Source organism: Carcharhinus amblyrhynchos, chromosome 3, assembly GCF_965287045.1.
Source record: "Carcharhinus amblyrhynchos chromosome 3, sCarAmb.v2.hapA, whole genome shotgun sequence".
Lineage (NCBI taxonomy): Eukaryota > Metazoa > Chordata > Chondrichthyes > Carcharhiniformes > Carcharhinidae > Carcharhinus > Carcharhinus amblyrhynchos.
The window spans coordinates 114739251-114811339 of NC_137326.1; the positions used below are offsets into that span (position 1 = coordinate 114739251).

At 43.9% G+C, this 72089-nt stretch overlaps 2 protein-coding genes across 2 annotated transcripts; both read left to right on the forward strand.

The window, feature by feature from the left end:
- Positions 1-36098: 36098 nt before the first annotated feature.
- LOC145341243 (uncharacterized) lies at positions 36099-37865 on the forward strand (the record flags this gene model as incomplete). Its single annotated transcript, XM_080186169.1, has 1 exon — positions 36099-37865. A coding segment is annotated over exon 1 (1767 nt), but the record flags the coding sequence as incomplete, so codon positions are not given.
- A 2482-nt stretch (positions 37866-40347) lies between these two features.
- Positions 40348-42941, forward strand: LOC145341244 (uncharacterized; the record flags this gene model as incomplete). Its single annotated transcript, XM_080186170.1, has 4 exons — positions 40348-40689; positions 41230-41423; positions 41507-42182; positions 42465-42941. Coding segments are annotated over 4 exons (1689 nt in total), but the record flags the coding sequence as incomplete, so codon positions are not given.
- Positions 42942-72089: the final 29148 nt, after the last annotated feature.

A 72089-nucleotide genomic window follows, 5' to 3' on the forward strand; every position in this document is an offset into this window, starting at 1 on the left:
AATAAAAAGTAATTCCATAGCCACTTACCCAATAGCCACCTTTCACAGGTCTCAGGAACCTGTGGTGATGAAAATTAATCACATCTAATGCTCTCACTTGTACATTCTTGATAGTGAAAAAAATTCCATTCATAAACCTATTCGAAGTTTTAAAATCTCCACAACTCGTCAATCTCTTACAAAAAATCTAAACAGTATCGAAATCTGCAGCTGATCTGACTCAAAATTGAATTTAACATGAACTGGAAACCTTCAGAAAAGCTCTTTGTTTTCTCCACAATTTGCTGTGAAACTTAAGCAAGAAACAGGAAAAACATTTCCTTATGATTATACCTGTGTTGATTTTTGGAATATAACTGTGCAATCTGCAAACAAAAATTCTTACGACTCAAAATAAATACTTGTACATTGAACATTATCGGGAGATATGATATAACACCATGAATTTAAATGAATGTACAACTTTGTTTGTCTTTCACATATAATTGTATCAATTATAAAATGGGAGTTATTTATGTTTATTTTCTTACAGGAACTTTAAGGCAACTCTCCAGAAGCACTTTGTTTCAGTCTTTGCTAATACAGTGACATTGGGTTTGTGCTGGGTCACTGGTTATTTGATGCTTATCAAAGCAACATACGCTTTTTTCAGCACCATTTTTTGTATACTAAATTCTCTACAGGTAAGGGAAAGTAATAAAGAATGATAAAACACCAACTTCATAGTAAGAGGAATTACAACTCTTAAACTTTTTCCTAGCTCCAATTAGTTGGACTGATGAAGCATCTTCATCACCTGAAACTTTTCTCTCCACAAATACTGCCTGACCTGCTGAGCATTTCATTCCTTTATTTTACGTTTCCAGCATTCTTTGTATGGTTTTATCAGTTGTCAAAGTTTCTTCAAGCTTCTTGTTCCAATCTTCCAGTCTTCTTTCACTGGCTATGAATGTGCTTCACTCCTTTCACTCCAAATGACCCATGGTGCAATATAAACATAACATTAGTGGTCCCCATTTCAAGTTGTTTAAATTAACTGTACAGGATTTGGTGGGTGGATAATTATGAAGCATTATAATTTGTAATGCATGATTTGGGACAGAAATCTAATGGAGTACTTTTCTGCTCGAGTGTTAAGACCTGAAATATTATGTTCTATCATCAATAAGGACTTATCAAAAGCAGCAAGTAAATTTAGGGCCAGTGGAACTTCTAGGTCCAATACTAGCAGCTCTTTCATTATGGAAACATTAGAATAGAATAGAATCCCTACAGTGCAAAATGAGGTCATTCAGCCCATTGAACCTGCACCAACAACAATCCCACCCAGACCCTATATTCATAGCTCCATGTATTTATCCTGCTAATCGCCCTAACACTAAAGGCCAATCATCCTAACCTGCACATCTTTGGACTGTGGGAGGAAACTGGAGTACCCGGAGGAAACCCACACAGACACTGGAGAACGTGCGATCTCCACCCAAGGTTAAAATTGAACCTGGGTGCCTGGTTATGTGAGGCAGCAGTGCTGACCTTATCTGAAAGAGTTTCCAGCCTCCACAATGTCCCAAGCTCATGGCTGAGGTTATGTCAGAAAGGAAAAGCAATGTAATACCTTCTTCCATTGATTCCATTACAACAAATGTGATTAGAGCAAAAAGGGACCATGAAATGTTCTTGGCAGACAGGATTAAGGAGAATCCTCAGGCATTTTATTCATATGTTAGGAACATAAGAACATAAGAAATAGGAGCAGGAGTAGGCCATCCAGCCCTTCGAGCCTGCCCCGCCATTCAATAAGATCATGGCTGATCTGTCGCTGCTCAGTTCCACTTTCCCGCCCTCTCCCCATAACCCTTAATCCCCTCTCCTATCAAAAACCCATCAACCCGCGTCTTAAAAATATTTAGCGAGGCAGCCTCCACCACTTCAACGGGCAGAGATTTCCAGAGATTCACCACCCTTTGAGTGAAGAAGTTCCTCCTCAACTCCGTTCTAAACCGCCCCCCTTTTATCTTGAGGCTGTGCCCCCTAGTCCTACTGTCTTTTTTGAGCGGGAAGAGTCTTTCCACCTCTATCCTATCCATCCCATTCATCATCTTATATGTCTCAATGAGATCTCCCCTCATTCTTCTAAACTCTAACGAGTACAAGCCCAGTTTATTCAGCCTCTCCTCATAGCTCAACCCCCGCAACTCCGGTATCAGCCTAGTAAACCTCCTCTGCACTCCCTCCAATGCCAAAATATCTTTGCGCAGGTGCGGCGCCCAAAACTGCACACAGTACTCCAGCTGCGGCCTCACCAATGCCCTATACAGCTGCAGCAAGACCTCCCTACTTTTTGTCTCTTCATTGGACACAGGTGAGGTCCCTGAGGATTGGAGGATAGCGAATGTGGTACCTGTATTTAAGAAGGGTAGCAAGGATAACCCGGGTAACTATAGGCTGGTGAGCTTGATGTCAGTGGTAGGGAAATTGTTGGAGAGGATTCTTAGAGATAGGATGTGTGCGCATTTAGAACGGAATAATCTCATTAGTGATAGACAGCATGGTTTTGTAAGAGGGAGGTTGTGCCTCACAAATTTGGTGGAGTTTTTTGAGGAGGTGACAAAAACGGTTGACAAGGGTAGAGCCATGGATGTCATCTATATGGATTTTAGTAAAGCATTTGACAAAGTCCCTCATGACAGGTTGGTGCAAAAGGTTAAATCTCATGGGATAAAAGGAGGTGGCTGGATGGGTAGGGAACTGGCTTGGCCATAGAAGACAGAGGGTAGTAGTGGAAGGGTCTTTTTCCAGCTGGAGGTCTGTGACTAGTGGTGTTCCGCAGAGCTCTGTACTGGGACCTCTGCTATTTGTGATAAATATAAATGATTTGGAAGAAGGTGTAACTGGTGTGATCAGTAAATTTGCGGATGACACAAAGATGGCTGGACTTGCGGATAGCAATGAACATTGTCAGAGAATGCAGCAGGGTATAGATAGGCTGGAAAACTGGGTGGAGAAATGGCAGATGGAATTTAATCCAGATAAATGTGAAGTGATGCATTTTCTTAGGACTAATGTAGGGGGGAGCTATACAATAAATGGCAGAACCATCAAAAGTATAGATGCACCGAGGGACCTGGGTGTGCAAGTCCACAGATCCTTGAAGGTGGCAGCACAGGCGGAGAAGGTGGTGAAGAAGGCATGTGGCATGCTTGCCTTTATATGACAGGGTATAGAGTATAAAGATTGGCATCTGATGTTACAGCTGTAGAGAACATTGGTTAGGCCACATTTGGAGTACTGCGTCCAGTTCTGGTCACCGCACTACCAGAAGGACGTGGAGGTTTTGGAGAGAGCGCAGAGAAGGTTTACCAGGACGTTGCCTGATATGGTGGGTCTTAGCTATGAGGAGAAATTGGGTAAACTGGACTTTTCTCCCTGGAAAGCTGGAGAATGAGGGGAGACCTAATAGAGGTGTATAAAATTTATAAGGAGTATGGATAGGGTGAACAGTGGGAAGCTTTTTCCCAGGTCGGAGGTGACAAACACGAGCGGTCACAGGTTCAAGGTGAGGGGGGTGAAGTTTAACTCAGATATCAGAGGGATGTACTTTACACAGAGGTTAGTGGGGGTCTGGAATGCACTGCTAAGCAGGGTGGTGGAGGCAGACACGCTGGGATCGTTTAAGACTTATCTGGATAGTCACATGAGCAGACTGGGAATGGAGGGATACAGAAAAATGGTCTAGTTGGACCAATGACCGGTGCAGGCTTGGAGAGCCGAAGGGCCTGTTCCTGTGCTGTTAAACAAAGAACAAAGAACAACCCAGCACGGGAAACAGGCCCTTCGGCCCAACGAGCCCGCGCCGCCGCATCACCCTACACCTATTCTACCCTGCGTGTCTACAAATGGAACCCCTAACTTAGCCAGATTCAGGGGAGAATAGTGTCAATTTGGTAAAACCAATCAGCCTAAGAGCACATCTTTGGGGTGTGGGAGGAAACCGGAGCGCCCGGAGGAAACCCACGCAACCACAGGGAGAATGCACAAACTCCCACAGACACAGGCCCAAATCCATGTATCTGCACTGCTAGCAGTGCTAGTCACCGAGCTGTTGCGGCACCCGTCTACCGGTCCAGGATCAAGCACGCACACCGACGCGAAGTACTAGGCCACTCCTGGAACCTCCAAGAGCAGCCCACGCACAACCCACCGTGTGCATGCCCCTCGTTTGACAACGAGGTGGACCTCCACCTGCGGAATAAAAAGACAAAAACATTAATCTCACAAGTCTGCTTTTCCGGTGTCTCCCGAGGTTCTAACCCTTATTTAATAGCCCCTACCATAACCCTCCATCCTCGTTTCACTCATGTGCCTATCTAACTGAACCTTAAACGAGTCCAACGTTCCTGCCTCCACCACCCTACTCGGTAGTGCGTTCCATACCCCCACAACTCTCTGCGTAAAGAACCTTCCTCTCACATCCAAATTATACCTCTTCCCGCCTCACCCTTAAATCATGTCCTCTCGTATTTGTACCCAGTCTAGGGAGCAGTCTCTCACTATTGACTCTATCTATTCCTTTCAGTATCTTATATACCTCTATCATGTCCCCCCTCAACCTCCGTCTTTCCAAGGAGAATAGTCCCAGTTTCTCCAACCCTTCCTCGTGACCCAGCCCCTCCATGCCAGGCAACATCCTGGTAAACATCCTCTGCACCCTTTCCAGACACTCCACGTCCTTCCGGTAGTAAGGTGTCCAGAACTGGACGCAGTACTCCAAATGCAGTCTAACCAACGTTCTATACAACTGAAGCATTAGACTGCAGCTTTTATACTCAATACCCCTTCCTATAAAGGCTAGCATTCCATAAGCCTTCCTAACAACCTTCTCCACTTGTGTCGCAACCTTCATGGATTTGTGAACCTGCACTCCCAGGTCCCTCTGTATTTCTATACTCCTAATCTGTCTACCTTTAATCACATAGCTCCTCTCTGCATTATTCCTTCCAAAATGCATCACCTCGCATTTGTCAGGATTAAATTCCATCTGCCACCTATCTGCCCAATGCACCAACCTATCTATATCCTGTTGTATCACCTGACAATCCACTTCAGTACCCGCCAACCCTGCCATCTTGGTGTCATCAGCAAACTTGCTGATCACACCACCTACGCTCTCTTCCAAGTCATTTATGTATACTACAAAGAGGAGAGGTCCCAGTACTGAGCCCCGCGGCACACCACTGGTCACTGGCCTCCAGCCCGACAAGGTCCCCTCCACAACTACCCTCTGGCTCCTATTACCCAGCCAGTTCTCAATCCACCTAGCTACCTGTCCTTGTATCCCATGCGCCTTAACCTTTTCTACCAGCCTACCACGAGGGACTTTGTCCTTTGTTCTTTGTTCTTTATTAGCCTTGCTTCGATGCAATGTGAACATAAATACGTTTTGAACATTTGAAAGTATATTTATTTTAAAAAGTCATTCACTGTAACAATGGAAGAGAAGATACAGTACTTAATAAGAAACTTTTATCTCCAGTTTGTGCAATACTAATATCTTGATATTATTTGTGCTTCAGGGTGTTTTTATCTTCCTCTTGTGCCTTATGCATTTGAAAGAATTTCAAGACAGGATGAAGCGGCCAATGAACATATTCAAACGGGAGAAAAGGTCCAATATTTCAATGAGCAGTCTTATCATTAAAGGGAATTAACAGGCAACAGCTGTATGAAAGTTATAACGTCTGGATATTACAGTAAGAAGCAAGTTGCACATCTTGTTCAGTCTCTCCTGAGATTACCCTCCTAGGATCCTTACTGTAATTTTATCTTTTCTCAATGTAAAAATAAGGTAAGTGAATTGCCACAGCTTTGACACCAATGGTGTTAAAGTGAAATGTCAGCAAAAAACATGAAGAACAGGAGTTAGTTCTGCAGATCATATTTTGGGTTTATTTCGGTGACACTTGCAGCTGAATCAAAAGCATCCCAGAGAGCAGTGAACCACCATAATGTTACAAACAGCCTACTCCAGTGTAGGCGACCCTCCAGGATTGTTCTGACATCTCCAGGAATGGAAGACTAATCTCCAGAATACAATGATGAGCAACCCTGGGAAAAGATCATAGGTTCATTAAAAACAAATCATGGTTTAAATTTGAGTTGAACACTTCCATTCATTAGTTATAAAATAATTTTCAGTTGACATAAGGAGATTGACAATTATGGAAATTGACTTAAGAAGAATCCAATGCTGTGGAACATGGGGCAGGGTGGTTGGAAGTAGAAGATAACATGATGGCACACCCAGATGTTCATTCAACCAGGTTGGCAACCCTCGTCTGCTACTTAATATTATGCTTATACGCTTTTATTCTTATGTCATCAAAGCAGAATCTTGAAGCTGTGAATAAATCAGTGAATACTATATAAAAAACAATAAACAGCCAAATGTCCATACAAAAAAATCTGAAATCCGTTTAATATGGGGAACATGACTACTTTTGTGTTATTGTAATACAATAATATTTTGCACTCAGTTTTTGAATATTCACTATGAGTGAAATTGTTTTTACTTGTGATGACATTGTATTGTGGACTGTTAAATAAAGTATTGTAGTGATGCACCTCTGTTTGAATCAGGAGTATTTTACTCACCAGCTTAGCGGTTACTTCAACAGTTCTCACATAACCACTTGATCTGCATCTTCCCTGTTTAGTTTGAACACCCAGTGTGCAATAGAAGGCTACATACAGATCATTGTGTAACAAACTTGTTAAACTAGCTAACGGGGAACAGTATTTACATATATAATGAGGCACAAATAGAGCCATTGTACTGTTGCATAGCCCATTGTGTTTCCTCCCCAACACCGGCACCCCCCCCCCCCACCCCCACCCCAACCCCCACCCCAACCTTTTCATAGAATCCTACAGTGCAGAAGGAGGCCATTTGACCCATTGAGTCTGCACTGGCCACAAACCCGTCCAGGCTCTAACCCACAGCCCCATGCATTTAACACTAGCTAGTCCCTGTGACACTAAGAGGCAATTTAGCATGGCCAGTCCATCTAACCCGCACATTTTTGGAGATGTCTTTTCTTGTAGAAAGTTGAAATTCTAAAGCCAGTTTAGCGTAAGTGATAATAAAGTCCTGGAATCCCATGTCTGGTTTACTCAGGTGCCTAAGGATGTGCAGTCATGCTGTTGGTGGTGTTGTGGTCTTACTCTGTCCTGTGTCCTAAATGTGAGTGATCCGGAATATTATGTCAGTGTATTCTGTGGGTGTAGGGCTCAATTTGCTGACCTCTGGAGGAGTCTGTATGTCTATTGGTGCAGAGAGCCTGTGCCGTAGACCCAATGCCTGAAGTGCTGTGTCATCTGTTTTGCTGGTTCTGATCCATGTAAAATGCGCTGTTGGTTGTGTACCTAGTGGACACTGTCTAAGGCTACCACATAGCTTCAGTGCAGGACATGACTGTGTAGCACTGCCAAATGATCATGGATTTATGTGGTCTGGATCCTGACCCTTTGACCAGTTAGAGGGCTGATTGTAGTGCATTTGGTTTCTCAATCTGCATTGCATAAGGACATCATTCATGTTGGTTTCAAGTTTAGTCTGCAGCAGAGTCTTAGCAGTAGTAAGTGTGGTCATGGTTTACCTGGAAGAATATCATCGTGCTGATGAGGGCAGGGTCTGTTGTGGCAGATTTGGCAGGCTGAGGAGTGCAGCGTAGCAATCTGTGCAATCCCAGGCACATTTCTCTGGAGGTTGCTTGGCTGAGTGTGTGTGGCAAAGTGTCTCTTGAGTTTGATGTTGACTGTGGTACTTGTCATGTTTGGCAGGTAATTGAATTCAAACCACCAGGAAAATGAATCAACTTGGACTAATTGTTACTCACCATTCCACTTGAAGGTGTCATTTGCTGTGAATAGCCATGGGGAGTCCGAGACCTCATGTCAATACAATCAAGCAAACATTTTTTGCTTGATGCAGTTTGAGTGCATTGTATAGTGTACATCTGGATACTTCCCTTTCCATGTCAGTGTACATGGAGACGCAGTGTCATGATGATTCCTTGGCTTTGTGTCTGGTTGCTTCCAACCTGGGGTACTGCAGGTGAAGTTTTTGGGAGTAGTAGCTGTGACAGAGTTAGGGATTATGAATTGCAGGCTACACAGTATTAGTCCATCCTGTACAGTTACTTCATGTCCAATTGGTGAAGAATGTAGGAGTGTCAGTAAAGTGAAAGAACTGGAGCTCAACCAAAGCAGTGAAGCCACAGAGTCTCCAAATGCACTCTACTGTGACAGTGTTGATTACACCATCAGAAAGAGTGAGCTAGTGAGATCTTCACCAACCTCAACATAATTAACAGATACACCAGACTTTAAGTAGAGATTGATGTTGGAGGAAAGGATAGTGTACTACCCACCAAAGGTAACAGGAAAAAGACCGATATGCAGCACCAGATCCCAGCACCCAGATGCATCTTATGGTAGACAGACAATCCACACTGAAGGTGTTGCAACCCTCTATTGCACACAGCAAAAAATTTAAGTTCCATATTGTTGACCAGAACATAAAGCCGCTACTTGGGATGCATTGAGTGACAGGAAAAGAAAGGTGAAGGCTTATACTTTATGAAATTTAGTGGATCCCAAGGCCGTCAAATAATTCAAAATTTTTTTTTAAATGGAAGAGGAAAAAGAGAACATCGAAATAATCCTAAAGAAGTTTGAGAATATCTGTCTTCCGGTAAAAATATAATCTTGGTTAGACATACGTTCTGTTCAAGAAACCAAAGAGTGGATCAATCAATACATTCATAAACAGCCTGAAAATAATGACAAAGCAATGTGCATTTGGAACTCTCATTGATAAACTAATGAAAGATCAAATAGTTTGTGGAATTCATAGCGATTTACTATACAACCAGCTATTGTGGGAGAAGGGCCTAGCATTACAAGCATTAGTATCTGGATGTAAAATGAACAATCAAAATAAAAGAAGCAGGGATTTTAGGTGGGAAACAGAAGTATAAGCATTACAGGAAACACTCTACTCCAAATGCAGTGACCAGTACTCTCTGAACAGTGTCCTGCAAATGGAAAAGATGCAATAACTATGGAAAATAGAATCACTTCTGGTGCTGCATATGGGTCTATTTGCTGTTACCTTTGGCTGGATAGTACACTATCCTTTGCTCCAGCATCAATCTCTACCTTAAATCTGGCATTACTGTTAACTATGTTGAGGTTGGTGTGATCAACAGTGTCACAATAGAGCACATTTGGAGACTCTGTAGCTTCACTGCTTTGGTTGAGCTCCAGTTCATTCACCTTCCTGACACTCCTACGCTTGGAGGATTGAGCAGCTGCCATGATGCTGATGACAGAGGAGGTCTGCCTTTGGTTTGGATCTGCAGCATTTAACAGTGGTTCCATTTAGCATATTTGTTGCATTTTTTTAACATATGCAAAACAAGCTGTTCTGTTTCCTAGCTGCTTGAGTTGGGGCATGGTGCCCTCTGTACTGTGAGCACTGCAGTTTCCTGCCTGTAATCTTTGCTTCATTTCTCAGATTGCTCATTTGATGTGCAGATATTGATGGCTGCTTGTAATGTTAAATCTTTCCCTCACAGCAGCTGCTTGCGGACTAAATCATTATATATTCCACAGACTACTCGATCCCTCATTATATCTTCAGTGAGAGTTCCGACCACACATTCCTTTACTAATATTTTGAGAGTGGTCCTGTATTGACTCACCTGCTTTCATGCTTCATGGAATTAAACCTATGTTTATCAAGGATTATGTTTTTCATCAGAAGTTTTTGAGTTGTTTCAGGATATTCTTGGGATCTTCCTTTTCCTCCTTTGGAAGACAAATGGCTCAAACCTTTCAGCATCTTCAGGACCCATGAGGTTTAACAGGGTAAAAGTCTGTACCTTTTTTGACTTGTCAGAGAGTGCTGCACCACAATAGCTATGCCATTCCTTCTGGAACTCAAAGCTATCCACAATATTTTTATCAAAGTCAGGTGGGTTGATGCAGCAAAGTCCTTGTGCCATACTGCTAACTCCTGACACCATATATAATATTACGTGTTCCTCAAATCACCAACATCAAGGACTTCCAACAAAGATAGAGTATTAAAGATACAAGATGCACTCTAGGAATTCATCAAGGCTCCTTAGGCAATACCTTCCAAATCCACGGCTACTACCATCTAGGAGGACGAGGGCACAATCACTTGGAAATTCCCCTCCAAGTCATTCACCATCGAGACTTGGAAACATATCTCCATTCCTTCACTGTCGCTGGATTAAAACCCTGGAACTCTCTCCCTCACAGCATTATAGGTGTACCTACAGCTCTGGGACTGCTGTAGTTCAAGAAGGCAGCTCACTACCACTGTCTGAAGGGCAAATATAACTGCTTTCCCAACCAAATGAATCAGAAATAATATTATGTTTAATCTTGCTTATATTAATGCATATGGCATTAATGTATTGATTATCAAGGTGTCCTGAAGATTCATGCCACAACCAAACCGTCCTGGTGTAGTCAGAACCAAGCTTCCATTGTGCAGTCAGTGACAATGTTGCAAGCGCTAATCCAGCTGATAAACAGTAAAAGGTAATAAATGTAATTTCATTCATTCAATGTGATGCAACCATTTGAAAGTTTTCCCAAAAACATGCACAAAAATTGTGAGATATGAATTTTGACTTTTCTTATTTTGAAAGGCAGTAAGTAACAATAAAATTGATGGCATGAGGTATTCTTTGTCATTTCCTGCAAAGAAATTAGACTATTTAGACTCTTTTACCAAATCTGATCGTGTAGTAATCTTTAAATAGTTTCCAGGCTTGTGGTAAGTCCAGACTACATTCCACCCCACTTCCTGCTGATACTCTTTGCTCATTCGGCCTTTTGCCAATTCCTTCAATTTGTTTTCATTCTTCCCGCCATTTCTCATCAACCTTGCCCCCCTCACCTTGAACTTCTGACTCCTTGTGTTCGTCACCTCTGACCTGGGGAAAAAATTTCCCACTGTTCACCCTATGAATGCCCTTCACAATGTTATACACTTCTATTAGGTCTCCCCTCATCCTCTGTCTTTCCAGGGAGAACAACCCCAATTTACCCAATGTCTCCTCATAGCTAAGACCCTCCATATCAGGCAACATCCTGGTAAACCTTTTCTGTACTCTCACCAAAGCCTCCATGTCCTTCTGATAGTGTGGCGACCAGAACTGGGCGCCGTATTCCAAATGTGGCCTAACCAACATTCTACATAGCTGCAACATCATACACCGACTTTTATACTCTATGCTCCGTCCTATTAAGGTAAGCGTGCAATATGCCTTCTTCACCACCTTCTCCATCTGCATTGCTACCTTTAAGGATCTGTGGACCTGCACACCCAGGTCCCTCTGTGCGTCTATACTCCTGATGGTTCTGCCATTTATTGTATAGCTCCCCGCTACATTAGTTCTACCAAAATGCATCACTTTCCATTTATCTGGATTAAATTCCATCTGCCATTTCTCTGCCCAATTTTCCAACCTATCTATATCCTGCTGTATTCTCTGACAATGTTCATCGCTTTCCGCAAGTCCAGCCATCTTTGTGTCATCCGCAAACTTACTGATCACACCAGTTACACCTTCTTCCAAATCATTCATGTTTATCACAAATCGCAGTGGTCCCAGTACAGAACCCTGCGGAACACCACTAGTCACAGACCTCTTGCCGGAAAAAGACCCTTCCACTGCTACCCTCTGTCTTCTATGGCCAAGCCAGTTCTCCACCCATCTAGCTAGCTCTCCTTTTATCCCATGAGATTTAACCTTTTGCACCAACCTGCCATGAGGAACTTTGTCAAACGCTTTACTAAAATCCATATAGACGACATCCACGGCCCTTCCCTCGTCAATTGTTTTTGTCACCTCCTCAAAAAACTCAACCAAGTTTGTGAGGCATGACCTCCCTCTTACAAAACCATGCTGTCTATTGCTAATGAGATTATTCCGTTCTAAATGTGCATACATCCTATCTCTAAGAATCCTCTCCAACAATTTCCTTAACACGGACGTCAAGCTCACCAGCCTATAATTACCCTGGTTATTCTTGCTACCCTTCTTAAATAATGGGACCACATTTGCTGTCCTCCAATCCTCAGGGACCTCACCTGTGTCCAGTGAAGAGACAAAGATTTCTGTTAGAGGCCCAGGAATTTCATCTCTTGTCTCCCTGAGCAGTCTAGGCTAGATGCCATCAGGCCCTGGGGATTTGTCTGTCTTAATATTCCCGAGAAAACCTAACACTTCCTCCCTTGTAATTGAGGTTTTCTCTAATGGGTCAACACATCCCTCTGAGACACTCCCAGTCAACATGTCCCTCTCCTTTGTGAATACTGATGCGAAGTATTCATTTAGGATCTCACCTACTTCCTTGGGCTGTAAGCATAATCCCCCTCCTTTTGTCCCTGAGAGGTCCGATTTTTATCCCTGACAACTCTCTTGTTCTTAACGTATGAATAAAATGCCTTAGGATTCTCCTTAATCCTGTCTGCCAAGGACATTTCATGACTCCTTTTTGTCCTTCTAAGTCCCTGTTTGAGTTCTTTCCTACTTTCTCTGTAGAAATAATGAAATAAAAACAGAAAATGCTGGAAGTACTCAGCAGGTGAGGCAGCATCTGTGATGAGAGAAACTTTCAGAATAATCACCTTTCATCAAAACTTGGAAAAGTTAGAGGTGTAATAGGTTTTATAGAGTCACAGAGGTTTACAGAGTGGAGATAGGCCCTTTGGCCCAACTTGTCCATGCCGCCCAGTTTTTATCATGAAGCTCGTCCCAGTTGCCCACATTTGCCTCATATCCGTGTGTGGAACAAGGACAAAGGAAGGTCTGTTTGACATGAAATAGGAATGTAAATCATGCCTACAATCTGTCATTGTAAATCCAGTGAGGGCCTACGGAATGCCATGTACTGTGTTGAAAGAAATTGAACTATTTTGTAAAACTTCACATTTGAACTATGTGATGTCACTTTACAAATTTTATGAATAAAGTATATTTTTTGAGAAAGAGTCTGGAGGCCCAGACCTGCAAAAGCCCTGAACTGTTGTCAGCTGATTTGCTGGCATCATGGTTAGTATTATTTGAGGTTGGCGAGGAATATCTGGAATGTTATGAACACACCTTTGAATTCTGTGCAAAATGCAGTTTGTGATCCATTTATTTTGCTTGTCAATGATTATCTACAGAATAGAATCTACACTGAGTGTTGTGTTAAATCTGGCTCATACATCTGTCAAATTAGGTATTGTAAAAATTGGTGCCAAAATGATAAGCAAAAGGATAACACTGAACAATTCATGAGACAAATTCTGGCTTAGCCAATGATGCGCCCATCACACGAAAGAATAAAAAAAACTTTTCTTGAGTTTACTGCCTGAGCAGAACTGACCCACAGCACTGCAAGCTCCACCACAGATAGGGCAAGAGGCACATCCTGAGTCCACCTCAGCCGGAACATCAAACCCCATGCTGCTGGCACCAGTCTACGCCAGCCCTCCAGGCAATTAGTCCTCCCAAAGAATTAGAGTTGCCATAGTCAACATACACTTAAACATGCATGTTGTAGCTTAGAGCTAGGGATAACGATAGTAGAAGCTCCAATTTCTTTCCATCACGTAGCTCACCAGGAATCCCTCTTGATCTTGCCACAAGCTTACAAGTTGGTAGTCAACAAGTTTGACCACATTATGGACACACTTTCCATGGCCCTGGAGTGGGACTTGAACCAGGAGATTCTGGACTAGACATAGAGATGTTACCCAATGCATGACAAGACCACACTGAGCAATCATAGAGGTTTAAACCCTTTAGCTAATTCAGAATTTAAGCAGTATAACAATTTCCAAAAAACCTATCACAATCTTTTAAAATATCCGAGTAGCCAAGTTTTCGACAAATCTGAAGTGCAGTGGAGATCTGTTTTAGACCAGTTTGACAACTGTCTTGGCATTCAGTCAACATTAAATGGTTCTTTTTCAATGTTTGCCCGATACTACGAGCACAGGCGCCATCATGAGCAACCTGAACACAGTGGAGAGATTAGGATAAAGAGTTTTCTCTAAATATGACCAAGTGATGTTGAAGATGATTTACTGGAAACGTGTCTGCATGGGTTTCCAGTGCCGTACTGGATGGATCAGTATCACCCATTGTAAGCAGAGTAGCGCTGTGACATGGTGGTTAGAACTGCTGCCTCATACACACAGGGATCTGGGTTCGATTCCTAGCTTGGGTCACTATATGGAATCTGTACATTTCCCCATGTCTGCATGGTTTTCCTCTGGTTTTCTCCCGCAGTCTGGAAGACATGCTGGTCAGATGCATTTGTTATGCTAAATTCTCCCTCGGTCTACCCGAGCAGGTGCCGGAGTGTGGCAACGAGGGGATTTTCATAGTAACTTTATTGCAGTGTTAATGTAAACCTATTTGTGACACTAATAAATAAACTTCAAACTTAAACGTGAGTTTATTGAAACACTTTTCTAGCGTTCCTATTTTGATAGATTTCTTCTTTGCTTCAGTGGTATCGATCAAACCAAAGAGAGAAACAAATTGACAAAATTAAACTGTTTGGTGCGTCTGGGCAAGGGCATGCCAACTATGAGAAGAAAGAAATCTCTTCAGAAGCTGTCTCTGAATGTTTTTGCATGGTTGTCTTACACTTCATGGTTAACACACATCGTTATGGAAAATTTATCACTCCTGAGGGACCATAATGCTGTTGATTCTGCTATTTTACAAACATCATTATTACAGAAGGAAAATACTTTTTCCCACCTACTCTTGTGCTGAGATTTTTTTTGAGCATCTCGATGACCACTTGAGAGATACACAAATTTGATTTTCATATCAAAATAAGCTTCGCATACCTCAGCAAGATCCATTTGCTAAGTTTATGTTTGGCAGCACCTAATTCACTGGGTCTTAAGATTGATCATTTTAACAGTGCCCTGACAATCAGGAAGTACATGGCTGAAGTGGTATGAAAAGAGTAATCATCTCCATTAAGGTAACGTGTCAGTTTGGACTCAACAGGTAAATGGAGAGTGGTTCAGAGATTTCGAACACATTTTCCCTACTGTTTCACCAAATCATATGAGTGGGTGAATTTTGTGAACTATTTCATTGTTTCAAAAGACTGTTGCTGTGACATTACTGAAACATTCTGTTTGACCTGCTTTAGGCGCAGCAAGTTAAGGAGGGCGGCAGATACAGCAAAGGAAGGCAGTTAGATGAGAGTGAAAGAGGATGGAGAAAAGGTTTCACACCATGAGAATATTCAGGAATTGGATTTTCAACACAATCCTTCCCAAGGGACTGTGTGTTGGGCAGCTGCTAAACCAGCTTGGGTGACAGTCCAAAGTGAAGCTGTGTCAGTTCTGCCCACAGATGTGGATTGTAGACATCCCCATATCAGCACAAACACTTATGTCTGCCTGGCATCCGTCCTTCTGCTCGCCTCTTATTTCAATATGCCAGATAGGAGGATTCATATTGGAAAACCAATTGATATTGATAGTTGTGCTGGGAAGAATATAATTCACACAAATTGGTACAAAGGGAGGGGATTCCCTGCCCTTGTCAGACAGCTGGTGGGAATCCCGATGTCATACTGATTGGGATATCGGCCAAAAAGCGGGATTCCGTTCATTGCGGACGGCAACCTGATTATTATGCAAACATGCTCCTCTCTGTTAGAGGACTTCAAAGAGGTCACCTTAATTTCACTGTTGGAGAGGACACTCCTCCAAAGGTCGGCACTGAGCCCCAATGTATTAATACAGCTTTTACTTGAAGTTTCTTAGCCTTCCTAGCAAGCTGAAACCTTCAAAACCTTCTCTGTTCCAATGGAAACATTGATCTGCACCAATTTCATGCTGCAGTGCTTTGAAACAGGTTTCTATTGAGAGCTTATTGAATTTCTACTCAGCCTCCAGTCAGCTGTGTTCAGTTATATTTCCCTTCATGCTTAAATGTGTTTCAATTACCCTCATTGTTCCTAACTGGAATGCTTACAAAGACTTTAAGCTCGATTGACAGTTGTGTTTACTTCAAAGGGAGTAAGTAGCCCACAAAGAGGAAGTGAAACCATTTAATGCCTTTTAAGGGACCCCCAATGAAATTGACATCTGAGGGCTGGCTGAGGGAGCCTGTGGAGTCAGGGAGGGGGTCTGAGGGCAGGAGGGGGTCTAAGTGGCAGTATGTGGGGGGATGGTGGGTTGAGTAGTGGATCTGATGGGGAGAGGGGCTATTGGGTCTAGGGGAAGGGGGCTGAGTGGGGGTTCTGAATTAGGAGGGGCTGAGAGGGGTCAGGTCACCCTCATACTGGTGTGGGTGTGGGTTGAGGGGTGTGATGACTTGCTATTTGAGTAGTGGGGACGTGGATACCCCTCTTTGCTGAGGTGTTAGTGGTCCTCCCCTGGAATCTGGGTCCAGCATGCCACTCTCAAAATTTTCCATTTTCATTGGCAGCTGGGTCAGGACATGCCAGACTGGAGAATCCCAGCCAGTATAATGATTATTACCAAAGCCCACCTTGCTGCCTCCTGTGCCCTCTGGCCTGTGATGCCAGAGCAGGCATCCTCTGGAGAGCCTGGACCTGGAGGGGCCTCGCTGACCTACAGGTGTCACAGGAGAGGGCTGATGTCAGGAGGAGTGAGGGGGATGTTTGGAAAGGCTGGAGACTTCCCAAGTGTTCCTTGTCAGAGGCTCTGAGGTGGGCACCAGCACTTCCTCCTTCCTTGGAGTGTTCGATGGCCCCTGGTCACCCCATGGGATGGAGGGACAGTTGCAGTGGGTTCCAGAAGCTGCATTACCATCTGGTGATGCCAGTCCTGAAGGCCCGCCAGTGCCTGAGTTTTGCTGGCAATACCATCAGCCATGGTCTGGTGTGACTGGGCTAAGCTCTGGTACATCGTTGCAATGGGCCCTGCTGTCCTGTGTCTCAGCCATGGATACCTTAAGCTTTAAAGTTTATTGGTGTCACAAGTAGATTACATTGATACTGCGATGAAGTTACTGTGAAAAGTGAAGTGTGAGCCAAGCCTTGGACATCATGATAACCAAGCCCTTCTCCCCAAAGGGGATAAGGACTTGTAGCTTGTGCATGCCCCCACCCATCTTCCCACACTCCCCCTTACTGTCTGCTAATATGTCGTATGGGGCAAGAAACTTCAATGAATACTTAAATCTGCCAATCTGGCTCCCACCTCACTGGGCAGAAACCAGGTTACTTTCAGGTGTGGGGGCTGGGAGAATCCCAAAGGGGGATCCCACTAGTGCTAGAAGCACTATTTACCTCCCCCACAATTCTCTGACCCCTCGTGGCCCCAGTGTAATCTGCACCAGGGAAAACACAGCTGGAAAATTGCCCCGTTATGAGTTTAGCCATTTTTGACTACTGCTGTCAACACAGGAGTTAATCCATCTAGTTTATATCAAAGTTACACAAGAGATAAGAACCTAAGAAATAGGATCAGGAGAAGACCATATAGTCTGCTGAGCCTGCTCTGCCTTTCAATATGATCATGGTGATCGTCATCTTCAACTCTACTTTCTCACTTCCTCCCTGAGACACCAAAGATCTGTCTGTTAGTTTTGGATATATTCAATGTTGCTGCATCCACAACCCTCTGGAAGAATTCCAAAGGTTGTCCATATATACTGAGACTGCTGCCAACACAGCGGGCCGGATTCTCACCTGTAGAATTTGCCATTTCCGCTGTTCAAAATTCTCTGTTCTCATTGGCAGCTGGGGCAGGACATGCCAGACTGGAGAATCCCAGCCAGTATAATGATGGCCGGAATTCCCCCGGTCCCACTCATCCTGCCACTGTAGTCAGTGAGGACAGAGAAGAAGGCGCACAGCCATATCTTCAGTCATAGCAGGGAGACTGGAGAATCCTAAGGGAATTCCAGCCTATATTTCCAATGTTACTGAATACTATTGAACTTTCAAAATGAATAGAACATAGAACATTACAGCGCAGAACAGGCCCTTCGGCCCATGATGTTGCGCCGACCAGTTAAAAAACAATGACCCACTAATCTAAACCAATCCCTTTTCGTCCATAAACCTATCCACGGATCTCTTAAACGCCCCCAGACTAGGCGCATTTACAACTGCAGCAGACAGGGCATTCCAATACCTCACCACCCTCTGGGTAAAGAACCTACCCCGACATCCGTCCTATAATTACCCCCCCTTAATTTAAAGCCATGCCCCCTCATGCTAGCTTTCTCCATCCGAGGAAAAAGGCTATCACTATCCACCTTATCTAAACCTCTACTCATCTTATATGTTTCAATAAGATCCCCTCTTAGCCGCCTTCTTTCTAGAGAAAACAACCCCAAATCCCTCAGTCTCTCCTCATAGGACCTCCCCTCCATACCAGGCAACATCCTGGTAAACCTCCTCTGCACCCTCTCCAAAGCCTCCACATCCTTCCTGTAATGTGGGGACCAGAACTGCACACAGTACTCCAAGTGCGGCCGCATCAGAGTTGTGTACAGTTGCAACATGATGCTGCGACTCCTAAATTCAATCCCCCTACCAATAAATGCCAAGACACCGTATTATGCCTTCTTAACAACCTTATCTACTTGATTCCCTACTTTCAGGGATCTATGTACACATACACCTAGATCCCTCTGTTCATCCACACTATTCAAAGTCCTCCCGTTAGCCCTATACTCGACACATCTGTTATTCCTACCAAAGTGAATTACCTCACACTTCTCCGCATTAAACTCCATCCGCCACCTCTCGGCCCAGCTCTGCAACCTGTCTAAGTCTCCCTGCAAACTATGACACCCTTCCTCACAATCTACCACACCTCCGACTTTGGTGTCATCAGCAAATTTACTAATCCACCCAACTATACCCTCATCCAGATCATTAATAAAAATTACAAGCAGCAGTGGCCCCAAAACAGATCCCTGAGGCACACCACTCGTAACCGAACTCCATGACGAATATTTACCATCAACCATCACCCTCTGTCTCCTATCTGCTAGCCAATTCCTGATCCAATTTCCTAGACTACCCTCAATCCCATACATTTGCATTTTCTGCAGAAGCCTACCATGGTGAACCTTATCAAACGCCTTACTAAAATCCATATATACCACGTCAACTGCCTTACCCCCATCCACCTCTTTGGTCACTTTCTCAAAAAACTCAATAAGGTTAGTAAGGCACGACCTACCCGCTACAAAACCATGCTGACTATCTCCAATCAATTCATTACTCTCCAAATAACTATAAATCCTATCCCTAATAATTTTTTCTAAAACCTTGCCCACAACAGAAGTAAGACTCACCGGTCTATAATTCCCGGGGAAGTCTCTGTTCCCCTTCTTAAACAATGGGACAACATTCGCTATCCTCCAATCTTCCGATACTATACCAGAGACCTACGATGACCTGAAGATCAGAGCCAGAGGCTCTGCAATCACCTCTCTTGCCTCCCAGAGAATCCTAGGGTAAATCCCATCCGGACCAGGGGGCTTATCTATTTTCAAACCCTCAAGAATATCCAGCACATCCCCCTTATCAACTGCAATACTGTCTATTTTACACCCCTGCAACCCAGTGTCCTCCTCAGCTATATTCATGTCCCCCTGCGTGAACACTGAAGAGAAATATTGGTTCAATGCCTCTCCAATCTCTTCCGGTTCCACACACAACTTCCCTCTACTGTCTGTAACTGGCCCTAATCTTGCCCTAACCAACCTTCTGTTCTTGACATACCTATAGAACGCCTTAGGATTCTCCTAAATCCTATCAGCCAAAGTCTTCTCATGTTCTCTTTTAGCCCTTCTTAACTCACTCTTCAACTCCCTCCTAGCCAATCTAAAGCTTTCTAATGCACTACCTGAGCCCTCAAGTCTCATCCGAACATAAGCCTCCTTTTTCTTTTTAACCAACGAATCAACTTTTTTAGTGCACCACGGTTCCCTAGCCCTACCAATTCCTCCTTGCCTGACAGGGACATACCTATCACGGACTCGCAGTAGCTGCTCCTTGAAAAAACTCCACATTTCGGACGTTCCCAGTCCCTGTAATCTCCTAGTCCAACCTATGCTTCCTAATTCTCTCCTAATAGCCTCATAGAAAATGAAACTTTGATATATGCTTTGACATGAAGACTTATCAGTTGCAAACAAATCTAAAATTGCACAAATACTTTGTATAAGCTAATTTTTAACCAGATTAAATGAATATATTACAGGAGAAAGTCTGTTTGGAAATTTGAATAAATCAAGTTATGGAGCATAAGTCAATATCTATTAAAAGAGCATAATATAAATATATTTATCTGGCGTTTGAAAGACAACATTCAATGCTGCATTTACTCGACCATCGCTTGACTGTTCTGTCTGTAACAGCAATAGTTTTGGAAACACTTCTTTAGGAAGACCACCTTATGCTGTAAAATACAATGGCGACATATCCTAAACATTTCTGTGTGCTTACCTTGCAATTGCTGGTAAGATTGCTCATTTTTGTTCAGTTGAAATACTTAACTGTTTTTGCTTTCATTAATGCTTTAAATACTAAACATTGCACAAGTTTATGTTAATTTTTCTTTAATATGTTTTGCAAGTGGGCTTAAAGTTAAGCTCCCTTGAAATACTTTCAATAGTTTATTGTTGGTTCTTTCACTTCTTAAATTCTTTCAGGGAATATTCTTGTTGGTGGCAATGCCTACCCTTACACCCATTACTAATTGTCTTTCAGAAGGTGGCAATCCAAGTGGTATAGGCCCAATCAGAGTGCAATTTGGAAGCACGTTGCAGGATTTAGATCCAGAAACACTGAAGGAGTGGTGATGTAGTTCCAAGTTAGGATGATTCGTGGCTTGAGGCAACTTACTGCCCCCAAGCCTGCCCTTGCCCTTCTAGGAGATAGAGATCATGGAGGGGGGATTTTCCACATACCTGTCGCACGTTTCTGGTCCACAGGGGGCACTTGCTGTTGGCCGGTGGGGGATCCTCTGGTCCTGCTGCTGTGAATGGGGTTTTTCCATTGATTCTGCTCCACATCTTCGGGAAATCTGTGGTGGGAGTGGGCCTTCAGTGGGACTGGAAGATCCTGCTGGCATGAACAGCCAGAAGATTTTGCCACATGCGATTGGAAGGCGCTATCGGAGGAGTGTTGAGGGTTCCTGTATTATTTCTTGTACTGCAGTGCCATTGTGTGCTGATAGCAAAGGGAGTAAATATTTAAGATATTGGATAGGCTGTCAATGAGGTGGGCGCATTGTCTTGGATGGTGTTAATTTCCTTGAGTATGTTTGGAGTTGCATTTATCTAGGCAAATGGAGAGTATTCCATCACATTCCTGCCTTGTGTCTTGTTGACGTGAACAGGCTTTGGGGATTCTGACAGTGAGTTACTGGCCGCATGATTCCTCAACTCTGACCTGTTTTTGTAGCCACAATATTTACATGCCTGATCCAGTTATGTTTCTGGCCAGTGGCAACCCCCAGAATGTTGATGGTAAAGGATGGTAATGGCCAGAATTCTCTGACCTCACCTGCGGCTGGGATTCTTTCCACTGCAGTGATGGAGATTTGGCTGAGTGCCTAATTCTCAGTTCTTGCTGGCAGTGCTGGCGGGGTGTCTGACATTGGAGAATTCTGGCCAGTGTCATTTAAGGTTAGAGGGAGATGATTAGATTCCCTATGTTGGTGATTGGCATGGCCTGGCACTTGTGCGATGTTAATGTTATTTGCCAGTTATAAGCCCAAGTCTGAATGTTGTCTGGGTCTTACTGCTGGAGGCACAGACTACTCCAGCATCTGAGGAGTCATGAATGGTATTGAACACTGTGCAACTGTCTGCAAACATCCCCATTCCTGACCACATGATAGAGGGAACATCATTCATAAAGCAGATGAAAATTGTTGGGCTGAAGACATCCGAGTCACCTGAATCCTTGGAATAATTCAAATGTTTGAATTAGTGTTTCAGCACTTGTGGGGGTGATTCTCCAGTCCCGTGCACTCATGCTTAGATTGTGCTGGGGCCGCATGGGGCTGGAGAATTACATGAGAGGGACCATGGCATATTCAGTGCTGGGGAGAACACCCTTTGGGGTCTGTTTGTGGAAGGACAGGGTTGCGTCCTCTTGGTGATGGTCTAGCTGCTGTATTAGTAATGCACTTGCCTTTGATCTAGAAACCTCCAGTTTCAAATGCCACCCCAGCACCTGATGATAACCAGGGAAGGAAACTATTAGGTTCTTAGTCAGCTTACAAATCAATTTAAATCAATTAATAATGAATTAATTCAATTCCATTTCTCCAATGGAAAGAGCGTGAAGATATGAATATAAACAAACAAGAATTGTTGATATGGGGGTAATGTAAAAGAAGTCACTGGAGAGCATTTAAACTAGTTTGGCAGAAGGGTGGGACCCAAAGCAGTAGAGGGAAGTTTGAGGACAGCACTGAAGTTAAAGAGAGCACATTAAGCAGTAAAGGCAGTGTCAGTAATCCTAGTACCAGACAGATCAGGCAAAAGCAAGACAGAGAGCAAAGGAAGTCCAGATTAAACTGCATTTATTTCAATGCAAGAGGTCTCATGGGCAAGGCAGATGAACTCAGGGCATGGATAGGTATGTGGGACTGGGATATTATAGCAATGACAGAACATGGCTAAGGGAGGGATAGGACTGGTAGCTCAATGTTCCAGGGGACAGATGCTGTAGGAAAGATGGAACAGAAGATAAGAGAGGAGGGGGAGTTGCACTTTTGATTAGGGAAATCATCACGGCCGTATTGAGAGGGGATATATCTGAGGATTTGGCCACTGAGTCTATATGGGTAGAACTGAGAAATAAGAAGGGGGAAATCAGTTTGATAAGGTTGTATTATTGGCCCCCAGATAGTCAGTGGGAAATTGAGGAGCATATATGTAAGAAGATTACAGATGGCTCCAAGAAAAATAGGGTGGTAATAGTTGGAGATTTTGACTTTCCCAACATTGACTGGGACAGCCATAGTATTAGAGAATTGAATGGAGAGAAATTTGTTGAGTGTATTCATGAGCAGTTTCTCATTCAGTATATGGATGGCCTGACTAGGCAGGGGGCAAAGCTTGACCTCCTCTTGGGAAATAAGGAAGGGCAAGTGACAGAAGTGTTAGTGAGGGATCACTTTGGGACCAGTGACCATAATTCTATTAGTTTTAAGATAACTATGGAGAATGATAGGTCTGGCCCAAAATTCTAAATTGGGGCAAGGCCAATTTTGATGGTATCAGGCACGAACTTTCAAAAGCTAATTGAGGGAGTCTGTGGGAAGGCAAAGGGACGTCTGTGAGAAGACAAAGGGAAAGCAAAGGTAAGTGGCAGGCTTTCAAAAGTCAGTTAACCAGGGTTCTGTGTAAGCACATTCGTCTTAGAGCGAAGGGCAAGGCTGGTAGAAGTCGGGAACCCTGGATGACTCGAGATATGGAGGCCCTGGTCAAGAAGAAGAAGGAGGCACATGACATGGGATCAAGTGAATCCTTTGAAGAGTATAGGAGCTGTAGGAGAGAGAAATTAGGAGGTCAAAAATGGGACACAAGATTGTTTTGGCTGATAAGGCAAAGGAGAATTCAAAGAGCTTCTATAAATACATAAAGGACAAAAGAGTAAAAAGGGAGCGAGGAGAGCCTCTTAAGGATCAACAAGTCATCTATATGCAGATCCACAAGAAATGGATGAGATCCTAAATGAATATTTCTTATCCGTATTTACTGTTGAGAAAAGCATGGATGTTAGGGAACTTGGGGAAATAAATAGTGATGTCTTGAGGAGTGTACATATTACAGAGAAAGAGGTGCTGGAAGTCTTAAAGTGCATTAAGGTAGATAAATCCCCGGGACCTGATGTAGTGTATCCCAGGACATTGTGAGAGACAAGGGAGGAAATTGTGGGTTCCCTACCCAAGATATTTGAATCATCAATAATCAGGTGAGGTGCCTTGGAGATTGGAGGGTGGCAAATGTTGTACCTTTGTTTAAAAAGAGCTGCAGGGAAAATCTGGGAACTACAGGCCAGTGAGCCTCATGTTTGTGGTGGGTAAGCTGTTGGAAAGTATTTTGAGAGACAGGATTTACAGGCATTTAGGGAGGCAAGAACTGATTGGGGACAGTCAGCATGGCTTTGTGAGTGGAAAATCATGTCTCACAAATTTGATTGTGTTTTTTGAAGGAGTAACCAAGAAGATAGATGAGGGTAGTGCAGTTGATATTGTCTACATGGACTTTAGCAAGGCCTTTTGACAAGGTACCGCTCGGTAGATTGTTGCATAAGGTTAAATCTCACGGGATTCAGGGTGAGGTATCTAAATGGAAACAAAATTGACTTCTTGCGGTGGTTGTAGAGAGTTGTTTTTCAAACTGGAGTCCTGTGACCAGAGGTGTGCCACAGGGATCAGTGCTGGGTCCACTGTTATTTGTCATTCATATTAATGATTTGGATGAGAATACAGGTGGCATGGTTAGTAAATTTGCAGATGGTACCAAGATTGGTGGCGTGGTGGATAGTGAAGCAAATTATCTCCGATTGCAACAGGATCTTGATCAATTGGACCGGTGGGCTGATGAATGGCAGATGGAGTTTAATTCAGATAAATGCAAGGTGATGTATTTTGGTAGATTGAACCAGGACAGGACTTAATTAATGGTAGGGCATTGGGGAGAGTTACAGAACAAAGAGATCTAGGGGTATATGTTCATAGCTCCTTGAAAGTGGAGTCACAGGTGGAGAGAGTGATGAAGAAGGCACTCAGCATGCTTGGTTTCATTGGTCAGAACATTGAATACAGGAGTTGGGACGTCTTGTTGAAGTTGTACAAGACATTGGTAAGGTCACACTTGGAATACTGTGTATAGTTCAGGACACCCTATTATTGAAAGAATATTATTAAACTAGAAAGAGTGCAGAAAAGATTTACTAGGATGCTACCTGGACTTGATGGTTTGAGTTATAAGGAGAGGGTGGATGGATTGGGACTTCTTTCTCTGGAACATGAGGATTGACCTTATAGAGGTCTACAAAATCATGAGGGGCACAGATCAGCTTGATGGCCAATATCTTTTCCCAAAGGTAGGGGAGCTTAAAACTAGAGAGCATAGGTTTCAGCTGAGAGGGAAGAGATACAAAAGTGTCCAGAGGGGTAGTTTTTTCACTCAGAGGGTGGAATGTCTGGGACAAGTGCCAGAGGTAGTAGTAGAGGTGGGTATAATTTGTCTTCTAAAAACCAATTTCCCTGAACTATTTCTGTGCCAGGGAGTAAACACCTAATTTATATAATTTTTCATTATAACTTAACCTCTGGAGCCCTATTAACATTTCACCAAGTCCTTTCTTCCCTCCCTCCATTGACTTGTTTATCCTTTCAAGTTTCTGATTTCAGAACTAGCCTAGTCCAGCTATACAATCATGGGTTAATATAGCCCCTTTATATATCACTGACTTCTATTGAATAATTGACATCAAATTCAGACTTAATTGGAAGGTCTGTTAACTCACTGTGTTCAGACAGGCCACCTAAGATGACAATTTACAAAAGCATGCTGGGATAATTGGCCAAGTACAGAAACCAACAGGCTGCAGCTTAAAGGATCGAGAGAAAACAGGCTGCAGATCAGACAACCTAATACACAGGAGATAGGCCATCTCTAAAACAGGGAATACTCTTTGGTCAAACACACTTGTTTACCAGACAAAAGGAAGCCTTAACCCCTTATTTAGGAGGGAGGTATGTGACCTACGTGCCTCCACTATATTAAGCTTTCCTACCTTTGTATTTTAGCCCTGTAGTCATAAAGGTTAATATTTGATTAATCTTTTTTGATTATCCTTTGTACTTGACCACTACATGTTTGTGATCTGTGTCCTTAAATCTCTTTGGAACACCAATATTTCTGGCTTCTTTACCATTTAAAAATTTATTTATTCTTTTGTGGTCCAAAATGATGGTCTTGTACAAACCTCATTAAATCTAATTTGCCACTGTTTTAAATACTCAATATCAATTTATATTTTTACGCTCTTGTCTACGCTACTGATTATACCAACGTAAACTGGCTTTCTATCATACAGAAAATGCTGGAGAAACTCAGCATGTCTGAAAGCACCTGTGGAGAGAGAATAGAGCCAGTGTTTCAAGCCTAGATGACCCTTTGTCAGAGCTGAAGAAGCATCATCCAGACTTGAAACGTTGGCTCTATTCTCCCTCCACAGATGCTGCCAGACCTGCTGAGGTTTCTCCAGCATTTTCTGTTTTTGTTTCAGATTCCAGTTTCTGCAATATTTTGCCTTTGGTTTTCTATTATGTTAGTTAAGTCATTAATAAATACACTGAGTAATTCAGGCCTTGTGACACACTGCTGGTTACTCCCTTTCCATGCAAGAATTTGCAGCATTTCAGAGTCATTGTCTGTGTATGAATTAACATCTACTGGTTTCCTTTTACAGATCTGGGTTACAGCAGCAACAGTTCAGACTGAGCCTGTAACCACGAATGCATCTGTTTACATGAACATGACTATAGAACATGTTGATATATTTAATACTGAGATATCTTCATCAACCCATCTGTCAACATTTTCACAAAAGCCAGGGTACGCAACAATAAAGCAAAGATTAAAAGCAGAGAGGACTGATATCCATTCATTACCAGGTCATTCAAAGCAAACTGAATTTCAAACAAGAAGGGGTAAAGAGAATAAAGCTTTCCTGATAACTACAGCACCATCAGCACTGCAAGAAGACCAGAAAACAGCGATTAAACCTTTTGCACCAAACCTCCGAACAAATACGCAGGGAGAAAACCAGACATCAGTGAATACAATTTTCCCATCAATCAATGAAACAACTGAACAGAACAGAAACCAAACCTCACCTTCACTTAATGCTACAACATCAGCTCCTGCTACCAAAATGCAGAACAAGACCTCACCCAATACAGCAAAGCCTGTAACTTCCGGAGGCCTGACAGGTACAGAAAGAAATATGAGCAAGGAGTGAAATATGTATTCTAGGATATGCACTTACTTATTTCATCTGTTCTTTTTTCCTTTCCAACAGAGTGCCAGTTCTTGTGTTTTGCTGAATGTCTATTTGTAGAACAATCCGTACTTATGTTCTCTGATGTTTGGCCAAGTTTTAACTTAGTAAATGTGCACCTTTTTATTTCCTCTGCTGTTCATTTTAGTCCTTTTGAATCACTCAACATCCATTTCTTGACAACTTTGTAGAACGTTTCAACCTTTTGTCAGTTAGTGCCAAGTTAACCAACATTAACCCATCCTCTGAGAGCAGCACCCTCGAGAACTTTAACTGTGTATTCAGCAGTGTGTCTATTTCATTTCTAAAGGATGGGCTGATTCACATTGATTATTTTATTGTTATATTTGCTCTTGGAAAACATATCAGTAAGACTATCCACCCCACAAGGATCCTGGTATTTCAGTGGATTCCAGATTGTTCTTTCACAAGCTGCACGTTATTCACATCACCTCAAACCATACCAAATAATTGAATGGGAATTGCAGAATCTTTGGAGACCTGAAGAAGGCATTCAGCCCATCAAATGGAACTGGCTCCCTTATAGTCATAGAGGCATACAGCACAGAAAAAGGCTGTGCTAGTTCAAAACTAAACCACCTAACTGTTCTAATCCCACTTTCCAGCACTTGGCCCATAGCCTTTTGTGCCTTGGCATCACAAGTGCACATCTAAATAATTCCCTGAAAGAGCATTCTGCTTAGCCCCATTCCCGTGCCTTAACCTTGCACAATCTTTCTTTTCAGATAGCGCCCAGTTCCCTTTAGAATACTTCCATTGAAGCTTCCCTCCACCACCCTCTGAGTGAAAACAATGTTTTCTCAGATTACTTCTACTCCTTTTGCCAATTATTTTGAATCTGTGCCCAGTGTCCTCTTATTCTTGAAGCTGTCTTGAAAGGGAACAGTTTCTCACTATTTGTCCATACCCTTCAGGATCTTGAATACCTCTAACAAGTCTGTTCCCAGCATTCTTTTCCCTAAGGAAAACAGACCCAACTCCTCCAATCTACCCTCATAGTTATAGTCCTTTATCCCTGGAATCATTCTTTTCCTGAGCCGACAGATAAGTGGAGCTGAGTCCACAAAAAGATCAACCATGAACTTATTGAATGGCAGAGCAGGCTCGAGGGGCCAGATGGCCTACTCCTGCTCCTTGTTCTTATGTTCATATAATCTTCTCTTTTCTCTCTCCAATGCCTTCACATCCATCCTGAAGTTGGGAACAAAGCAAGCAGCACAAGCCATTAATTTTGTCAGATTTTCCACTCAGATAACAAGGTAACACTCAACTGTTAAGCTGGTGGCTACCTGGAAGTGTTGGTTTACTTATAATTTTCTTTGCTCTTTAGTGACTTTTAAGGAACATCTGGAAAAATACATGAATAGGATGGAAATAGAGGGATATGGTCCTTGGAAGGGTAGGGAGTTTTAGTTCAGTCGGGCAGCATGGTCGGTGCAGGTTTGGAAGGCCGAGGGGCCTGTTATTGTGCTGTAATTTTCTTTGTTTTTTGTATGCTTCCCAAAACTGGATGCAGTATTCCAGATGATGCCTAACTAGTGTCTCATACAAGTTCAACATGACCTTCTTACTCTTGTACTCAGGGTCTCTATTAATAAAGCCTAAAATAAGATATGATATATTAACTGTTCTCTCAACATGCTCTACCATGTTTGAAAGAAGCCATTCTGTTTGAAGCTTTGGTGAAGTTAAATGAGGATACCACTTTAAACTGACGAAAATTAAAGCTGCAACTATACAAGCAGGAACAGCAGAACTAAATCAGTGAGATTCTTATGTAGATTTCCACACAGCATGAAGCCACATACAGGCCATTCAGTGAAACCAGTTCTGAACTGCTTATGCTCCACATACGCTTCCTCCCACTCAACATCATCTTCCTTTATCAGCATATCCTTCTCTTCCTTTCTCCCTCATGTACTCATCTAGTTTCTCTTAAATGCATCAATGTTATTCAACTGATCTACCCTATGTGGTAATCAATTCTATATTCCCATTGCTGTCTGGGTAAAGAAGTATTTCCTGAATAATTTATTGGATTTTTAGTGTCCATCTTATATTTAAGTCTTCAAGTTTTATACTCCTTAAGTAAAACTATACTACTTTATCAAACCCCTTTATAATTTTAAAGGCCTCTATTAGGTATTCCCTCAGCCTTCTCTTTTCTGGAGAAAATGCACTAGCCTGTTCAGTCTTTCCTTTCTGTTCAGACATCATCCAGTTCTCTGGTTTAATACCGTAAGAAGTCTCACTGCACAAGGTTAAAGTCCAATAGTTTATTTAGAATCACAAGCTTTCAGAGAACTGCTTCAGTCTCAGGTGAGTCTCAACTGATGAAGGAGCAGTGCTCTGAAAGCTCGTGATTCTGAATAAATTGTTGAACTTTAACCAGGGTCTTCTTACTGTGTCCATCCCAGTCCAAAGCTGGCATCCCCACTTCATAAGTTTAACACAACTAACCACTTTCCAATTCTATTCCTCTAGAAATTAAAACCAGTGCTCTGTTTGTGTTTTCACTCTGTAAGCTTGCTTTACGACTTTAATTGATTGAAGGGTCTAAAGATTCAGAGACACCAATCAAATTTAGGCTGTTATTTGCCAAGGAGAATATTGCTTCTATGTTCATCATAACAAAATGTACGATTTTGTACTCACTGAAATTGAAATTAAATTGTCATTCTATAATGACAAACCAATTCTACAATGTGGGTACTTAATTAGTGATCTTTTGAAATCCACTTCATCTGCTCCAGTAAACAGGTCTACTCTATCTGTTCTCTCTTAAAAGCATTCGATAAGTTTGGTCAAGTATAATCTTCATTTTTGGAATCCATGCTGACTATTCTTTATTCAATTTTTCTATAACTGCTTTGAAAGTTGTATGTGTTATAATGATATAAGTGCACCAATTGCTTATGAAGGATTATGCAAAAAGTTTGTGGGTTCATTTATTAATTCGAGGCACATGTGAACAGATGGACAGAAGCAGATGGACAGAAACAGATGGACAGAAAGCTTGAGGACATCAGAGCTGTGTGCATGTGCTCTGCTCCAGGCCAAAGTGAAACTGAAGCTGAATTACACAAAAGTGATTTCATGCTGCTATCCCTTAATGGCATATTTATAACTTTGATTAAATCTATAATTATATTTTCTACCACTACTATTAATCTACCTAGGTTATAGTTCCCTGGACTTGTTTTATTTCTCTTTTTAAATATAGGAATAAGATTAGCTGCCCTTCTGACTATATTTCTTTTTCTAATGAACTAACACCTCTGTTATCCTTTCTTTGACATATTTGAAAGAATTGACCATGCACCTATTCACCATTGTTCAACATTTAGTTCCATTCTTATTTATTCAATCATATCCAAAGGACCATTTGCAATGGTTTCTCTTTCTGTTCCCATACTGTTACTTCTGACATTTCCAACGATCTTTTCTTATTCATGGTGAGAAGATTCAAGTAAGGAGCAAGGATGTATTGCTGCAATTATAGATGGCCACACCTGGAATATTGTGCAAAGATTTAGTCCCCTTATCTGAGGAAATATGTTCTTGAACTAGAGGGAGTGCAGAGAAGGTTTACCAGACTGATTCCTGGGATGGCAGGACTGATGTATGAGGATAGATTGAGTTAGTTTGGGTTATGTTTGCTGGAATTGAGAAGAATGAGGGGGTGGGGGGGACTTCATTGAAAACAAAAAATTCCAACAGGACTAGACAGGCAAGTTGCCGGAAGCATGTTCCCAGTGGTGGGGGTGTCCAGAACCAATGACCACAGTCTGAGGATACATAGAAAATAGGAGCAGGTAATGGCATTGAAATACCTCCAGAAACATATGATGTGGATTCTACCTATGACAAGCCATAGCCTGCTAACACCAAAGCTTTGTCATCTCTTACAGCTCCCTTTTGTTTCATTATTTGTAGAACTCCACCTCCTTGCATGCTCAGGATTTTCATCATTACTGTTCCTCTCATAGTCACATTCCTTTCACAATATTTTTGATTTTTCCATGGTATAACTGGCAAAGCCATCATGTATTTCTGAACCATTTCATCTTTGAGAGGCTAATGGTGAGCTCCGTCCTATGTGGTGTAGGTACACCCACAGTACTGGCAGGGAGCCTGTTCCAGGATGTGTATCCGGTACCTTGGTCCATTGAGGGTATTTTATTTGAATTTTCTGCAGCAGCTTGACGCAACTGAGTGAATTGCAAGACCATTCAGAAGGCAATTAAGAGTTGGCCACCTTGCTGTGGGTCAGGGAGTCAGATGTAGGTGAGGTCAATAAGGATAATAGATTTCCAACCCTAACGGACATTAGTGAACTAGATCGGTTTTTAAAGTAGTTTAATGAGATTTTGCCAGCTGCTGTGGTGGCATTTGAACTCATGTCTCTGGAGCATTATTCTGACCCCTTGGATTATTAATCTAGTAAAATTACCACCATCCACTATTCCTGTTACTGGTTATGCACAACTCCTTAGTTTACAAGTACAGAACACAATATTAAAGAACTTGCAATAAGGTGGATTTTACTTTTTCCCTGAATGACTACATGTACCCCACAATGATAAGATCTGAGGATGCACTGACCCTTTTAATCAACTTTCTATACTACCCAAACTCTTTATGGTTTGAGTTCTCACAGTGCTACTGAGTTAACATAGTAGTCACTCTTGAGAGGTCATTGAATCTTATCCTGAACTGCAATACTTCTTGGATTTGTGGAGATTTCATGAAGTGTCTCTTCAGATGCCTGAGTCTCCCTCTCATGGGTCTTCCTGCTTTCATACGGCTAGTTGTTGTTTCCTTTTGGCCAATAACATCCATAGATGATGGGAGAATCTGGAAGAACTTTGTGTTGCAGAACCTCCATGGCTGCTGATTCTTTGGAATTTCTTCATTGTGCCTAATGTTCTCAAAAATGGCATATCCCCTAGGAACAGTAAATTTATTAAGAGTTTATTATTGCTCCTAAACCACCTCACTTACACAATTAGAACCACTGGTTGATGCTTTAGCTCCGGAATCATAGAGTCATAGAGAGGTTTACAGCATGGAAACAGGCCCTTCGGTCAAACTTGTCCATGCTGCCCTTATTTTTAAACCCCTAAACTAATCCCAATTAACCGCATTTGGCCCCTATCCCTCTATACCCATCGTATCCATATAACTATCCAAATGCTTTTTAAAAGATAAAATTGTACACACCTCTATTACTACCCCGGCAGCTTGTTCCAGACACTCACCACCTTCTGTGTGAAAAAATTGCCTTTCTGGACACTTCTGTATCTCTCCTAATCTCACCTTAAACCTATGCCCTCTAGTTTAAGACTCCCTACATTTGGGAAAAGATATTGACTATCTACCTTAACTATGCCCCTCATTATTTTATTGACCTCTATAAGGTCACCCCTCAAGCTCCTATGTTTCAGAGAAAAAAGTCCCACTCTGTTCAGCGTCTCCTTATAACTCAATCCATCAAGTCCCGGTAGTATCCTAGTAAATCTTTTCTGCACTCTTTCTAGTTTAATAATATCCTTCCTATGGTAGGGTGACCAGAATTGCACACAGTATTCCAAGTGTGGCCTTACCAATGTCTTGTACAACTTCAACAAAACGTCCCAACTCCTGTATTCGATGTTCTGACCGACGAAACCAAGCATGCCGAATGTCTTCCTCACCACTATGTCCACCTGTGACTCCACTTTCAAGGAGTTATGAACATGTACCCCTAGATTTCTTTGTTCTGTAACTCTCCCCAGTGCCCTACCATTAACTGAGTAAGTCCTGCCCTGGTTCAATCTACCAAAATGCATTACCTCACAGTTGTCTAAATTAAACTCCATCTGCCATTCATCAGTCCACTGGCCCAATTGATCAAGATCCCGATGCAATTGGAGATAACCTTCCTCACTGTCCACCATGCCACCAATCTTGATGTCATCTGCAAACATACTAACCATGGCCCCTGTATTTTCATCCAAATCATTAATAATAAATGACAAATAACAGTGGGCCCAGCACTCATCCCTGAGGCACACCGCAGGTCACAGGCCTCCAGTTTGAAAAACAACTCTCTATAATCACCCTCTGGCTTCTGTCAAGAAGCCAATTTTGTATCCATTTAAATACCTCACCCTGGATCTCGTGAGATTTAACTTTATGCAACAACCTACCATGTGGTACCTTGCTAAAGTCCATGTAGACGACATTAACCTTCTTGGTTCCCCCTTCAAAAAACTCAATCAAACTTGTTAAGTTTTGTTAAAAAAATGCAAAATACTTAAATAAAAAATATGTAAATGGGGTACTAGAGAATTAGCCGACAGATCACTGGAAAGATTCCTAAGAATAACTACGTCCTAGAGCTTCATTACGAAGCTTTCAGTTATAACTGAAGGAAGGCTAGGGGATTTCTACTGCCGACTTCACCATGATGCATTTCATATTGTATCTTGAACATTATCAAAGTGTATATCTCATTAGAGCATGATTGGACTTAAAGCACAATTTTGAAGATTGAGTTTATGAGATACTTAAAGAAGGTGTCTCACCATCAGGATCTCTTTAAACAGCAATTAAAACAAAGTGCCATTAGCTTTATAGATTGCCTTGTTTGCAGATGCCAGAGTAGTTGACAAGTGCTGGCAGACATAGCTGTTCTCTAATGTGTGTGTCAGGGCAAATTTGTGCCTGTGGATTTCGAAACTTGGCTGTTGTTACAAGCTTCAGATCTTCTTGTACATATTCCTTTGGGTACTGTTGCAGTGCTGGTCTCTCCCACAATTATTATCTTACATTTTATGCTTTGTCCAACATATAATTACATAACAGTATATCATAACTATCTTCCTTGTACTATCAGCTGGATATACATGCCATTCACTTGTCCCCATGTAAATCTCACATCAAAGGTAGATTGAGGAAATACTTGTTCGGTTGAGGCTCATATAAATCAGTATGCTGTTTATTTCATAGGCAGCAAGTGAACAATTATCATCTGATTCACTTAATTCAATTAGTAAAAACTGTCGTCACATAATAATGCAGAAACATAGAAACCATAGAAACCCCACGGTGCGGGAGACCATTCGGCGCATTGAGTCTCCACTGATCGCAATCCCACCCAGTCCCTATCCCTGTAGCCCCACTTATTTACCCTGCTAGTTTCCCTGACACTAAGGGGCAAGATGTGGAGATGCTGGCATTGGACTAGGGTGAGCACAATAAGAAGTCTCACAACACCAGGTTAAAGTCCAACAGGTCTACCTGGTAGCACAAGCCCCCAGAGCACTGCTCCCCCAGCAGGCGAGCGGAGAGTTGGATGCACAAAAAGAGCATACATAGACATAAACTCAATTGCAAGTGCCAAGTTTCTCAAGCTTCCTGTTCTTGGCGTGCATGTAGATGGTGTAGTTCCGTTATCTCATCTGCTTGGCAGTGGTCTGCTAAATCCTAAGCGCAAGTTGAGAATATGGACTCTATCTTGCTATTGAGTCATGTGGCTAGTTGTAAGACTAGCCAAGTAAAACACCAAGATATTGCTGATATCTTGGTGACTGAAGGAAAATCCAGCCCTCTATATCTGAAATGAATTGAGTTCACTTCTTTAGTATTGCTGCTGAGATTCGACATAAGTAAGCTTTAGGTGCAACATGCATCATGACTGGACAGACCATCGGAAAATTGAATATTACAGAATGCTGCAATATACAATAGGAGGATATTACGCACAGTTGTCATTTGCTGCATGCTGCATCATTTTGTATTTCAGAAACGACTCACAATTGATGCACAGGAGAAGGATGAAGAAAAGGAAAGTAAAGTAGCAGTTTTTTAAGCAGCTACTGGAGGTCCTGCCTCATGCTGAAGCCAATCCGGGGAAAGCCACTCGAAGCTGCCAGTGGTGTGTGCAGCAATAAGAAACAGACTCCCAAACAAAATCTCCTTGCTCCCCTGTGAACTAATCCGACTATCATGTTCTTTTGATTATCTGTCAAGCTCTTAACAGAATTTCTCCTCTGCTCTTCTTTCCTGCATACTTTTCCCCAGCCTGACCTGATTCAATGCACACACTTTGATTCAATGGTAAACAGAATTTGATGACTATTTTGTTAGATTATCAATTCAGAAGAAGTGATTGGAGAGATATAGTGAATGCAGGCAGATGTAATGTATGTGAAATTTAAGAAGGTGTTTGATAAGAATAAATCTTTTCTTCATCCCCTATGTTTATTAAAAATTGCAAGAGTATTCATAAAGCTAATCGGTATCCAATTATCAGAGGCTTATCATAAAAATACTTTAAAAACTTAGCCCAGCAATAGGAAGGAAACGCTCATCAAGTACGGTAACTTATTTAAAAACCATCAATAGCTTCAGATAAAGTTGCTGAAGAAACCACATGCAAGTTTACAGACTATGAAATGGAGACAGAAATACCTAGGTGTTGATCCAGTAGCAAACTGAAGGGTAGTTTTTAATATCTTCCTTCCCTGCCACCCACCTCATCTCCACACCGACACCTGGGCAGGCGATGACCTAGCGGTATTATCGGTAGGCTATTAATTCAGAAACTCAGTTTCTGTTCTGGGGAAGTGGGTTTGAATCTGGCCACAGCAGGTGGTGGAGTTTGAATTCAATAAAAAAAATCTACTGTTGACCATGAAAACATTGTCAATTGTCAGAAAAATCCATCTGGTTCACTGATTTCCTTTAGGGAAGGAAATCTGTCGTCCTAACCTGCTCTGGTCTACATGTGGCTTGAGCTACAGAAATGTGGTTGATTCTCAACTGCCCTCAGGCAACTAGGATGGATAATAAATGCTGGCCAGCCAGCAATGCCCATGTCCCATGAATGAATAAAAACAAAAGTGGAGTGAAAGAGGAATTAAAATGGCAGAAGTGGAATGGCGGGCAACTACTCAGTTATTTATTACGCTCAGAAATCATTATATTTTTCCATGTTGTCTTCTAGAGGCTATATCAGCAGAAGCTCCTACAATAATGACAACTCCAATGCTGGCGACTTCAACATCAACAACTTCAAAGCCAACAACTCCAACTACAAGAACTCCAACTACAAGAACTCCAACTACAAGAACTCCAACTACAAGAACTCCAACTACAAGAACTCCAACAACAACTACAACTCCAACTCCAATAACAACTCCGACTGCAACAACTCCGGCTACATCAACTCCAACAAGAACTCTAACTACAACAACTCCAACTACAACAACTCTAACTCCAACCCCGACTACGCCAACCCCGACTACGCCAACCCCGACTACGCCAACCCCGACTACGCCAACCCCGACTACGCCAACCCCGACTACGCCAACCCCGACTACGCCAACCCTGACTACGCCAACCCTGACTACGCCAACCCCGACTACGCCAACCCTGACTACGCCAACCCCGACTACGCCAACCCCGACTACGCCAACCCCGACTACGCCAACCCCGACTACGCCAACTCAAACTACAACAACTCCAACAACAACTCCGACTACAACCCCAACAACAACTCTGACTACAACTCCGACGACAACAACTCTGACGACAACAACTCTGACAATAACTCTGACAACAACAACCCTGACAACAACAACTCCGACAACAACTCTGACAACAACAACCCTGACTACAACTCTGACAAAAACTCCGACAACAACAGCTCCGACTACAACAGCTCCGACTACAACAGCTCCGACTACAACAGCTCCGACTACAACAGCTCCGACTACAACCCTGACAACAACTCCGATTACAACAACTCCGAATGCAACAACTCCAACAACTACAACTCCGACTACAACAACTCTGACAACAAGAACTCCAACTACAACTCCGACTACAACTCCGACTACAACAACTCCGACTACAACAACTCCGACTACAACAACTCCGACTACAACAACTCCGACTACAACAACCCTGACAACAACCCTGACAACAACTCCGATTACAACAACTCCGAATGCAACAACTCCAACAACTACAACTCCGACTACAACAACTCTGACAACAAGAACTCCAACTACAACTCCGACTACAACCCCAACAACTACAACTCCGACTACAACAACTCCGACTACAACAACTCCGACTACAACAACTCCGACTACAACAACTCCGACTACAACAACTCCGACTACAACAACTCTGACTACAACAACTCCGACTACAACAACTCTGACTACAACAACTTCGACTACAACTCTGACAACAAGTCCAACTATAACAACTCTGACTACAACTCTGACAACAACTCCGACTACAACAGCTCTGAATACAACAAGCCCAACAACAACAACTCCGACAACAACTCCGACAACAACTCCGACTACAACAACTCTGACTACAACAACTCCGACTACAACCCCAACAACAACAACTCTGACTACAACCCCAACATCAACAACTCCGACAACAACAACTCCGACTACAACTTCAACAACAACAATCCCCACAACAACAATCCCCACAACAAGAACTCCAACTACAAGAACTCCAACTACAAGAACTCCAACTACAAGAACTCCAACTACAAGAACTCCAACTACAAGAACTCCAACTACAAGAACTCCAACTACAAGAACTCCAACTACAACTACAACTCCAATAACAACTCCGACTGCAACAACTCCAACAACAACTCTAACTACATCAACTCTAACTCCAACCCCGACTACGCCAACCCCGACTACGCCAACCCCGACTACGCCAACCCCGACTACGCCAACCCCGACTACGCCAACCCCGACTACGCCAACCCCGACTACGCCAACCCCGACTACGCCAACCCCGACTACGCCAACCCCGACTACGCCAACCCCGACTACGCCAACCCCGACTACGCCAACCCCGACTACGCCAACCCCGACTACGCCAACCCCGACTACGCCAACTCAAACTACAACAACTCCAACAACAACTCCGACTACAACCCCAACAACAACTCTGACTACAACTCCGACGACAACAACTCCGACGACAACAACTCCGACGACAACAACTCTGACGACAACAACTCTGACAATAACTCTGACAACAACAACCCTGACAACAACAACTCCGACAACAACTCTGACAACAACAACCCTGACTACAACTCTGACAAAAACTCCGACTACAACAGCTCCGACTACAACAGCTCCGACTACAACAACCCTGACAACAACCCTGACAACAACTCCGATTACAACAACTCCGAATGCAACAACTCCAACAACTACAACTCCGACTACAACAACTCTGACAACAAGAACTCCAACTACAACAACTCCGACTACAACAACCCCGACAACAACAACCCTGACAACAACCCTGACAACAACTCCGATTACAACAACTCCGAATGCAACAACTCCAACAACTACAACTCCGACTACAACAACTCTGACAACAAGAACTCCAACTACAACTCCGACTACAACCCCAACAACTACAACTCCGACTACAACAACTCCGACTACAACAACTCCGACTACAACAACTCCGACTACAACAACTCCGACTACAACAACTCCGACTACAACAACTCCGACTACAACAACTCCGACTACAACAACTCCGACTACAACAACTCCGACTACAACTCTGACAACAAGTCCAACTATAACAACTCTGACTACAACTCTGACAACAACTCCGACTACAACAGCTCTGAATACAACAAGCCCAACAACAACAACTCCGACTACAACAACTCTGACTACAACAACTCCGACTACAACCCCAACAACAACAACTCTGACTACAACCCCAACATCAACAACTCTGACAACAACAACTCCGACTACAACTTCAACAACAACAATCCCCACAACAACAATCCCCACAACAAGAACTCCAACAACAAGAACTCCAACAACAAGAACTCCGACAACAAGAACTCCGACAACAAGAACTCCAACTACAAGAACTCCAACAACAAGAACTCCAACTACAAGAACTCCAACAACAAGAACTCCAACTACAAGAACTCCAACTACAAGAACTCCAACTACAAGAACTCCAACTACAAGAACTCCAACTACAAGAACTCCAACTACAAGAACTCCAACTACAAGAACTCCAACTACAAGAACTCCAACTACAAGAACTCCAATAACAACTCCGACTGCAACAACTCCAACAAGAACTCTAACTACAACAACTCCAACTACAACAGCTCTAACTCCAACCCCGGCTACGCCAACCCCGGCTACGCCAACCCCGGCTACGCCAACCCCGACTACGCCAACCCCGACTACGCCAACCCCGACTACGCCAACCCCGACTACGCCAACCCCGACTACGCCAACCCCGACTACGCCAACTCAAACTACAACAACTCCAACAACAACTCCGACTACAACCCCAACAACAACTCTGACTACAACTCCGACGACAACAACTCCGACGACAACAACTCCGACGACAACAACTCTGACGACAACAACTCTGACAATAACTCTGACAACAACAACCCTGACAACAACAACTCCGACAACAACTCTGACAACAACAACCCTGACTACAACTCTGACAAAAACTCCGACTACAACAGCTCCGACTACAACAGCTCCGACTACAACAACCCTGACAACAACCCTGACAACAACTCCGATTACAACAACTCCGAATGCAACAACTCCAACAACTACAACTCCGACTACAACAACTCTGACAACAAGAACTCCAACTACAACAACTCCGACTACAACAACCCCGACAACAACAACCCTGACAACAACCCTGACAACAACTCCGATTACAACAACTCCGAATGCAACAACTCCAACAACTACAACTCCGACTACAACAACTCTGACAACAAGAACTCCAACTACAACTCCGACTACAACCCCAACAACTACAACTCCGACTACAACAACTCCGACTACAACAACTCCGACTACAACAACTCCGACTACAACAACTCCGACTACAACAACTCCGACTACAACAACTCCGACTACAACTCTGACAACAAGTCCAACTATAACAACTCTGACTACAACTCTGACAACAACTCCGACTACAACAGCTCTGAATACAACAAGCCCAACAACAACAACTCCGACTACAACAACTCTGACTACAACAACTCCGACTACAACCCCAACAACAACAACTCTGACTACAACCCCAACATCAACAACTCCGACAACAACAACTCCGACTACAACTTCAACAACAACAATCCCCACAACAACAATCCCCACAACAAGAACTCCAACAACAAGAACTCCAACAACAAGAACTCCAACAACAAGAACTCCAACAACAAGAACTCCAACAACAAGAACTCCAACAACAAGAACTCCAACTACAAGAACTCCAACTACAAGAACTCCAACTACAAGAACTCCAACTACAAGAACTCCAACTACAAGAACTCCAACTACAAGAACTCCAACTACAAGAACTCCAACTACAAGAACTCCAATAACAACTCCGACTGCAACAACTCCAACAAGAACTCTAACTACAACAACTCCAACTACAACAGCTCTAACTCCAACCCCGACTACGCCAACCCCGGCTACGCCAACCCCGACTACGCCAACCCCGACTACGCCAACCCCGACTACGCCAACCCCGACTACGCCAACCCCGACTACGCCAACCCCGACTACGCCAACTCAAACTACAACTCCAACTACAACAACCCCAACAACAACCCCAACAACAACCCCAACAACAACCCCAACAACAACCCCAACAACAACTCCGACTACAACCCCAACAACAACTCTGACTACAACTCTGACGACAACAACTCCGACGACAACAACTCTGACGACAACAACCCTGACTACAACTCTGACAAAAACTCCGACAACAACAGCTCCGACTACAACAGCTCTGACTACAACAGCTCCGACAACAACTCTGACTACAACTCCGACAACTACAACTCCGACTACAACTCCGACAACAGCAAGTCCGACATCAACACCGACAACAACTCCGACAACAACTCCGACTACATCCCCGACTACATCTCCGACAACAACAACTCCGACAACAACTCCGACCACAACCCAGACAACAACTCGGACTACAATCCCAACAACTCCGACAACAAGAACCCCGACTACAACAACTCCGACTACTACAACAACTCCGACTACAACAACTCCGACTACAACCCCAACAGCAACTCCAACAACAACCCCAACAACAACAACTCCGACAACAACTCCAACGACAACTCCGACTACAACAACTCCGACTACAACAACTCCGACTACAACAACTCCGACTACAACAACTCCGACTACAACAACTCCGACTACAACCACTCCGACTACAACCCTAACAGCAGCTCCGACAACAACCCCAACAACAACTCCGACAGCAACTCCGACTACAATCACAACAACAACAACTCCGACAACAACCCCAACAACAACAACTCCGACAACAACCCCAACAACAACAACTCCGACTACAACCCCAACAACAACAACTCCGACTACAACCCCAACAACAAATCCGACTACAACCCCAACAACAACAAATCCGACTACAACCCCAACAACAACAACTCCGACAACAACTCTAACAACAACTCCGACAACAACCCCAACTACAACCCCAATGACGACAACAACTCTGACGACAACAACTCCGACTACAACAACTCCGACTACAACAACTCCGACTACAACAACTCCGACTACAACAACTTCGACTACAACTCTGACAACAAGTCCAACTACAACAACTCTGACTACAACTCTGACAACAACTCCGACTACAACAGCTCTGAATACAACAAGCCCAACAACAACATCTCCGACAACAACTCCGACTACAACAACTCTGACTACAACAACTCCGACTACAACCCCAACAACAACAACTCTGACTACAACCCCAACATCAACAACTCTGACTACAACCCCAACATCAACAACTCTGACTACAACCCCAACATCAACAACTCCGACAACAACAACTCCGACTACAACTTCAACAACAACAATCCCCACAACATCAATCCCCACAACATCAATCCCCACAACATCAATCCCCACAACAACAATCCCCACAACAACAATCCCCACAACAACAATCCCCACAACAAGAACTCCCACAACAAGAACTCCCACAACAAGAACTCCCACAACAAGAACTCCCACAACAAGAACTCCCACAACAAGAACTCCCACAACAAGAACTCCCACAACAAGAACTCCCACAACAAGAACTCCCACAACAAGAACTCCCACAACAAGAACTCCCACAACAAGAACTCCCACAACAAGAACTCCCACAACAAGAACTCCCACAACAAGAACTCCCACAACAAGAACTCCAACAACAAGAACTCCAACAACAAGAACTCCAACAACAAGAACTCCAACAACAAGAACTCTGACTACAACAATCCCAACAACAACCCCAACAACAACACCGACTACAACTCAGAATACAACAACCCCATCAACAACAATTCCGACAACCACGACTCTGACTACAACTCCGACAACAAATCTGACTACAACCCCAGCAACAACAGCTCCGACTACAACAACTCCGACTACAACAACTCCGACAACAACACCAACAACAACTCCGACAACAACTGTGACAACAACAACTCCGACTACAACTCCAACTACAACCCCAACAACAACAGCTCCGACTACTACAACTCCGACAACAACGCCAACAACAACTCCAACAACAACGCCAACAACAACAGCTCCGACAACAACCGCAACTACAACAACTCCAACTACAACGTCTAAAATTGATCCATGTCACCCGAATCCATGCAGAAATAGTGGGACTTGCATGGAGGCAAAGAATGATTATGTTTGCATTTGCCAATTAAATTGGACAGGAAAACACTGTAGTGAAGGTAAGTGTTAGAATCAATGGCTAGGATTCTCCCAAATAAAATCTAAATTCTCAATATGCATGAAGATGGTCGTAAGTCCTGTTGTTTCTTTTTAGCATACTTATCAGAGTGAATCACTGACACTTTGTGCATCGCAAAATGCCTCAGTGAAATTCACTCTAGAAAGTATAGAGTGGGGCCGGTTTCCATGTGAGATAGTGACGGCGTAGAGCTGATCGAGCCACTGCACATACGCTGATATGTCAGAGTGGAGATTGGCGTGTGCGCAGTGGTTCCTCCATTGCTGGCCTCCTGATCACTGGTTATCCTGACCAACCGCCCACCCACTTCCAATCGGTGGCCTTCCCAACTTTCTATGTTCCTACCACTATGTTCCTACTTCCCCAGCCAGCCCTAAACTCTCCGAACCCCTCACCCCGGAGAGTTCTGACCATCCCACCCCCGCCCCAACCCCCCACTGACCCTGATAACCAGCCCCGATATCTCCACCTGTGACCAGCCCCTATTTTCACCCAACAGTGCTTGCCCCCTCCCACCGATGACCAGCCCTGACCCCTTCCCCCGGCAGCCCCGACACCCTCCAGCCTAATGATCTGGTTCAATTGCCCTCAATCCCTCCTTTCACTCTGGCCCTTTTACAGAGAGTTCCCTCCCCCTTGGCCTTGCCCCCTCGGCACTGCCTGCTGCCCAATGGGCAGAGCCAAGGGGCCCAGTGGGCTGTGCCAGTTTTTCATGGGCAGTGCTAGAATGCTAGGCTGGCACTGCCCAAGGGGCATCCTCCTTACTCCGACCTCCCTGGGAGTCTCAATGGCCTCTGTTCCCTCCAGCAGGGTCAGGTGCCTGTTCCTCGTTAGTGGGGAGCAATCATAAACACCACTGGAGGGAACCATTCCTGGCGGGGGGGTGGTGGGTGGAGATGCTAGTGGGCCAGGAGAATACCCCTAATCATATTGAAATAAAAATTTCAATATGATAATCAGCTTTGTGCCGATTTCAGACACAGAGACCGTAACGTCCAATGTGAATCTGCTGTACTATTCGAGCAGAGCAGCGGGTTGGGAGAATCACCCACAATATGTTTCATCAAGAAGACAGGTTTTGTGACTGCTTGCATTAAATTGTTTTGCTCTTTCAGGTAAGTTGATTTCAATTTGTAAATGTATTCCAAACAATTCCACTGTTAAAGCTATAACCTTGACCTACATCTTTTAGAAGAAATTGAATTACGTATTACTGAAAACATTAATCCTTATGTTAATAACAAAAAGTCTCATACTGTAAATTTCTCTCATTCGTCTCTGCTCTCCGAATTTGTTCTTTACTGCTCTCTTTTCATCTTCCCATTTGCCATTCTCTTGGGATGCCTCTTGAGGTTTTCTCATTGCGATGTTTCTCTGCTTGTCTTTGACTGTTTTTCCATTTTGTTCTCTCAGTCTTTGAGTATCAACCACATTGCTCTGGAGTCACACATAGGCCAGACCAGGTAAGGACGGTAGATTTCCTTCCCTAAGGGACGTAAGTGAACCAGGTGGATTTTTCTGACAATTGACAATGGTTTCATAACCATCAATAGATTCTTTATTCCAGATATTTTTTATTGAATTCAAATTCCATCATCTGCCGTGGCGGGATTTGAACCCGGGTCACCAGAACATTAGCTGAGTTTCTAAAGTTAGTACCACTAGGCCATTGCCTCCCCTCTAGGGTATTATAGTCTAAAATTTCATTGTTACTCTCCTAGGATTTGATCATTTTATTTATAGCATTATATGAAAGAGAGATTGGGACCAGAGTGAGGGAAGTATTGTACTTGGGACAAGACAGATAAATGCTTCCTGCCATTGGCTGTTATGAGAGTGGCTATCTAGAACTTCCTTGCTGCCCCTTCTGCTGGGAGCTTCACTCGTGCCCTGTGTAACACAGACACCCACTACACACAGGATCAGAAGTGAATGTTACCAGTATTCACTTTGCCAAGTTTTCACCAGATGATGCATCTTTGGAGTTTTGGACCCATCCTCTTCTATTTCACGATGTGAAATTGCTGGTGTAAGTAGTCTCATTACCCCAGGTTAAAATCCAACAGGTTTATTTGGTAGCATGAGCTTTTGGAGCATTGCCCCTCCAAAGACTTTTGTTGTGGGCCCTTGACATTTTTTAACGATTTGAAATTTAAGAGGAATCTACTCTTTTAAAAAAAATTATATCTATTTTCCAAGGTAAGCTACTAATGGATATGAATGAGAATGGGAGTAGTAAATGGGGAGTAAACAGAGCTAAAAACCTGGATATTTGAAGAATCTGGGGAAAACTCAGGATAACGGGATATTTAGTGTAGAAAGTTGAGGGTTCCAGATAATGTAGGCAGGGAAGACTCGTTTCCCTCAGCAGAGAGGTCAATTATAAGGCGATCACAGATTTAAGATATTGGCAGAAGGATTAAAGGGGATATTAGAAAACCCTTTTTCACCTAGAGAGTGGTGGGTGTCTGGAATTCACTGCCCAAATTGATGGTTGAGGCTGAAACGGTGAACTTATTTAAATTTGTACCTGAATCTGCAAAGCTCTAGACCAGGTGCTGGAAGGTGGAATTAGAATGGATGGCTAGTTGCTTTTCTTTCGGCCTGTGCAGACATGCTGGGCTGAATGGCCTTTTTCTATGTTATAAGTTTTCTACGGCTAGAATTTGGAGTGTGGAGTTGCTTGGACAAGAATCGCCCCAGATTCCTGGCTCTCTCCAACGTGTAGAGATGCCGGCGTTGAACTGGGGTAAACACAGTAAGAAGTCTCACAACACCAGTTAAAGCCCAACAGGTTTATTTGGTAGCAAAAGCCACTAGCTTTCGGAGCGTTTGCTGCTCCTTTGTCAAGTGAGTGGGAGTTCTATTCACAAACAGGGAACATAAAGACACAAACTCAATTTACAAAATAATGGTTGGAATGCGAGTCTTTACAGGTAATCAAGTCTCAAAAGGTACAGACAATGTGAGCGGAGAGAGCTTTAAGCTCAAGTTAAAGAGATGTGCACTGTCTCCAGACAGGACAGTTAGTGAGTTTTTGCAAGCCCAGGCAAGTCATGGGGGTTACAGATAGGGTGAAATGAACTGAGGATCCTGGTTGAGGCCATCCTCATATGTGTGGAATTTGGCTAACAGTCTCTGATCAGCAAATGTGCGCGATCGTGCGTCGTGAAGGCCACCTTGGAGAACGCTTACCTGAAGATCAGAGGCCTAACACCCGTGACCGCTGAAGTGTTCCCCAATAAGAAAACATTCTTGCCTGGTGATTGTCAAGCGGTGTTCATTCATCTGCTGTCATAGTGTCTGCATGGTCTCCCCAATGCACCATGCCTCTGGACATCTTTTCCTGCAGTGTATCAGATAGACAATGTTGACCAAGTTGCAAGAGTATGTACCGTGTACCTGGTGGATGGTGTTCTCATGTGAGATGATGGCATCCATGTCGATGAGCTGGCACATCGTGCAGAGGTTGCTGTGGCAGGGTTGTCTGGTGTCATGGTCGCTGTTCTGAAGGCTGCGTAGTTTGCTGCGGACAATAGTCTATTTGAGGATGTGCGGTTGTTTGAAGGCAAGAAGTGGGGGTGTGGAGATGGCCTTGGCGAGAGATGTTCAACTTCATCAATGACATGTTGAAGGCTCCGGAGAAGATGTCGTAGCTTCTCCACTCCAAAAGTACTAGACGACGAAGGGTACTCTGTCTGCTGTCTCCCGTTTGTCTTCTGAGGAGGTCGGTGCCGTTTTTTGCTGTGGCACATCTGAACTGTCGATCGATGAGTTGAGGGCCATATCCTGTTCTTATGAGGGCATCTTTCAGCGTTTGGAGGTTATCTGTGGTCTTGCGGTACAGTGAAGTGCTGAGGTGACCATCCTTGATGGAGATGCATGTGTCCAAGAATGCAACCAATTGTCCATGGTGAGTCTGATGGTGCGTGGAACATGTTGATGTCATCATATAGTTGTTTCAATGATTGTTCACCATTAGTCCAAAGGAAGAAAATGTCATTGTTGTATCTACTGTTTAACATTGGTTGAAGGTCCTCTGCAGTGAAAAGGTCATGTTCGAACCTGTGCATGAAGATATTGGCATATTGAGGTCCAAATTGAGGTCCAAACTGATCCCAGGATCAGTACCTGGGACTTTGATGTTGTGGCCATTTCTGAGACATGGATAGAGCAGGGTCAGGAATGGTTGTTGCAGGTTCCGGGGTACAAATGCTTTAGTCGGAGTAGAGAAGAAGGTAGAAGGGGGGGTGGGGTAGCATTGCTAGTCAAGGACCGTATCACAGTGTCGGAGAGGAAGTTTGATGAGGACTTGTCAGTTGAGGTAGTATGGGCGGAGATTAGAAATAGGAGAGGAGAGGTCACCCTGTTGGGAGTCTTTTATAGACCTCCTAAAAATTCTAGAGAGGTTGAGGAAAGGATTGCGGAGACAATCCTGGTTAGGAGTGAAAGTAATAGGGTAATTGTTATGGGGGACTTTAACTTTACGAATATTGATTGGAATTGCTATAGTTCTAGCTCGTTAGAGGGGTCAGTGTTTGTACAAAGCGTGCAGGAAGGTTTTTTGACTTAGTATGTAGATAGGCCAACTAGAGGTGAGGCTATATTGGATTTGGTGCTGGGAAATGAGCCAGACCAGGTGCTAGACTTGGAAGTTGGTGTGCATTTTGGTGATAGTGACCACAATTTGGTTACGTTCACCTTAGTGATGGGAAGGGATAGGCATGAACCTCGGGTCAGTAGTTTTAGCTGGGGTAAGGGTAATTATGAGGCTATTAGGAGTGAATTAGGAAGCATAGATTGGACTAGGAGATTACAGGGACTGGGAACGTCCGAAATGTGGAGTTTTTTCAAGGAGCAGCTACTGCGAGTCCTTGATAGGTATGTCCCTGTCAGGCATGGAGGAATTGGTAGATCTAGGGAACCGTGGTGCACTAAAAGAGTTGAGTGGATGGTTAAAAAGAAAAAGGAGGCTTATGTTCGGATGAGACTTGAGGGCTCAGGTAGTGCACTAGAAAGCTTTAGATTGGCTAGGAGGGAGTTGAAGAGTGAGTTAAGAAGGGCTAAAAGAGGATATGAGAAGACTTTGGCTGATACGATTAAGGAGAATCCTAAGGCGTTCTATAGGTATGTCAGGAACAGAAGGTTGGTTAGGGCAAGATTAGGGCCAGTTACAGACAGCAGAGGGAAGTTGTGTGTGGAACCGGAGGAGATTGGAGAAGCATTGAACCAATATTTCTCTTCGGTGTTCACGCAGGGGGACATGAATATAGCTGAGGAGGACACTGGGTTGCAGGGGTGTAAAATAGACAGTATTACGGTTGATAAGGGGGATGTGCTGGATATTCTTGAGGGGCTGAAAATAGATAAGTCCCCTGGTCCGGATGGGATCTACCCTAGGATTCTCTGGGAGGCTAGAGAGGTGATTGCAGAGCCTCTGGCTCTGATCTTCAGGTCGTCATTGGTCTCTGGTGTAGTCCCGGAGGATTGGAGGATAGCGAATGTTGTCCCATTGTTTAAGAAGGGGAACAGAGACTTTGCCGGGAATTATAGACCGGTGAGTCTTACTTCTGTTGTGGGCAAGGTTTTAGAAAAAATTATTAGGGATAGGATTTATAGTTATTTGGAGTGTAATGAATTGATTAGAAATAGTCAGCATGGTTTTGTAGCGGGTAGATCGTGCCTTACTAACCTTATTGAGTTTGTTGAGAAGGTGACCAAAGAGGTGGATGGGGGCAAGGCAGTTGACGTGGTATATATGGATTTCAGTAAGGCGTTCGATAAGGTTCACCATGGTAGGCTTCGGCAGAAAATGCAGATGTATGGGATTGTGGGTAATCTAGGAAGTTGGATCAGGAATTGGCTATCAGATAGGAGACAGAGGGTGGTGGTTGATGGTAAATATTCATCATGGAGTTCGGTTATGAGTGGTGTGCCTCAGGGATCTGTTTTGGGGCCACTGTTGTTTGTAATCTTTATTAATGATCTGGATGAGGGTATAGTTGGGTGGATTAGTAAATTTGCTGATGACACCAAAGTCGGAGGTGTGGTAGATTGTGAGGAAGGGTGTCATAGTCTGCAGGGAGACTTAGATAGGTTGCAGAGCTGGGCCGAGAGGTGGCGGATGGAATTTAATGCGGAGAAGTGTGAGGTAATTCACTTTGGTAGGAGCAACAGATGTGTCGAGTATAGGGCTAACGGGAGGACTTTGAATAGTGTGGATGAACAGAGGGATCTAGGTGTATGTGTACATAGATCCCTGAAAGTTGGGAATCAAGTAGATAAGGTTGTTAAGAAGGCGTACAGTGTCTTGGCGTTTATTGGTAGGGGGATTGAATTTAGGAGTCGCAGCGTCATGTTGCAACTGTACACTACTCTGGTGCGGCCGCACTTGGAGTACTGTGTGCAGTTCTGGTCCCCACATTACAAGAAGGATGTGGAGGCTTTGGAGAGGGTGCAGAGGAGGTTTACTAGGATGTTGCCTGGTATGGTGGGGAGGTCCTATGAGGAAAGACTGAGGGATTTAGGGTTGTTTTCGTTGGAAAGAAGGCGGCTAAGAGGGGATCTTATTGAAACATATAAGATGATTAGAGGTTTAGATAGGGTGGATAGTGATAGCCTTTTTCCTCGGATGGAGAAAGCTAGCACGAGGGGGCATGGCTTTAAATTAAGGGGGGGTAGCTACAGGACGGATGTCAGGGGTAGGTTCTTTACCCAGCGGGTGGTGAGGGATTGGAATGCCCTGCCTGCTGCAGTTGTAAATGCGCCTAGTTTGGGGGCGTTTAAGAGATCTCTGGATAGGTTTATGGACAAAAAGGGATTGGTATAGGCTAGTGGGTCATTGTTTTTGTAACTGGTCGGCGCAACATCGTGGGCCGAAGGGCCTGCTCTGCGCTGTAATGTTCTATGTTCTCACTCACCTGATGAAGGGTGAGTGAGAAGGGGCAGCCTGGTGTTGTGAGACTTTTACTTCACTGACTAAGATTTCAGCTAAATGTATACACTGTAAAGCATAAAAAAGTCCATTCACATTTACTTTCTAGATTCCCATTTCAACAGTGCCCACTTGGTATTGATGGGTAGCTGTTGCCCATGGCAACATATCACAGAATGAATATGTATCTTCAGCAGAAGGCAGCAAAGGTGATGAGAATAAAATCTGTCTAATTTTCATCCAGCACAATAGAGGATATAAATCAGAAATTACTAAACATCTTACTGAGGAATTATTTTCTCTCCCCAGGTGCAGTCTGCAACCAATCTAATTATATACTTAAAGATAATAAGAGTGTGACATTTGCCGAAATTAATTTGGGATCAATTGGATTTTCAAACGAAAATTGTACGGAAGGCACTTCAAATGGTATGTAAATTGAATTCATTACCATTTATCCTTCAAGGCATTTATTACTTTCTTCTATACTGTGTACAATTATCTATTTACTTGATCACTGTATAACTTGCTATTATAGCCCCCATTTTATGTGGACAGTCCTTGGGCAGAATTTTCCCAAACAATTTCTAAGTATCATGGTGAGAAAAAAGGAGTCCTCCACGTCAGTCTCTCAGGCACAGTCCACATCACAATATTTTGGCAGTCGGTGCAATGGAAGAGCCTTCATGCAAATCACGTCATTATGGAGGCTCAAGATGCGTGATTTGCCCAGAATGGCCACAGCTCTGTGTTGTTAACAAAGGGGATCTGCATTTAAACACACGATATATCCACTGTCAGTCACGCCAGGAAGATGGCACCGTGTAAACCAGCCCTGCGCCCACAGGGGGAGAACTGTGTTGGCTGCTTGGCGTTGTGGGGGAGAGGAGGGCCATCTTCATTCCCCGAGATGGCCGATGATCCAGGAGTTGGGCTGGGTAGGTGACCTGGGAAGCGATGGCAGCAGCTGTGAGTGCCCACGCACTGACATAAGGAATCTGAGTCCAGTGCAGAAAGAAAATGAGCAACCTTACAAGGATGGGTGTCCATCCTATCCAGGCAACAGTCCCATCATGCCATCCATCACCTCTGGGTACGTTTACTTCGATCCACTCCCTGACACTCTGTGGCTTTCCAGCACCTGCCTCCAACCCCACTGGCATCCACCCCCCCCCCAAACCCTGTCAAAACCCATGTCTGTCGAGGCACGGTGTCGATGCACACTACCCAATTACCCCTCTCCCCAACATCCCCTGACACCCTGCGCCCTTCCAGCCTTTCAATTCCCCTTTGATCCCCACAGGAGAAGATGGGCTGTAATAGGAGGAAGCGGGAGAAAACCAGTGTTAGGATCCCTAAGCTGTGTCTCCTGACTCCTTTTGAGAAGTATGCCATGCGGCTGCTAAGGTAGTCCGAGGATAGAGCCATGACTGATAGCCAGGTTGGCTTGCACCACAGAACTGGGGATCCACAAAACCTTTGTTCGTATGACTTGACACAAGTAAGTTACAATCTGCCCAGATAATTGTCTCTCCTGTGCACTGAACCTTCTTTTGCAGTGAATGTCCCGAGTGAGGCCAAGCCTTCAGGGGTTGGCACCTCCCCACCCATTCCCATCCCTCCCCCACCCCTGTGCTATGACTCTTGTTGATACCACTGGTAAAATCTTCAAGGAAAGCACCTACCAGTCAACACAGGCATCACATGCAGCATCCACTGGCACAGATACAATCACCGTGCCAGGGCACATGGCCGTGCATGTGCATCAGGTGGAGGCGGGAACCTCCGAGGAGCCAGGCAGGTGGAAGACCCAATGGCTCCAAATGGGAGAACCTCATGATGATGAGAGCCTCTCTTACTGTCCTTCCCTTGTCAATGCCTGTCCTCCGTCCCCTCGCTCCTCCTCGGCCTCATTCTCCACATCCCTCCTGGACCCCATCCTCCTCCTCCTCGGCCCAGTCCGTATCTTCCTCCTCCTCTTCCTCCATTTTGTCTCCCCACTGCTGCGCCTCGTTGTGGTGTGCACAGCAGATCCCGATGATGCGGGAGACTCTCAGGGGGCAGTTCTGGAGGGCACACCCGGAACGGTCCAGGCAGCGGAACCACATCTTCAGGAACCCGCTTCACCGGGTACAGTGTGGGCCTCATTGTAGTGGGTATCTGCACGGGTCTTGGGCCTCCGCATTGGCATCATCAGCCATGACTCAGCAGATAGCCTAGTCACCCATGAGTCATTCAGCAGCATAGGTTGGTCCTCAAAGAGCTTGGGGATGCCTGAACTCTGCTTTTGTGCGTGCTGTCTGGCTGCCATGCTCATACATGCTTGATGTTAGCCACGTGGTCACAGACATCTGCTGTACAGAGAATGGAACCCCCTTCAATCAATAAAGGGCACCCTATGATTGTACGGGCCGTGCAGGGCAATGTGAGTGCCATTGACAGCACTCTGCACATGGGGCATCCTGGCGATGGCAGCGAAGCCTGTAGCCCGGACATGCTATTGGACCTGACCCATGTCAAAGTAAATGTAGTTGCCTCATGAACACACGTGTGCTGAGGACTGGGAAGTACTGCGGCAGTTACCCACTCCGAGCGCCTCACTCTCTCCCAGCAACCCATGTCCCCATGACTCTTGATGCTGGTGATCTGACAGCGTCCCCAGTGCCATGCACAATTTCACTGGGCTGCTACATCCTCGCCATGGCAGCCATGGAGACTGTAAGGGTGGCTGCATAGAGAGTCCCTTTGGGAAACCTTGAAGCATAGACCTGTGTGTGCACATCGGCATGTCTGGTGCATTGGCTGGCAGTCCAGACAGAAGGTGGGGGAGCATCCTCATGACTTTCATATGATGGGTAGCCATTGTAGGGAGCAAAGAACAAAGAAACAAAGAACAAAGAAGAATACAGCACAGGAACAGGCCCTTCGGCCCTCCAAGCCTGCACCAATCATGTATTCCGAACTAGACCATCCGTTTGCATCCCTCTATTCCCAGTCTGTTCATTTGGCTATCTACATAGAACATAAAACATAGAATATAGAACACTACAGCACAAACAGGCCCTTCAGCCCAATACTTGCGCTGATCACATCCATACCTACCAGGCCATAGAACTATCTGTAACTCCCAATCCCATTAAATCCCATGTACTTTTAAAAGACCCCAGCGAGTTTGTCTCTACCACCACCAACGGCAGCTGGTTCCACTCACTCACCACCCTCTGAGTGAAAAACTTACCCCTAACATCTCCTCTGTACTTGCTTCCCAGCACCTTAAACCTGTGTCCTCTCGTAGCAACCGTTTCAGCCCTGGGAAATAGCCTCCGAGAATCCACCCTATCTATTCCTCTCAACATTTCATAAACCTCTATCAGGTCGCCTCTCAACCTTCGTCTCTCCAGGGAGAAGAGACCTAACTCCCTCAACCTATCTTCATAAGGCATGCCTCCCAATCCAGGCAACATTCCTTGCAAATCTCCTCTGCACCCTCTCAATAGCTTCCACATCCTTCCTGTAGTGAGGCGACCAGAAATGTGCACAGGACTCCAAGTGGGGTCTGACAAGGGTCCTATAAAGTTGCAGCATTACCTTCCGACTCCTAAACTCAATCCCTCGATTAATGAAGGCCAGTACACCATACACCTTCTTGACAACATCCTCCACTTGCGAGGCCGATTTAAGAGTCCTGTGGACTCGGACCCCAAGATCCTTCTGCTCCTCAACACTGCTAAGACTCCTACCCTTGATATTGTACTTCTTCATCCCGTTGGTCCTGCCAAAATGGACCACTACACATTTATCTGCATGGAATTCCATCTGCCACTTCTCCGCCCAGTCTTGCATCCTATCTATGTCACGCTGCAACTTCTGACATCCCTCCAGACTATCCACAACACCACCAATCTTTGTATCGTCGGCGAACATACTAACCCATCCCTCCACTTCCACATCCAGGTCATTTATGAAAATGACAAACAGCAAGGGTCCTAGAACAGATCCCTGGGGCACTCCACTGGTGACTGACCTCCATGCAGAAAAAGACCCATCCACATCCACTCTCTGCCTTCTGCAGGCAAGCCAGTTCTGGATCCACAAGGCCAAAGCCCCTTGGATCCCATGCCCTCTCACCTTCTCAAGAAGTCTTGCATGGGGGACCTTATCAAACGCCTTGCTGAAGTCCATGTAAAGCACATCCACTGCTCTTCCTTCGTCAATGTGTTCAGTCACATTTTCAAAGAACTCAACTAGGCTCATAAGGCACGATCTGCCCTTGACAAAGCCGTGCTGACTATTTCTCATCATTCTAAACTTCTCTAAATGCTCATAAATCTTGTCCCTCAGAATCCTCTCCATCAATTCATTACCTCAATGAATTGATTAGAGATAGTCAGCATGGTTTTGTAGCGGGAAGGTCGTGCCTTACTAACCTTATTGAGTTCTTTGAGAAGGTGACCAAGGAGGTGGATGGGGGTAAGGCAGTAGACGTGGTATATATGGATTTTAGTAAGGCGTTTGATAAGGTTCACCATGGTATGCTTCTGCAGAAAATGCAGATGTATGGGATTGGTGGTAATTTAGGTACTTGGATCAGGAATTGGTTAGCAGATAGGAGACAGAGGGTGGTGGTTGATGGTAATTATTCATCATGGAGTTCGGTTACGAGTGGTGTGCCTCAGGGATCTGTTTTGGGGCCACTGCTGTTTGTAATCTTTATTAATGATCTGGATGAGGGTATAGTTGGGTGGATTAGTAAGTTTGCTGATGACACCAAAGTCGGAGGTGTGGTAGATTGTGAGGAAGGGTGTCGAAGTTTGCAGGGTGACTTGGACAGGTTGCAGAGCTGGGCCGTGAGGTGGCGGATGGAGTTTAATGCGGAGAAGTGTGAGGTAATCCATTTCGGTAGGAATAACAGATGTGTTGAGTATAGGGCTAACGGGAGGACTTTGAATAGAGTGGAGGAGCAGAGGGATCTAGGTGTATGTGTACATAGATCCCTGAAAGTTGGGAATCAAGTAGATAAGGTTGTTAAGAAGGCGTACGGTGTCTTGGCGTTTATTGGTAGGGGGATTGAATTTAGGAGTCGCAGCGTCATGTTGCAACTGTACACAACTCTGGTGCGGCCGCACTTGGAGTACTGTGTGCAGTTCTGGTCCCCACATTACAGGAAGGATGTGGAGGCTTTGGAGAGGGTGCAGAGGAGGTTTACCAGGATGTTGCCTGGTATGCAGGGGAGGTCCTATGAGGAGAGACTGAGGGATTTGGGGTTGTTTTCACTGGAAAGAAGGCGGCTAAGAGGGGATCTTATAGAAACATATAAGATGATTAGAGGTTTAGATAGGGTGGATGGTGATAGCCTGTTTCCTCGGATGGAGAAAGCTAGCACGAGGGGGCATGGCTTTAAATTAAGGGGGGGTAGTTATAGGACGGATGTCAGGGGCAGGTTCTTTACCCAGAGGGTGGTGAGGGACTGGAATGCCCTGCCTGCTGCAGTTGTAAATGCGCCTAGTTTGGGGGCGTTTAAGAGATTGGTGGATAGGTTTATGGACGAAAAGGGATTGGTTTAGATTAGTGGGTCAATGTTTTTTTTTTAAAAATAAGACTGGTCGGCGCAACATTGTGGGCCGAAGGGCCTGTTCCGCGCTGTAATGTTCTATGTTCTATGTTCAACTTACCAACCACTGAGGTCAAACTCACCGGTCAGTAATTTCCCGGGCTATCCCTGTTCCCTTTCTTGAAAATAGGAACCACATCCGCAATCTTCCAATCCTCCGGAACCTCTCCCGTCTCCATCGGTGATGCAAAGATCATCGCCAGGGGCTCTGCAATCACTTCCCTCACCTCCCACAGTAACCAGGGGTACATCCCATTTGGTCCCGGCAACTTATCTATCTTGATAGAATTTAAAAGTTCCAACACATCCTCTTTCTTACTGTCCACATACTCAATCTTTTCAGTCCACCGCAAACCTGTAGTACAACCTCCCAGATCACTTTCCACCGTGAATACCGAGGCAAAGTACTGATTAAGCACCTCTGCCATTTCTTCTGGTTCCACACAGACTTTTCCCCCTTCACCTTTTATAGGTCCTATCCCTTCACTTCTCGTCCTTTTACTCTTCACATATTTGTAGAACGCCTTGGGACTCTCCTTAATCTTACCCACCAAGGCCTTCTCATGACCCCTTCTGGCTCTCCTAATTTCCTTTTTAAGCTCCTTTCTACAAGCCTTATACTCCTCTAGATCCTTAACATCTCCTAGCTCCCTGAACCTTTTGTACGCCTTTCTTTTCTTCCTGATGAAGTTAATCACAAGCTTCGTGCACCACGGTTCCCGTGACCTACCAAAACCTCCTTGTCTCATCGGAACGTTGTCATGCAGAGCTCCAGACAAACATTCCTTGAAAATCCGCCACCTTCCTTCAGCACTTTTCCCCAACATCACCTCCCTCAAGTTTACTCATCCAATTTTCTACCTGATGTCTTCATATTTCCCCTTACTCCAGATAAACACCTCCCTAGCCTGCCTGATCCTATCTCTTTCCAATGCTAACGTGAAGGAGATAGAATTATGATCGCTATCCCCGAGATGCTCTCCCACCGAGAGATCCGGCACCTGTCCTGGTTCATTAGCCAGCACCAGGTCAAGTACAGCCTCTCCTCTCGTAGGCTTATCCACGTACTGTGTCAGGAAACCCTCCTGAACACACCTAACAAACTCCTCCCCATCCAAACCCCTTACTCTCGGGATATTCCAGTCGCTGTTTGGGAAATTGAAGTCTCCCATCATGACAACTCTGTTATTACTACATCTCTCTAGGATCTGTTTCCCTAACTGCACCTCAACTTCCCTGTCACTATTGGGCGGCCTATAGAAAACACCCAGCAAAGTTATCGACCCTTTGCTGTTCCTAACTTCAGCCCACAGAGACTCTGTAGGTAGTCCCTCCACGGCATCCACCTTCTCTACAGCCATGACACTGTCCCTGATCAACAGTGCCACTCCACCACCTCTTTTGCTTCCCTCCCTGTCCTTCCTGAAACATCTGAATCCCGGCACCTGAAGTACTCAGTCCTGTCCCTGAGACATCCAAGTCTCCGTAATGGCCCCCACATCACATTCCCAAGCAGCAATCCACGCCCTAAGCTCATCCACTTTATTCACTACACTCCCGGTGTTAAAATAGACACACCTCAGACCCTCGGTCTGGGCGCTTCCCTTCTCCATCACCCGTCTAACCTCCCTCTCATACTGTCTACAGTCCTTCTCTTCTTGGGAGCTAACCTCCTCACTCTGTCACCTCATCTCAATTCCCTCCCCCCAACCTTTCTAGTTTAAAGTCCCCCCAGTGGCCCTAGTCAACCTTCCGGCCAAGATATTGGTCCCCCTGGGATTCAAGTGCCACCCGTCTTTATTGTACAGGTCACACCTTCCCCTAAAGAGGTCCCAATGATCCAGGAACCGGAATCCCTGCCCCCTGCTCCAGTCCCTCAGTCACGCATTCACCCTCCACCTCATTCCATTCCTGCTCTCACTCTCCCGCCTATCTAGATAAGCCTTAAATGATCCTAGCGAGTCTGCCTCAACCACCTTGCTTGGTAGTGCATTCCACCCACCACCCTCTTTGTAAAATACGTCCCCTGCATCTCTGTATTGGACCTTGCTCCCCTTACCTTGAACTTGTGATCCCTCGTGTTTGTCATTTCTGACCTGGGAAAAAGCTTCCAACTGTCCACCCTACCCGTGCCCTTCACAATTTTATCTAATAGAAGCTTATAAAATATAATCCTAATAGGTCACCCCTCAACCTCTGTCTTTCCAGGGAGAACAACCCTATTTACTCAATCTCACCTCATAGCTAAGACCCTCCATACCAGGCAAAATTCTGGTAAACCTTTTTTGCACTCTCTCCAAAGCCTCCATGTCCGTCTGGTAGTGTGGCAACCAGAACTCGACACAGTATTCCAAATGTGGCCTAACCATTGTTCTATATAAGTCCAACATCAATTGCCAACTTCCATACGCTATGCCCCGTCCAATAAAGGCAGGCATGCCATATGCCGCCTTCACTACCTTTTCCACCTGTCTGTCCAGTGTGAGGAGTTGTGCTGACACCTGCCAAGCTCCCTTGACTGTTAGTGAAGCCTGGGCTGGAATGTCAGCAATAAACCACAGAGGCTGTCCAGCAGACAGATGGCAGGGTAACCAGTGTGACTTGAGTAGGGTTGGGACTCCACTTGGGTTATTTGTTGGCCAGGGGGAATGCATGTAACAGGAGCTCCAAACCCGAGCACCCTCAGACTGGCATGAGCCCCCTGAAATCTCTCCACCTACGCAAACCCCCAACCACATTCTGCGGCATGGCAGCAGCTGCCACCTTCCCCTGCAGGTTGGTGCTCAGCGACACTCACCTCCTCACTCACCATCACTACTGCTGTGCCTGTATCACACTTTTAAAGAGCAGTACAAACAGTGACATCCTGCCAGAGAGGTGGGAAGCCTCAGGGAGATTGGACGATTACACTTTGAACTTGCTAATAATATTGAAATCCAGTCAATCTGATGCTAATAAGCTTTGTGCCCTTTCTGGGCATGAAGGATTTAGCACCATTAAAGAGGGGCAGGGGCGATAGCAAGCCGTTTTGGATTTTTAGCTTTGCACACTATTTCCCCAGCTTGCCAAACACATCAGGGCACGATGAAGTGGTAAAATTGCTTCCAGATTTAGCACTCCTTTTATCCTTGCTTCTGAATGAAAACTGATCTCTGTTCACTGATTCTCACCCATTTTTAACTGGGGTTGCTTCTCTGATAATCAGATCCCTGCTTCCTGATGTAGCTGAGAATTCCTGATCTCTGATGCTGGCAAGCATTATTGCCTCACAGCGCCAGGGACCTGGGTTCCATTCCGGCATTGGGTGACTGTCTGTGTGGAGTTTTCACGTTCTCACTGTGTCTGTGTGGGTTTCCTCCGGGTGCTCCGGTTTCCTCCTACAGTCCAAAGATATGTAGGTTAGGGATTAGTGGGATAAACGTGCGGGCTTGTGGAGATAAAGCAGGAGGTGGGCCTGGGTGGGATGCTCTGTTGGAGAGTTGGCGCAGACTCCATGTAATGGTAGATGCCATTCAAAATGCCAAATGCCATCCTTCTGCAGTGAGACCACTTTGTGAGATCTATAGTTTCTGCTGGCAACACTGAGTTTTAATTAAGTGAGGGTGAAGGGAAAATCAGATGATCAAATTTAATAAAAATCTGCAGGTAACCCACAACTTCAAAGAATACCATGTCATAATTGCGTTATTATTTGCTGCCTTTCAAAATAAGGAAAAGTCAAAAGCATGTTTCCCGATTTTTGTGAATGTTTTTGCCACCAATTTCAAGTGGTCGTACCACATCTTATAGACACAATTACATTTATTACCTTTTGTTGTTTATCAGCTGGTTCACCACTTGCATCACGATATTGTTTGGACAACGGAAGCTTGATTCTGACTACGCCAAATGAACTTGACTGTAATATGAATCTGACTGGTGTCCTGGTAAGTCAAGGCATGAGCAATAAATTAATATAAACAAGATTAAACCTAACGGGCAGAATTTTCCCCCAGAAATTTCTAAGTGTCATAACGGCGAGGAAACAGGAATGTTCCGCGCCAGTCTCTCGGATGAGCTACACATTGCAATCTTTCGACACTCAGTGGAAGAGTCTCCATGCAAATCACACAGTTCTGGAGGCTCCAGGTGTATGACTCGCCCAAAGTGGCCACAGCTGTGCATCGTCAACAAGGGGGAGCTGCATTTAAACACAAACGATGCAGTCAGTCAGTCACGCCAGGAAGGTGGCACCGTGTAGAGTAGTTCCATGATTTATGGAGGAACAGTTGGCGAGGAGAGGAGGGCCAGACTGATAATTGGTTAGCAGGTTATTGCTGAGTAAGTGCTGCTTGATAGCACTGACAGTGATACCTTTCATCATTTTGGTAACAGTTAAAAGTAGAATAGATTGATGGGACAGAAATTAACTGGATTGGATTTGTGCTGCTTTTTGTGAATAGCACATATCTGGGCAATTTTGCCAGGTAAATGCCAGTGTTGTGGTTATCCTGGAACAACTTGGCTAGGGGTGTCGCTAGTTTCTGAGCACAAGCCTCCAGTGCTATAGTTGGAACGTATCGGGTCTCATATCCTCTGCTGTGCCCAGTGCCTTCAGCTGTTTTTTGAAATTTTGTAGAGTGATTGAATTGCCTGAAGTCTGGTGTCTGTGGTGGGGGGGATCAGGTTTGATCATCTACTTGACACTTCAGGTCGAAGGTCATTGCAAATGCTTCAGCCTTGTCTCTTGGTCTCCACCATCATTCAGGATGTTCACAGAGTCGGTGGTTAGTTGTTTAATTTACCACTGAATGTGACAGATGAAGGACTCATCATGTTTTTAAACTTTGCTTCCATCATATCTCAGTTCTGATGCAAATTGTCTCCTGAAACGTTAACATCATTATTTCTATTTGCTGGTAAACCAGCTGTGTGTTTCTAGAATGTTATGATTTTTTTCTACTTTCTGTTATTTTTATACAGAAAAGCTTGACCAACAATTCCCTAGGTAAAGCAGAAGCTGCAAGTCAAGTTGTGATTCTGACAAGTCGTCCACAAGAGCTAACTGTCGGAAATGTTACCTCAACCACAAAAATTCTCACAGAAATAATGACCAATCCAGAGGAGTTAGAAGAAGAGGTCAGTTGTATGTAGTTAAAATGTAAAAAGGTCTTTTGTTTGTTTGCCACATCAAGATAATCCTGACTATTGACTGTCAACATGATCTTTCAAGTTTGAGGCCACCATTCTATTTCTCCCTGTAATTTTAAAGTTAAAGTTTATTTATTAGTCACAAGGAAGGTTTACATTAACACTGCAATGAAGTTATTGTGTAATTCCCCTAGTTGCCGCACTCCAGCCCCTGTTTGGGTCAATGCACCTAACCAGCATATCTTTCTTAACTATCTGGCCAAAAATGTTTTCTGATAATTAAAACCCAGCCTCCTTGTGAAATAATTATTCAGAGGCTGCTGTCCCTTCACCAGGTTCCCTTTATTTGTGAATATATCTCCATGCCTAAGAGTGTTTCAGATACAAAGTTGGGACCCGGAGTACAGGTAGGCCTGAGACTCATTATATAGTAAGAAACCTCACAATGCCAGGTTAAGGTGTTGTGAGACTTCTTGCTGTGTTTACCCCAGTCCAACGCTGGCATCTCCACATCACGGCTATTCATTATATACGCAGGTGAGATGTCCTGGTTGTGCAGGCAATCATTCCATCAGTCAGGGAGCTCATAATCCAAGAGGCCCATCTGATGGGCCTCATTGAGGCCATTAAACCTTGGGCACGACTTTATTAGCTTGCTGCATCCATTGATCAGCATGGCGAACTGGGAAGATGGTGCGAGAGGCCAATAATCTGATTCACCCCTGGCGCAAATGGGATATCTATCTTCTCGGCCCCGTTTTACTGGCGAGAACAGCTTTGCTTCCTTTCTGGGTACAAAGTTCATTTACATAGGATTGCTTGCATTTAAATGTACTTACCAAGTTTGGCACGGCTGCTTCCCCCGCAGCCCGCCACCCCCCCCCCCCCCCCCCCCCCCCACCACCCCCCACCCCGGGTGCTTCCCACCTCGTCAATGAGATGTCAAGCCTGTGAGAATCACTACCTCTCTGCAGTGTTGGGGATTAGATGCCACGGCCATGCTGGGAGGATTGGAAGTCATTGAAGCCCCTGGGTGGTCGGGGTGAAGCTGAGTCGTGCTCGTTGGGCGCTGCTCACTTGGCAGTGCCTGACTGGCACCCTGGGCATGCCTGACTGGCACCCTGGAAGTTTTCAGTTTGGCACCATATGTGCGTCAGGACAGTGCCAAGTGGGCAGGGCTTGAGTAGGGGTTGGGCCTTCGTGGGGGCGTGGGACTATGATGGGGAGCGTTGTAACATAATGACGGGGGCTGTGCAAGGAGGGTGATGTTGTAAGGGAGGGCTCTGCAAGTGGGGTCATGCAAAGTTGGGTCGTGGAGGGGATTGTGATGAGGGGCATGTTGGAGACCCATCAGGAGGTTCCTCATGCCGGCGACCTGTGTTGATGTGGTGGGGGGGATGGCTGTGTGACAATACTGCCGATGATGGCAGGGGGAGGTCAGCTGTTTGTGTGGAGGGGGTGGGGGGGGTGTTCCGGTTAACTGACAGATCTACGTGCCTTGTACAATGGCGCAAGGGTGCTCCAAAGCTGGCTTTCACGGCTTATTTAACATCTGCCCCCCACCCCCACTCCCCCGCTATCATTATGTGGGGAATCTTACTGGCTTGACCCAGGTTCACAGCTGGTTTTTCGCCTCTCACGATTTTACCAGCCCTGTTTTAGATTTAGATTTCCACTATCTGTAGTGCATTCTTCTCTCACAGTGTTAGTATGAAATGGAGGGTTCTGCCAGATACATTTGTATTTGTAATTTTTGTGATTTTTTTTCCACAGACTGTCAATAATGCAATACAGACATTCTGTAATGTGCTCAAAACGAAAGATGAAATTGTTAATCAAGTACAGGCAAAACTGTTAAGGTAACCTTTGCAGAATCTAGTCTTATGAGTATCACCTGTGTTTCTTGAAAATCCATAATCCAATTCTTAAGTAGTTCTTTGAAAGCTGAGCTAAAATATTAAAATTGCAGATGTTTTAATAATGTAAGCTTCACAATCAAACTAGCTTAATTGTAATCTGGCTAGCCACAGACACTGCGACAAGTTGGTGCACACTGACACACGTGGGAGACTATAACTCAGGGACACAGCTTCAAAATAAGAGATCACCTATTTGGGCCAGAGATAAGGAGAATTTTTTTTCTCTCAGAAGGTCGTTAGTCTGTGGAATTCTCTTCTCCAGAAAACAGTGAAGGTTGGGACACTGAATTTACTCAAGGTAAAGTTAGATTGATTCTTGATAGGGCGGCACAGTAGCACAGTGGTTAGCACTACTGCTTCACAGCTCCAGAGACCTGGGTTCAATTCCTGGCATTGGTCATTGTCTGTGTGGAGTTTGCACATTCTCCTCGTGTCTGCGTGGGTTTCTTCCCACAGTCCAAAGATATGTGGGCTAGATTGATTGGCCATGCTAAAATTGCCCCTTAGTGTCCTGGGCTGCGTAGGTTAGAGGGATTAGTGGGTAAATATGTAGGGATACGGGGGTAGGGCCTGGGTGGGATTGTGGTCAGTGCAGACTCGATGGGCCGAATGGCCTCTTTCTGTACTGTAGGGTTTCTATGATTCTATGACAAGGGAGTCAAGGATTATGCAGGGCAGACAGGACAGGGGAGTTGAGGCAACAGACAGATCAGTCACATCTTATTGAATGTCAATATTGGCGTGACGGCCGATGCCTGCTCCTTTGTCCTGTGTTCTCTCTCTAGTCCCAGACAGCTACAAAGAAAAGCTGATTGCTTTGATTATGCAGCTTTAATCAGAGATTCTATTATATCAAATCCATGATATGTATTTGCTTGGTGTATCTTGGTGCGCAAAGATATTTTGGCCTTGGAGGGAGTGCAGAGGAGGTTTACTAGGCTGATACCGGAGTTGAGGGGGTTGAGCTATGAGGAGAGGCTGAATAAACTAGGCTTGTACTCGTTAGAGTTTAGAAGAATGAGGGGAGATCTCATTGAGACGTATAAGATGATGAATGGGATGGATAGGATAGAGGTGGAGAGACTCTTCCCGCTCAAAAAAGACAGTAGGACTAGGGGGCACAGCATCAAGATAAAAGTGGGGCGGTTTAGAACGGAGTTGAGGAGGAACTTCTTCACTCAAAGGGTGGTGAATCTGTGGAATTCTCTGCCCGTTGAAGTGGTGGAGGCTGCCTCGCTAAATATTTTTAAGACGCGGGTTGATGGGTTTTTGATAAGAGAGGGGATTAAGGGTTATGGGGAGAGGGCGGGAAAGTGGAACTGAGCCATGACAGATCAGCCATGATCTTATTGAATGGCGGGGCAGGCTCGAAGGGCTAAATGGCCTACTCCTGCTCCTATTTCTTATGTTCTTATGTTCTTATCTTATTAAATCACATCAGTAAGTATTCTACCAACTCTGGTAAAGCTGACAAATATTCCTTCACAATATATCTTGAATCTACCAAGGACTTGCATATCTCATCTCATGCCAGTTCAAGCCCAGGTCCAAGATATGTACGTATCAATTTAGGTTAACACTTCAGTACAGTAATGTGGGGTTACTTTTAGATGAGGCATTAAATAATGGGACCCTTACACTATCTTATTATGAATGCCCCTATGGACTAAAGGTGCATAAAGAATCAGGAAATAGCCTTGATAACTTGAACACTGGGCGCTCTTTATTGAAGCTGTGCACTGATTCCCAGAGAGGTCCAAGACTGCCCAACAGGGTCCTACAATAGGCAGAACTAATTATCCAGAGTCACCTGACCACACTGGTAAAGGAGCAGTCTGAACCCCAACATATTACATATAGATTGCATGGGATCAGTTGAAGAAGAGCAGGGTGTTCCTCCTGGTTTCCCAGTCAACATTTATCCCTCATTCAACTTCTCTAAAGCTGATAATTTATGTCAACATTGTTTGTCGAACCTTGTGTACTTACTGTAGCACAAACTGACAGTGACTACAATTTAAAATTGACTGTTAGGTGCTTTGGAACACCCTATGGATATAAAAGTTGGTGTCTAAATAGAAGCTCTTACTTATTTTTATATTGACGTATACCTCCGCATACGTGACCAAGATTTTAATCTTGGTGTAAATGCCTTTAGCCACATCGCAATCTTACTTACAGCGTGAAGTTACATAGAAACTCAGGACCGTGTTTCCTAAAACTCATAGTCCAAAAATATGGTGAACAATTATTATAGTCATTGCACTTAATGTGAAAAGTGATTTTATTTTGATAAATTGCTTTACCATTTCAGCTTGACTGTATACCTTGAAAACATGACAAATTTTCATAGCCTGGATCAAGTGTGTCCACAAGTGGCAGTGAAATCAAATGTATCCAATTCTCCTACTGATCATAATGGCTTGGGACTAGTTTCATACCAAAGTAAGATTTTATAATAATAAATCACACAATAATCATAATCAAGTGATATGAATTACACATGATTTAGTAATACATTGCCATACTTTGAGAGTTTTAACCACAGATCATCGCTGTGGATGAGCTCATGTAAATAAATCGTGTATTTTCTTTGTGGTGATGCAGTTAACAAATCCAATGAACAGTAATCACAATGGAATGCATCAACTAGATTGAAATTCTAGTGTGGATCCTGAAATAGAACAACACTGCCAATTCTAACCTCACATATTGATAAAATATCCAGAAACAATTCTTATATCCATGTTTGATACATCATTTGTATACGCATCCATGAACTCTATTTAATAGAGTGTTATGATGACTTAAACTGGAGAGAAATGATTTCTATTGAATTGATAATGAAAAGATATAAGTTTAAATCATAACCAAGTGAGCAAAGAGAGAGCTTCAGAAAAATCTTCAAAGGGCAACAGCAGGGAATAGTCTACTAGAAACAAAAATGCACAAAGTTTTTAAAAGGAAGGAGGCTTAATATTTGAAAATTAATTTTTTAAACTTGTTTCCAAAATGCGCTAGATGGAGAACTGTTCCAGAGAGCTGGCATAGATGCAGTGGGCTGAATGGTATCCTATAAAATTGCAACACCAGCCTGTCTACTTCACCAGTGCTAATGCAGCAGAACTCAATCCCTCTTCATCTTAGCAAATTCTGTTTGAAATCCCGTTGCAGATGTCATTTACAAGATAGAAGAAGGTGTAACATACTTCTGAATGTGTGCCAGCCATACACAAAACATTGTATTAAACTAAGTGGCAGAGCAGGCTCAAGCTTCTGTAATATTCTGATCTGTGGAAGAATGGCCATGAAGAATATCTCGCCTTCTGTCCTTCTGCTCCCAGTGGCTCATGCTGGCATCTTTTGAAAGCTGGAATCAAGGACCTTCCTCCAAAATATTTTTGGCATCTTTTAGCAGGCATCAGAGGGAATCATGCTCCATGGACAATGAATTTTGTTGAGATATGGAGACCACAAGGAATGGAAGTCTTAAAGCCACAGGGGATTCTCCAGTCCTGTCCACGGAATGTCTATGATCACTTCTCTCAGGGTGATAGTACAATGGTAAAACAGAGAATTATTGGATTCCACTTAGCTCCCACTCAGAATTTCAGGCCCTTTAATTTCTTCCCTATAGTTTTTAGATGTAAGCAACCATGGATTTATATGACTTCCATTACAGTTTAGTTATCAGAGAAATACTGGTAACGCAGTGTGCTTTCACTTTGAAAAATAACGACACAATAATTATTTTGTCTTTGCATGTCATCCAGTAAAGTAGGTGTTCCTCAAAAATTCAAAGTTCCCCCAACTGCCTTGGGTTTGCCTAATTAATGCTAACTTACTAAGACAATAATATTTAAACACATATATGCTTCCTTAATAAGATACCTATGGATTTGTGTTTTGAATATGAATAACCAGTCTGATTAATCCAGTTAGTAGAGCACAGAATTTTCTTCCACAGGCAGTAAATCCAATTGCCTGCAAATATTTCAGTCAATCAACAAAGCCTGTAAAGAATTAAGTGCTCATTAATAAATGTGCTCGCAGATCTTTTCTTGGTTTCTGGAAACACAATAATTTATATAAGCCTGCAAACTATAGCATATTTATTTTAGTTCTGCAGAAATACAAACTCTAAAAATGGCTTGTGTGGGACATCTGTCTACCGGGATTATATGAAATGGAATAGTCAAGCTCACCTCTTGAGCCCATTCCACCTCTGTTACTCAATAAGATCATAGGTGACCTTATGACTGAACTATGGGGTGATCTTACTAAAAAAAAATTATTTAAATGATTATTTTTCCATTATACCTCTATAGATAATGCCACCGACTTGGAGAGAAATGCAATTAAATCTATTTCCACGGTAGACGATTTCAACATTGAAAAATTAGAGGCATACATCTTCATACCTAACAATTCTTTCAGTAAGGATTTTTCTTTTCAAATAGTTTTAGTTTCTGTGTTTGAAAATATAAGACTTGCAATCTGAATTAATTGTAATAAGTGGAAGTGTTTTCATTTGATAACGGAAACTATGGTTGGTGGACTGCTGAAATTGTTTGCCATGCATGTTGTGAATGTATAATTCATGGTAAATGTGTTATTGAAGACTATAATTTTTTTTAGGAATTGGGGTTTTGACTGTGGAGAATGGGGTCATCTGGTTGGGAAACTGATGAGCAACCCTGAGGTGAAAGCAACAAAAATAAGTTTGGAATTTAAAAGATTGGGCTGCTCATCTTTAAAATGTTTACTTAAGGGGTCACAGCTAGAAAGATAATATTACAAACAGCAGGATAATTGGTCTGAGCTTTTTAATGGTGCCAGTAAGTCTGGGAAGCTTTGTTGTGTCTTTATTAGAAATATGAGTTATTTTAGTAAATTAAGAAATTATTTTGGCATTAAAAGGTTGTAAAAGCCATTTACCTCTTCAGATTAAAGGAAAAAAATAAAGTTAGGGATAATTAACCTAAAGGCCTATGTGAGGAAATTCACTGGAGGAGGAAGCTCCGCATAAATCTTCATCCTCAATGGTGGAGAAGTCCAGCACATCAGTGCAAAAGGTTGAAGCATTCTCAACAAACTTCAGCCAGAAGTGCCAAGTGGATAGTCCATCTTCAGCCAATTTGGATTGCACCATGTGATGTCAAGAAATGGCTGAAGGTACTAATTACTGCATTGCAATGAGTCCTGACAATGTTCCAGCCACTATACTGAAGACTTGTGCTCTAGAAATTACTGCATCCCATGCCAAGTTATACAACTACAGCACTGGCATCTACACAGCAATGAAGAAAATTGGCTAAGCATGCCCTGTACAAAGGAGAAGGTCAAATCCAACCCGGTCAAATACTGCCGCATCAGTCTCCTCTCAATCATAAGTAAAGTGATGGAAGGGGTTATCAATAGTACTATCAAGCAGGACTTGCTTAGCAATAACCTACTCATTGTCACTCAGTTTGGGTTCTGCCAGGGTCACTGAAGTTCCCAACATCATTACAGCCTTGGTTTAAACATGGACGAAAGAGCTGAATTCCAGAGGAGATGTGAGAGTGACTGCCCTTGACATCAAGGTCACATTTGTCCAAAGATGTACATGTTAGTTTATTTGGCTATGCTCAATTTCCCCTTAGAGTCAGGAAGATTAGCAGGCAAAATACATGGGGTTAGGGGAAATGACCTTGGTGGGATTGTTGTTGGCAGGTCAATGCAGGCTCAATGGGCCAAATGGCCTTGTTCTGCTTTGTAGGAATTCGATCATTCTATAATTCTATGACTGAGTATGGTATCAGGATCCTTAGCATGACTGAAGGGAAGCAGGCAGAAATGATTCCACTGGTTGTTTTGGTATTGGAGGTCAATCATCTCAGCTCTAGGACATCATTGCAGGAGTTCCTCAGGATAGTGGCCGAGGCCCAGTCATCTTCAGCTGCTTCATCAATGACCTTCCTTCCATCAATTCAGTCAGAAATTGGGCTGTCTGCTGATGATTGCTCAATGTTCAGCACCATTTGCGACTCCTAAGACACTGAAGCAGACCATTTAAAATATAGCATGACCCAGATACTATCCAGGCTTGGGCTGACAAGTGGTAAGTAATATTTGTGCTTCACAAGTAGCAGGCAATGACTATTGTCGTGGTTCCCCAAGACGACAACTTATTTAACCCGATTAAAACAGAGAGTCTGAGTTGTAATCTTCCAAGTAGTGGACTTTATTTTCCAGTACAAGAGAAATAAAGCCGGGAGGTCCGGAACACTCCACAGAGCCCTCGGCTTACAGTCTTTTTATGCACATTTCAGCTCCATATCTCAAGATTCTTATCTCGCTTTTACAATGCGACCTCGTTTAGCCACCATTGTTTCTGTACTGACCCCTTATTTACCTTGCTTGAGATTGGTCACCCATTGTTACATCTCTTTTCCTCTCGAAACCATGGTAGTTACATCCTTTGCCCTTATCTTTACGACTCTGCTTGTACAACAATAGTGGTTTAGCTGACTTAGGCCGAATGTGAAGAAAAACATGCTCACTTTATTCTTTCTTGCTTGTTACGATCATATATTAAGCTGGACAGCTGTATAGTACCCATTGTCTCCCCAAGTAACTGCTGTTTGCGTTTGCTAATAAGTAACTGCTACACTGCTTCTCTGGGCCTCCTGCTTTGATCACATTTGCTACACTTGATTATATTAGGTTACAAATCAGCTATACTTGATTACCCATCCTAATTCTACTTCAAGGAAGACACTCTAATACTATCCGTGATTCCATATTTCATACCCAGTTTAGGTACAATTATTCAGTACATATTGAGTACAAATTTCCTTACATATCCCCCCTTTGAGACTATCCCCTAGTCTCATCCCAATTACCAAGGCCAGCGCAGATAGTCCCCCTGTTTGACCCCGTTCACTTGCACATATTTAATCACACTTGTAGGCAACGTGGGGGAGCCAAGTACTTTGGCCAGGGATCAATGTCCCCATTCTAGTCTTATCATGGCTTGTCTAGCAAAAGTCCTGATTTTTAGGTTGCTCCCCCAGATTGCCTGCCCCTAACAGTCATCAGCCAAAAACCTTCCCACCCTTGTCTAGGGAAGGGAAAAAGACTGATTCCTGTGTACAGACTAAGTCTCTTGGTCTCCGTAGGCATCGGTGAGGTTGTAGAACAATCCTCCACTAGTGCAGCTATTTCGCAAACTGACAGGTTTCAATTTCGACCAGGGTCATTGTGAATTCATCCAGCGGGGGCAGTTCAATGTTTCCCCATTCCTTAGTTGTCCCTCCCAAACGTGGGTTGCTTGTCACTTGTGTCACCATTTGTCGCACTGCCAATCTAGCAAGGAGAGATCTCAGGACAGGTAAAAAACAGCAAAATATTAATCCCAGGATGGTTATTGTCATGGCTGTCACAACTCCAGCTTTAGCAAACCAGGCCCCCCATCTTCCTAACATATTGTCCAGCCAATTCCATACCCCATTGTGACTGTGGCTGCCTTTTCGTATGCCCACCAAGCTGCTGCCAGACCTTGATAGCAAGGAGGATACCCCATTGCTACGTCGTCTAGCTTGGTGCTGTAATATGCTACAGCCTGCCTTCGTCTGCCCTTGCAATTCTCCTGCATTAACACTGCTGTAGCAAATCCTGCTTCTCTGTTACTCACAAATAAGTCAAAGGGTTTGTCATAGGTTGGTAAAGCCAATGCTGGTGCCTGTGCCATTTCTTTCTTTATATTCTCAAATGCTTCTGAAGCATCTTTGTCCCATTTTAGTTTGGCTTTTAACTCTTCACATCCCGCCTCTTTCATTATTTTCCGTAGTGCCTGTGTTTTTCTGCATAGCTTTCCACCCATTCTGAACTGAATCCTGTCATTCCCAAAAATGTCATCATTTGTCCCACCGTCTGGGGTTTCGGAACTTTTAGTACTGCTTCTATTTGCTGTGAAGCTATCCCCTTTTGCCCTGCTGATATCTCTCTCCCCAAATATTCTACTTTTTCCTGGCACAACTGCAGCTTTTTCCTGGATACTTTGTGACCCCCTTCTGCTAATCTTTCCAATAGTTTTAAACTGTCCTTCCTGCATTGCTCTCTTGTCTCTGCGCATAATAATAAATCATCCACATACTGTATCAATGTTCCCTCCAACTGTATCCCCTCCAAATCTGCCCTCAACACCTGGTTGAATGCATGTGGGGAATGCTTGAATCCTTGGGGCATCCTGTTATACGTGTATTGTTTCCCTTCAAACGTAAATGCAAAGAGATACTGGCTTTCTTGGCACGCTAAAAAATGCTGAGCATAGGTCTACTACAGTGAACCATCTGCTTTCAGGCGGTATATTAGTCAACAGGGTGTAGGGGTTGGGAACCTCTACTGGCATGTCCTCCACTACCTCATTTACTGCCCTCAAGTCATGCATCAATCTCCATTTTTCCCCATCCGCCTTTTTTACCGGTAGCAGTGGTGTGTTACACTTGCTCCGAGTTTCCTTTAATACCCCTGCTTCTATCAGTCCCCTAATTGTTCCTCTAATTCCTTCAATTGCTTCTGCCTTAATCGGATACTGTGGTCTGTAAGGTCCTTGTCGTCCGGTCTTTAGTCTAACCTCCACTGGATTAGCATTTTTAACCCTCCCTACATCAGTGTCCTGTCTGGACCACAACTCCTGTGGGAGGGAATTCAAATCCTTTTCTAAGCTCTCTCTCCACTCCTGCTCCTGCTTCTCAATCTCTGCCTCTATTTTTACCTGTTTTGGCTTCCCGATCATTTTAACATCCAAGATTATCTTCAACATTTGTCCATTACTGGACGTCCAAATATCTACGTTTTCTGTCTGAACAAATTCTAATTCTTGTGCTCTCAGCACCATTGGTCCTAGGTCCTTTGACCTATATCCCGGATTCACTTTCAGTGTAACATGTGGTTCTGCTCCAGGTACAGAGAACCATTTGTTAACCCATTCATCTCTAACAACCGCGAGGGCCGCTCCCTCTGGGCCAACTAAAATACTTTCTGACCTTATCTCTTGTTCTCGTCCTGCCTCCTTTTCCCATTTCTCCTGTATCTCGGGTTTCTGTTCTTCATCAAATATCATTGTGCTGTGTAGTTCTGTCCTTGGCCATTCGGCCTGTGGAACCCAAGTATCTATCAGCTCCCCCCAAACTTCCCATACCTGGTTTTTAACTTGTTCCTCTATGTCTCCCAACCAGTACACATTAACCCCTTCCTTTCCTGGTACTCCAAGTAAATACACTCCCATCAAATCAATTCCTTGTTCTGTACATTCTAATTTTAGTCCTAAACCTAGGATTGCATCTCTTCCTAATAAATTTAATGGCGTTCTATCACACACTAATATAGGTACATGAGTAGTTTTGCTTCCAATGGTGACAGGTACCGGCGTTGT